This window comes from Panthera leo, chromosome B3, assembly GCF_018350215.1.
Source record: "Panthera leo isolate Ple1 chromosome B3, P.leo_Ple1_pat1.1, whole genome shotgun sequence".
NCBI classification, from domain to species: domain Eukaryota; kingdom Metazoa; phylum Chordata; class Mammalia; order Carnivora; family Felidae; genus Panthera; species Panthera leo.
The window spans coordinates 33,511,366-33,581,707 of NC_056684.1; the positions used below are offsets into that span (position 1 = coordinate 33,511,366).

General features: G+C 46.0%; 2 protein-coding genes across 13 annotated transcripts; both read left to right on the forward strand.

The window, feature by feature from the left end:
• The first annotated feature begins 933 nt into the window (after nt 1–933).
• CELF6 (CUGBP Elav-like family member 6) lies at nt 934–31,938 on the forward strand. Of its 9 annotated transcripts, none has more exons than XM_042941490.1 (13): nt 937–1,265; nt 5,052–5,134; nt 13,748–13,796; nt 26,724–26,852; nt 26,951–27,030; nt 27,198–27,341; nt 27,465–27,597; nt 27,680–27,829; nt 28,007–28,069; nt 28,331–28,411; nt 28,499–28,642; nt 29,276–29,431; nt 30,290–31,938. In XM_042941490.1, the coding sequence occupies exons 1-12, from the start codon at nt 1,004–1,006 to the stop codon at nt 29,401–29,403; spliced, it is 1,446 nt and encodes a 481-aa protein (XP_042797424.1). In that variant the 5' UTR covers nt 937–1,003; the 3' UTR covers nt 29,404–29,431; nt 30,290–31,938. The 9 variants fall into 9 exon arrangements, with proteins under 9 accessions (XP_042797423.1, XP_042797422.1, XP_042797424.1 ...); XM_042941491.1 differs by having other exon boundaries at nt 27,683–27,829; XM_042941489.1 differs by having other exon boundaries at nt 934–1,265; nt 27,683–27,829; nt 28,331–28,642.
• A 10,344-nt stretch (nt 31,939–42,282) lies between these two features.
• On the forward strand, nt 42,283–69,650 carry PARP6 (poly(ADP-ribose) polymerase family member 6). Of its 4 annotated transcripts, XM_042941499.1 has the most exons (23): nt 43,526–44,142; nt 46,009–46,206; nt 46,823–46,900; nt 47,662–47,756; nt 48,184–48,244; nt 48,485–48,575; nt 49,027–49,093; nt 51,659–51,808; nt 52,973–53,123; nt 53,703–53,756; nt 55,388–55,483; nt 56,368–56,460; nt 57,099–57,224; nt 58,496–58,561; nt 59,472–59,539; nt 61,039–61,087; nt 61,338–61,450; nt 62,209–62,281; nt 62,989–63,058; nt 68,156–68,235; nt 68,630–68,693; nt 68,857–68,941; nt 69,274–69,650. In XM_042941499.1, exons 2-23 carry the CDS (start codon nt 46,204–46,206, stop codon nt 69,374–69,376), a joined length of 1,836 nt encoding a protein of 611 aa, XP_042797433.1. In that variant the 5' UTR covers nt 43,526–44,142; nt 46,009–46,203; the 3' UTR covers nt 69,377–69,650. The 4 variants fall into 4 exon arrangements, 3 of the variants coding, with proteins under 3 accessions (XP_042797431.1, XP_042797432.1, XP_042797433.1); XR_006203453.1 differs by lacking the exons at nt 62,989–63,058; nt 69,274–69,650 and having other exon boundaries at nt 52,973–53,183; nt 68,857–68,884; XM_042941497.1 differs by lacking the exons at nt 68,156–68,235; nt 68,630–68,693; nt 68,857–68,941; nt 69,274–69,650 and adding an exon at nt 42,283–42,390 and having other exon boundaries at nt 43,876–44,142; nt 52,973–53,183; nt 62,989–63,852.
• Nucleotides 69,651–70,342: the final 692 nt, after the last annotated feature.

The window sequence follows — 70,342 nt, forward strand, 5'->3', positions numbered from 1 at the left end:
CCGGAAAAGGACAACACTTCAGAATTGAGATGAACAAGGCAACTGAGCAAATATGGCTAATATAAGTTCCATCACTTTCCTGAAGAGGAATCTGTATTCAGGGAGTGTTTAGGAGTTTTGTTTTGTTTTATTCTTTCTCTCTCTTTAAAAATTTATTTTTGCTTTTATGGGGGGAGGGGGTCGGGGAGGGATGCAGGGTAGACGAACATGTTTGAGGCTCGTGGGTAAGGAAGTGGATGAAGACACCGAGGAGAGATGTGTGATGGGGCGGGGTGGGATCGCCCCGGAGAAACTGGCTTTGGTAGTGGGAATGAAGAAGAGGAATCCCCATCCACCCCCGCAGGAAACGCTCCAGTGATTGGAGGTGTGTGTGGCTGCGTGTGTGCCTGTGTCTGTGTGTGAGGAGGGGGTAGCTCCGACTCCCGCAGACATCACCACGCATGACGAAGCTACTTCCCCTCACGCGGTCCAAGGCGCACACGCGCCATCCACAGCCACGCCCGCACACACTAGACACACACACGGCGTCCGAGGGTCCGGTTGCCATGGCGAACAGGAGCGCGTGAGCCCAGGCGCCCCTCCCGCCCCCGGCCAAGCCCGGTCAACTGCAGCTCTGATTGGTCGCTGCTTCCTCATTATGCAAATCTTTTGCGTAGACTCCGCGGCCAGCTGCCTGACGTCACCAAGCACGGGGGCTGGGGCTCGGGGCTCGGCTCCGGGAGAGCTCGGGCGGGAGCCCGGATAGCGCCGCGCGGGGACCTCAACCCAGACCCCAGCGTCCCGCCGCCGCGGCCCGGTCCTGCCCCGCCCCCGGCCCCGCCCCTTTCCAGCCTGCCCCACCCCCTCTACGCCCCTCCACCCGGGCCCCGCCCCCTGTGCAGCCCCCCGCCCTCGCCGCCTGGACCCCGCCCCCTCCCCCCTGGCCCTCGCCACTGGTCCAGGGAGGGGACGGCGGGACAGACGGGACTGGTGGGACCGGCGGGAGGGCGGACCGGGCTGGGATATGGCCGCGGCGCCCGGAGGGTCTGCGCCGCCCGCCGGCCCCGGCCCGCGCCTGGGTTTCAGCACCGCGGACAGCGGCGTCGGCATGAGCGGGCTAAACCCCGGTCCTGCCGTGCCCATGAAGGACCACGACGCCATCAAGCTCTTCGTGGGGCAGATCCCGCGGGGCTTGGACGAGCAGGATCTCAAGCCGCTGTTCGAGGAATTCGGCCGCATCTACGAGCTGACGGTGCTGAAGGACCGGCTCACCGGCCTCCACAAAGGTGCGCGGGGTCAGCCCAGCCCAGCCCAGCCCAGCCCTGCCCCAATCCGATTAGAGTGGGCCCAGCCCAAACCCCAGCCTCAACCGCAGCCCCAACCTTAGCCCTACCTAGAGTCAGTCCAACATCAGTCCAATACCAGCCCCACTTCAGCCCAGTCTCCTCCCCAGATCACAGAACCCCCAGGCCAGAATTTTCTCTCCGACATCCTCCTTCTGATCACCACTCTGATCCTCTGGCGTGTTCTCCACTCTAACCTCTAACTCCCTACCCTTCACCTCTCACATCCCAACAGTCCCAACCTTTCAGTCGGACCTCCCTCCATCCCTCTCATCAGACATTCCAAATCCTGAAATTTGAAAACTTATTTGACCTTTGGGTCTCAATTTCCCAAACCCTGGACCAATCATTTCTGACCCTCTCCCCCAATCTGGTGCCACCCCACTCAGGCCTAACCATCCACACACACACGTCTTGGACTTGTACCCCTCATTCTGGCCTCCAAGCCCAGCCAACACCCAGAGCCTTCTTTTGATGCAGACTGCTAACTTAAAACCCCCCAAACCCCAATTCCTCCCTTCTTCAGAACCCAGGCCTGGCTAACTCACAAAATCCAATTCCCCTCGAGGAGGCTCTCAGCTTCAAATTCCACCCTCATGTTTGACAATAACCCCATCTCTCCTCCCCCTGCCAGAATCCCAACACTCTCTGCCTCTTCTGACTTGAGTCCAGAACCCTGACCTCAACTGGGAAAATCTACCACCTGTGTGCCCCCTCATTTCAGGTTTCCTCTCAGCTGAACCCATACTTCTTTCATCCTCTAATCTCCCCACTCTTGTGCCTCATCTATACCCTTCCCCAATCCTCTTTATGGACTCCTGCTTTCCCTCCTTCGCAGGCAGGTCCTGGAGTAGAGCCTGTGGATCAGAACCTCAGGGTGGGTCAGTTTGAAGAGGCAGAAGGGATTTTCTCCCTGCCCTTGTTAGAGAGACAGGCACCACAGTTCTGTCCAGCCACACCCCTTTCTTCCTGTAGAGAGAGGGAGGAGGCTTGTTTACATGCAGAAAAGTCTGTCCAGGCTGGGCTGGAGTAAGAGAGCCAGAGTCACATGTCATACATGGGCAGGGGATAGAAATTATTTGAAGAGAAACACCTCTATCTCTCCCCCACCTTCATCATGCTTCAGTTTCAGGATTTGAGGGGTAAGGGTCTCTATCTTACCCCACCTTCACCATGCTTCAGTTTTAGGATTTGAAGGGTAAGGGTCACCAACTATTCTCCATGATTTTTCTAAAACAAAAGTGGCCGGTCCTGGGTAACAGCTAAAGGTACTTTCCTAAGGGCTGAGAGCTGGAATCAGGCTGCCACCTCTTTTCGTCTGGGAGGCACACTTATACAGGGGCCTCATGAAAATGCCCACAGAAGGTCTGGGACCAGCTAGGTAGCAGTGTCTCTTCCACACTTGGAGGTGGGGTTACTTTAAAAGGGGCATGAAAGAATAAAACTATATCATCCTGATTCCTTCTAATGCAGTCCAGCTGCCTGGCTGTCCATCCATCCATAGCAACTTACTTTCTTATTTTCTAGACATTTATTTCAGTATGTAAGCACAAGCTAATCTTTCTGGGCCATCTGGGAAGCATATAAGATACCTTTAATTCTCACTCTTCTCATTCAAACACCATCAGAGTCTCTGAAATGTTCTCTTATCCGTTCTCTCTCTCCATTTAGCTCTAATTCTTCCTGTTTTTAAATTTTCATTTGTCTCTCCCTCTAGCCATGCTTCTCTGTCTTTCCATCCCTCCTTTTCCCACCCCCTATCCCAGGTAGTACAAATGGGGCTCCTTTGGGCAGCAGTTGGGCCCCTGAGCCTTTCAGACTGGGCCCCAGCCCTGCCCAGTTCTGACGTCAGCTGATATGGCTTAGTGGCAGAAGATGAAGCAGAGATGTAAGCGAAATCAGGTGTTTGGTGATTTGTCCCCAAACCAACCTGCAGCTCTCCAAGGCAGGGTTGCCTTGCAAGATGATTGGAAGGGTCTCTGTGTCAATATATTCCCCCACTTTCTCCCCAGCAATAGTGACACCCAAAAGCCAGAGTGACTCATTTTCCTTTTGATGGCTGGGTACTGAGGGAGGCAGCCACAGTGCTTTGAAAAAACCTCAGTCTAGGAGTTAGGAGATTCTAAACCCTATTCTGCCCCTGGCACACTGTCTGGGTTCAGTTTCCCTGTTAATACAGTAAGAGTTTGTCCCAGGTTTCTCTAAGGTCCCTTTAACTCAATGAATAGCAGATAGCCACCCACCTGAAGGGGGCAGCCACTTGGAAGACATCACAGAAAATGATCCCCTTTGCCTTTGCAGTCGGCTGAGGTCTAAGTGGAAAACTTCACCAAGCTCCTAATGGCTTCTCACATCCACTTTCTCTTCCTTTGGTCTTTCTCCTTCCCACATGCAGAAGGCTCTTTTTGAAGACACAGATCTTATCGTGCCAGAGTCCTGCTTAAAACCCTTTAGTGGTTCTTCACTGCTCCTAAGGAAAAGTTCAAAATCCAGACTGAGGCATACAAGGTTATAGATAACCTGATCCCTGCACACCTCACTGTCCTCTCTGCCTCCTTTCACCAATCTCCAACCATACTACTCTTCTATCCATTTACCCAACACACCAAATTCTTGCTTCAGTCTTCATGCATGCTGTATGAAGCTGTTCATACGTGCTGTTCCTTCATCTTCCTTCACCACCCTTCTTGTCACCTGGTTAAGCCCTATTTGTTATTGAGGACTCAATGTGTTCTTTGAAACATTCTTCAACCCTTTTGGACTCAAATTATGTACCCCTCATGATCCTTTACATAATCCCCATGAGAGCAGGGAATGTGTCTGTCTTGTTACCACTTCATCCCAAGCCCATTATAATGCCCACCATAATAAGTAAATAAGTATTCAACAAATATTTTCTGAGTGAGTGCTCAATGACTGTTGGAAAGGAAGGATCCCTGACTCAGTGCTTCCTAGCAGGCTACACTTTCTGAGTCTGAACAAAGAGGAGTAGGACTGACCCTGTGGCTCAACCCAGACTCATTCTCTGTCCCATAACTACTGGGTCCTTTAGAGAAGTAAGATTTAGGGCACAATAACCCTTTAGCAGGCTCTATGTTGAAGCACTGGGAGGGCTGACAGGTCAAGCTCCTTGGATAGGATTGGAGGTCCATGAAAGCTCTTCTCTACAGAAAGTCCTTAAGCCAGCCCCATCTTGCAAGCCTCAAATTAACCTATTCCTCAGCTTCAAACTTGGAGGAGGGAGGTGTTAAGAAGTTGTGGGGTGCTGGGCTTGGCTGTCAACAATTTTCCTCCTTTTGGCCTCCTCTCATCTGAAACTGAGTTGGGAAGGAATTGAGGCTGATTCTGGGAGACTCTGTGAGTATGAATCTGAAAAGGAAGGGGGAGGCTGGGGTTAAAGCTGAAGGCAAAGCCGCTTAGGGAGGTTTAACCCCAACCGGACTTATAGCTGGAGTGGGGAGGGGAGATGTGGGACTGTATGAGCATGTGGCTGGATGTGGGTACACATGTTTCCTAGGCAAGAAGCCAGGAGCAAATGAGAGGGAGCCAGAGTCTGGGACTCAAACACATGAAGCCCCTCCCTTCAGAGAAGGTGGAGGACAGAGGCTTCTCAGAGCAGTGCCCTTGTTTAAAGAAGAGTGGCCTTGAGTTTGTCAACTAATGGGATCTTACCAGGAAGAGTATTTGGGGGTTTCAGGAAATCCCCTGAGCCAGCCTCTTCCTCCCCAGGCTGTGCCTTCCTCACCTACTGCGCCCGGGACTCTGCTCTCAAGGCCCAGAGTGCACTGCACGAGCAGAAGACCCTGCCAGGGGTAAGTCCACCAGGTTTGGGGGGTGGGGGTCACCTCAGGCTGGGGACATGCCTTATGTGCATGCCAAAGCAGCATGTAGGGGCTGGGTTGGGGCCAGGAACTAGAAGCAGAGTCACTTTTCAGGGCTTACGTATGCCCTGAACAGCTATCAATTCTTGTTATATTTACTCTTCTGGCTCAAAGAAATGGGCTTAACATTTGGACCAAGTATTCCACCCCATCTTTTCAGAGAGGCATCAGTTTTGTGTGTTATGCTAGAATTTGTCCGCACTGGCTAAAATCATGGCTTAAAGTGTCATTTGTCACTGGTGTGAGAATATATGCAGATACATGAGGTAGAGACCCTGCTGGGCTGGTATCCTACTTTTTCCAGTTATAGAGTCCTTAATAGCACTTCCCTCTGTCCTCTTCCTGTAATTTTTTTTTGGGGGGGGTGCCTTGAGTCACCAAGATTACTTTCCCTCCTCTTCCCCAAACACTTGGCTGGATGTGGGTACACATGTTCCCTAGGCAAGAAACCAGGAGCAAATGAGAGGGAGCCAGAGTCTGGGACTCAAACACATGAAGCCCCTCCCTTCAGAGAAGGTAGGAGACAGAGGCTTCTCAGAGCAGTGCCCTTGTTTAAATAAGAGTGGCCTTGAGTTTGTCAACTAATGGGATCTTACCAGGAAGAGTATTTGGGGGTTTCAGGAAACCCCAAAGCTAAGAGAACCTGATTATATGAGCAGTTAGACCATTATATATACCTGATATGGCCTTAGCTAATGGCTAATCACTGGACCAAAGGCAAAGTAAGACCTACGGACCATGTGGCAGGAAGAAAGTGGTGATTGTTAGGAACTAGTGTGGGTTCACCAAGAGCAAACCATACAACAGAGCTTCATTTTCTCTTGTCAAAGGAATGATATGTCTACAAAAAGCATATTCAAATGCCATGCCTGGGACTATATCCATTTTTAAGCCTCAGATTTAAGAGGGTCATTAGCCTATCAGAAAGAGACAAGGATGGGATGGGGAAATAAAATATATCATGGATGATGATTTGAAGAAATTGGAGATATTTGGCTGGAGAAGATAGGGTGTGGGGGCTTCTACAGGGAGGCATCATAACATAATGATTAAAAATATGACTTTTTGAGTCTCAACAGACCTAGATTTGAATTTCTGTTCTGTCATTTACTGGTTCTGTGTCTCATGATACATTACTTAGACTCTGGAGCTTCAACTTCCTCATCTATAAGGAGTGAGTTATACTAACACTTAGCTCACTGGGCTATTGTGAGGATTAACTGAGGTTAGCAAGTGCCTGGCACAGGGGAAGATCTCAGTAAATATTACTGGTAGGGTGAGGGTAACCGCCTTCAAATTCTGAAGAGGGATTTGGTTTTCTATGGGTGGCTCTAGAGGGCTGGACCAGGATCAGCGGGTATAGAGAACAGACACACTAATTTCAGCTCAGTATAAAGAAATCATTTCTCTGAATTGGAACTGTCCAGCAGTGGCACAAGCTTCACCTAGAGTTGATCAAGCTGTGAGTGGGTCAGGTCCTAGGATGAATCCCAGTAATTGAAGCAACTGAAGCCTCACTCTTGAAGACTCAGCATCCAGGAACACCAGTGTATTACTGCTACCAAGCTTCTGTGTGCAGGCTCTGGAGTCAAACAGACATGGGTGTAGATCCAAGCCCTACCACTCACTAACTCTGTGACCTTGGGCAAGTCTTTACTTCTAAGCCTAAGCATCTTCATATGTAAAACTGAATTCATAGAATTGTTATAATAATTAAGTGAACTAACTCATGTAAAGTGCTTAACATAGTTCTTGGTAGACAGTAAGCACTCAGTACAGGTTACCTGGTGGCAGCGGCAGTAGTGACAGTAACAGCAGTGTTAGTAGGAGTAGGAGTAGAAGTTATTCATCCAACCATGGGAATAAGTGACTTCTGCTGCTAAAATTGAAAGTCGCTGACACAAACTGTAACATTCCATGTGGGAAACAGCATGGGAAAGGTGCATAGACAGAAGGAACAAGATGGGTGTGAAATGGGATTGCGAGTTTGGAGGAAGGCCTGGGTGAGCATGGGCCAGGCCAGAGAGAAGACCCACCAGAGAGCAGTGGCTGAAGAGGAAACTTTGGATGCCAGAGTGAGGGATTTGGACTTTATCCTGAAAGCAAATGGGAACACTGAAAAAATTAAGATGAACTTTGTGAGGGGGAAAAAAAAACCCTTCTTCAACCAGCCACAGGGCTCCACAGAGGGAGGACTTTATGAGGCTGAGGGCACCTGAGATAAGGGCTGTGGAGCTCTAGATTAGTGGGTTAATTTCTGAAGGAGAAACGAGAAATAATAATAACTAGCATTTGTTGATACTAGACAGTGTTCCTAGAATTTTGCATTCTCAAAGTCACTTAATCCTCTGTGAAGAAGCTATTGTTATTGGCATTCCCACCTTACAGATGCGGAAACTGAGTCAAAGGAAACAAGTGGCTTGTGCAAGGTTAGGTAGCTACTGGTAGGAAGATCTGGGAAGATCCAGGTAGTCTGACTCCAGAACTCATTCACTTAACCACTACACTATTATCTACACCAAGCTGGTGGCAGACAGGGGTCCATGTTTCTGAAGGGGGTGGTGACTGGATGCATCTGCCCTCTCCCACCCTTTCATCTGCAGGCTTCCAGCATGGCCTGGCTTCGTCCCGTACTGCCAGGTTTGGCTTTATTCACCGTCCTCAGCTTAACAAAGTGCAAATTAATATTTAATTATTCTCCTAAATGAAAGTCGATGGCTCTGTTGGCCAGCCCAAGCTATGTCCGTGCCATCAATCTTTCCTCTGGGCCTGCCAGGGGCAGTGGCAGCTTTAGTCACCTGGCCTCAGTCCCACCAGCATGAAGGGAGGAGGGTGTCCAGCTCTCTGTAGGCACTGGGTCCTGGGCACAGCTGCCATCTACTGGAAAAGCAAGGAAAGACTTCAATTTGGGCTCCTACTAGAGACCAGAAGGATAGTCACTGTGGGAGCAGGAATGGTTGTCTCCCCAGAGAAAAATCCTGAACCCCTAGGAAAAATGTCATAGTATCTACTGGACTGGGACCTCACCATAACTCCCCTCCATGTGCCTCTGCTAATTTCTGTCACCTATCAAAACTGGGCTCCCTACTCAGGGGGACTTTCTTTAAACCTCAGTGGTCTGTCCCACCTTCTGTAGCTTCTTCTCTATAAAGCTGAAGCTACTTCTTGCAGCCTCATTTTAGGCTCCAGAATCCACCTAAAGAAGGTAAGGCCAACCTTATCCCAGAAGGTGCCCTCCTACTTGTCTCTATCCTTGCCCATGACCACTTTTCCCTTGGACATCCATCCCTTCAAACACTGTGAAGGAGACAGACATAACAGTGCACTTGCTTTTTTTGCAAGTTGTGCCCAGCATAAAACAGCTTGAGTGGAAAGGGCAAGTGGGGGCTAAAATCTAGCCATGCTCTATTGACCAAGCCATGCACATTATCACAGGGCTGTGTCAGCCCAGAGGGGGAGGCACATTTCTTTTCCTAATTCATCCCATCATTGGGGGAGTGCCTTTTTGTAACTCACACAAAGGCACTATATGTGCTAGCAGCCGCCCAGTGAGTGAATTGGAGCCTTTGGCCTCAAGGAGCTTTTCCAGCCCAGAAATAACTCATTGCATCTCAGTGGGATTTACATCTAGGCACATAAAAGGGCATCAGAGTGGAGACAGAGGAGATGCTTCACAGTGGAGATGCTATCTGAGCCCAATCATGACCATATTTCATCACATTTGAGGGTCTAGAAAACTAGAAGACAAGGCAACTTCTGGAATTCTAGGTACAGTGTGAAAACTGGCAGTGAAGATGTCCAATGGAGAAGGCCAAGGCTCCCTGTGAATGGAGTGTTGTGTATTTTGGGCAGCAAGGGAGGCAGGACCCACAAGTTTGGACTGCCAGTCTTAGGATGTCTGGCTTTATTGAGAGGCTTGAAATGGAGAACTGTGGATGGATTTTAGTAAGGAAAGAGTGAGGGGTCGGTTTCAAAAGCTCACTCCAGCTACAGTGTGATGGTTGAGTTGAAAGATGAAGCAATATTGGAGGCAGCTTATCCTTTAGGACACTGTTGCTTGAGTGCAGCTGAATGATGGTGCTGACCTGGAGCTGGAGACAGGGCAGGAATGGGGAGGATAGGATAAACTTGAGAGTTGTTTAGGATATCCATATAGACTCGAGAACCAGTGGGACTTGGCAGTGGATTGAATCAGAAGAAGAGGTGAAGTAGAGCAAAGAGCTGAAAATGGTGTAGTTTGCTTTTTCTCTTCTTCACTTTTCCCTGCATCCATGACACCTCTCTTAGACCCACCAGTAATCCTGGTAAATATTCTTCCCATGGTGGAAGTGGCTGAGGGCACAGGTGCTCAGTGTTAGGAATAGTTGGCATCAAGGCAGAAATGTCTGAAGAGGGCAATGCTGAGCCCAAAGTAGACCTTTTATGCAAGTCAAGCAGGGAGAAGGGGTAGGGCCTTGCCTTCCCTCCTGCTCATGGTGGTCAAAGTACCAGGGCCTCATATGCCTCTCTGCTACCTCCAACCTTCCCCACTCCACTACACTGCCTGCAATAGGTTGTTCTCTCCTCTTTCTGACATTCTCTCCCTTGATTTTCCCTCCAGGGCTGGCCCTGAAGCAGATATGGGCCTGGACTCTACCTGGGAAACTCTCAAGGGAATAGGTGCTCAGCCAAGGGCAAGAGCTCACCTGAGGTCCCATGACAAATTCTTGGCCAAGGAGGCAATACCCTCTTTTCCTAAAAGGGGAACTGGGATTACCTTACCCCGCTTCCACATCTCTCCCCTGGCTGTGACAGGAACCAGGCAGAGTAGGGTTGCTTAGGCAGTTCATGTGGATAGCTCTCTTTCTCCTTCAGCCACACAGAGCATACCTAAATCCTAGGTGTCCTCCCTAACCATTTCCCAGTGGGGACCAAAGGAGAACCACCTCTCTCCAACTCTGTCCTCATCCTCTTGGGCTCCTCCTCCCCTGAGACTTCCCCTGCATCTCCAAATTCCCAAATTGCCAACATCCTCAACATTTAAGCCATAAACCTAAAAGTCAGCCAGTATTTCCTTCTCTCCCTCAGTTCCCACATCCAATAGAACTCTAGTCCAGCTAATCATCCTAAACATCTCTTGAATCTATCTATTTCCTTACGCCCTGGTTAAGGTCACCCTCACCCCTTACCTGTATTAGTGATCTTCCTATTTCTAATTTTTCCCTTTCCAATCTTTTCTCTGCACAGTGATAGCTCATGGGATCTTTCCCTACTTAATATCCTTCCCTGGATCCCTACTGCCTTTGAAGTACAACAAAGTTAAAATTCCTTGTTGTGATTTTCACAACCTGCCCCAACCCGGCCATTGGCTACCCTTCAGTTTTACACCCTTCCATTAAAAACAAACACAACACTGCAAGGTGGGATCATGATTTCCCCTTTTACTAATACTGAGACTCAAAGACCTTAAAGAAGTTGCCAGTAATGGAGTCGCAATTTAAACCCACATCTATATGACTCAGAATCAATCTGCTGTGCCCTGGCTACCTCCATGCCAGATGCCTACCAGAATCCTTGCTCCTTTAGACTTGCAGCTCCCTTTCCAACCCCCTGCCATCCGGAGTGCTCAGGCTCCAGCTCTACCTCTCCCATTATCTCCATGTGGCCCAATGACCCCAGTCCTGCAAGGCCCGGGTCAAACTTTGCCTCCTCTGTGAAGCTTTCCCTGTGTCAACCTCTCCAGCTGGAGTTAGCCTCTCCCAGAGCACTGTACTTTGCACTCCTCCTAAGGCCCTGGTCACTCTGTGCCTCATTACTTGTGTTCATGTCTTAAGAATGGAGTTGAGCAGCACAACACAAAAACATGGGCTTCAGCATCAGATAGGCCTGGGGGCAAATCCCAGCTCAACCACTTACCCATCGCATGATCTTGAACAAGTGATTTAACCTCCCTAAGCCTCAACTTCCCCGTCTGTACTATGGGGATAATGATATTACCTTGCAGAGAAGTTGGAAGGAATTTAGAGACAATATATGTAAAGCGTCCCAGAAAGGGCTTGGTGTATAGTGGGCTTTTAGGAAATGGTGGCGATTATCTTCCTCCCTAAAAACCATTGAGGACAGATTCCCCAAGGTTGTTGCTGTCTCCTGTGAAGGGCCTAGCCTGGGGCTCTTCACAGATTTCAGGAAATGCCCGCATGGTGGAAAGCCCAGGTGCCCAGACTCTGAGGCTTGGACCCTGCCAGGTCTATGGGACATGTATATACCACCTAATGCCCACCCTCCATTAAAGAGTGGTGGAGTGGGGGAGGGGAAAGGGGTGTCCCCCAGAGCACTGATGAGCTCCATCTCTCCAGAAACCCAGCCGGGGAGGCAGCTGCCATGGAAACCACTGCTGTCACATGTGCTTGTCACTCTAGGTTCCAGAGAGAAATTCTCAGGATCTATTTAAGAACTAATAAAATAATGATGGTCTTGCTCACCCTCACTGCCCCCCCACCCCAGGCTTCTTCCCCTCTTTCATTCTCCCCTGCCACACTCCTCCCTGCCTTTCCTGCATCCCCTTCCTGACCCCTTATCCCTTCGTTTCCTTCCCATATCCACCTATATTTCTCTTTCCTTGCCCCTTTCTAGGTCTGTCTCTTTCTCTCATCGTTTCTGTCTTCCTGTGTCTCTTCATCTCTCCTTGTTTCTCTGCTCTCCATGGCTCTGTCTCTTGGTCTCTCCTCCACAATCACAGGTGGCCATGCCCAGGGACGGTTCCCGTTCCTCCTGGTCCCTGGTCCCGGCCAATCCAGACCTGCCCAGCTCGCCCTGATCTGCTTGGATTGATCTGTCATCCCCTCTAGACTGCAGCCTGAGTCCTGTCGGTGTCTCGGCCCCCACCCTCAACCTGGTACACTGCAGGGGCTCCACCACCAGCGGGTGGGTGTGTCAGAGCGCATAAGAACCTGAGCCCTGGGTGGGAGGGGGATCGCACTGGTTCAGGCTTGGCCTGTTTTCCTTTCCTTTCCTTTCCTTTCCTTTTTTTTTTTTTTTTTTAATAATCCCTCCCCACTCCCCCACCCCCAAATTTGATCCAAAGGAAATTGCTCAACTGTGACTGCCAGGGCGTTACCATGGTTACTGGGTAGCACTTGTGGCTATGGTAACAGGAAGCTGCCTGTTGTCTCGGCAACGAGCACATTGGTAGAGGATGGAATGGCCCTGATTGGTGCAGAAGCAGTGCATTTCCTGAAGGGAGGGGGTCAGATCATCACCTTCTCAGGCCAGATGGGCATCAGTACCCCTTCCTCCATGAACGGGAAGGCCGCTGTTCTTTCCTCCCGGCACTCAGCTGTCTGCCCCCAACATTAATTCCTCACTTCCTACGCACCCAGCTCTTGGCAGTTTACAAAGACCTTTTGCGTCCCCATTATCTCATGTGATCCCCACAACACCCATGAGAGGAAGGTGAGATGGGGATTCAATCATGAATTCTCTCAGGGTGGTTGGGGGATGGGACTGTGTGGGGGTGTATGTCGAAATCACCTAGGAGCTTTTACAAATTATACAGTCCCCTAACTTGAGAGTCTGCTATGGTTCCCAGGTGATTCTTATCTACCCTTGATCAGGGAACCCCTGAATTAGAAGGTGAAATTGGTTGGGGGGGGAGGGGGTAAAGGGAAGAGTCAAGCTGCTTTCCAGGTTTCTAGCTTGGATGACTGGAAGGATCAGGTCCGGGCAAAAAGATAAGCTCTGGTATGGGTGCGTTGAGTGGAAGATGCCAGTGGGACTTTTTAGTCAGGCTGTCCAGCAAACAGCTGGGTACATGGGTCTTAGGCTCAGGAGGGAGGTGTGGGCTGGGGATGCAGAGCTCTGAGTCAGCCCTGTGAGCATGGTAACTGAGGCTGTGGGTGTGAGTGAGACTCTCCAGGAAGAACGGGAACAGTGGGATGAGGAGGGCTGAAGATGGTGCCCTGGAGAATGCCAACATCCTCAAGGGAAGGGGGACCCAGGGAGGGAACTGAGAGGGTGGCTGTAGGAACTTTGGTAATACAGAAGCTTGGGAAGCCTTCCCCCCATCTAACAAGCTGAATCTGAGAGAGGGTGGCTTTACTGAAGTCATACAACCATTAAATGGCGGAATCCAATTCCCAGCTTGTTTAATCTAAATAACATATAGAATTATATTCTCAGTTTTAGAACAAAACACAAATCTTCAGTATTAATTCCACCTTCCCACCCAACTCCTCTCACTCAAAACCTTTAAGGAGGTCCAGGAGCCAGAGGGACAGGCGCACATAGTCCAGGCCCAGAGCCCAAAGCAGAATCTCTTTAACCACCACGGTCCATCCTGGCTTGCCACCGAGCTTCCTATCACCAACCCTTCAGATTTCAGCACTTTTTAAATTCCCCAGTTTAAGGAAGGAATCTTGGAGAAAATCTATAGCCCACCATGAGAGTGGTGGAGTGCAGAGTTCAAAGGAGCCAGGGCTTAGATCCTGAGGCATCCAGGGGAGGAGAAGCCAGGTGCCAGGATCAGGCAGTCATACTGACTAGGTGTGTTGGTCCAATGTCTTTCAGATGAATCGTCCGATCCAAGTGAAGCCGGCTGCCAGTGAGGGTCGAGGAGGTAACTTCCCTATCTGACAAACCTCAGGGTATCACCCATGTAGGGGATGGTGGGTCTACTCCTCACGTCAGTCCTATCTATGGTTTGTTACTAGAGCTTCCTTGGGTTGGGGGAAAAGTGGGGCCCAGTGTTGCTCAACACCAGAAACAGCTTAGCCTTCCCATATAAGGCTGAGGAGAGAGGGGGTCCTAGAGTCCCCAGACCCAAAAGAAGCAGGAAGAGCCTAAGAAGATGCTGGAGATAGAGGAAGGGAGCTCTTGACACCTTGCCCTGGAAAGAGTTCATTCCTGTTTTTTTTCAGATGGAATTTCCAGATTTGTTTGAAGAACCAGGCTGGACTTATTCTCCTTTTGCATATTCTTCTGATCAGAGAGGACCCAGTCCACTCTGGATTGAGGCCACTCATTTCCTCACTGCAATTATCTGGTTACTTATGGCAAAAGATGAGTCTAGTAACACAGACTTTGCAAGCCATAGTAAGGAACTTGACTCTCTGCTGAGGACCACTGAAAGGCTTCAAAGGTTTTTTAGAAGCACTTTGGAAAGACCAGTGCTCCTTAAGAACAGGAGGGGTAAAGAGTCTGTGCTTTTCTGACAACCAGCTACATTCCAGCCAGCTTCCATACTGGAAAAGTGATGCTAGCTTCTGGTGTCAGTTCTTTGGTGTTTTTCTCACCCTTTGGTCTTATATCATTCCAGGATATCTGCCAATAGCCCTGATGTCTGCTGACTCTCTCCCTTAGATAAGACTCTCTCCCTGTCTTATCCAAGATCAGTCATGGTGTTGTTAGGTGGAAGAAGCTCCCCATGATCAGGGAGAGAATGGAACCTAATTGACAGGCATTTATTGACTCCAACTAATTCTCACACCGTCTCAGACTTCCTATTCACCGTCTACACCTAAAGGGGGCTCTGGTAGCTTCTTCCATTGTAGAGTTCTTTCCTTCATGAAATAATTCCTTCATCTATATAGATTATCTGACCTCTGGTCTGTGCTTCTCAATTTCAGATCAAGATGTTATCACCTCTACTTTGCCTTGAAGAGATATTTCCAAGTTTCCTCCTCCCCTTCACGTGTGTATCCTCCTTTTCCACCTCATTCTTTCCAGACAGGTTTTTGAGAAGTTCCAGCCTCCATACAGAATCTGGTTCACTTGTCCCAAGAATTTCTCCCTTTTGGGAAGCTCTGTTAGGCATCGAGACCATTGTTGGCCATTGTTGGCTATCTTCTAAGTCTTGTCCACAAACACTAGCTAGTCCCATAGCTCAGAGGCCAGTTGAGAGTAGCTGAATCAGCTAAGAAGCAGACATGTTGAGTTTATTCAACCATCCAGCCAACATCTTCTGAGTAACTTGCTCCATATTAGGAATAGAAATGTGAGCAAGACAGCCCTGGCCTCTAGCTTCATTGAGTCTGAGGCTATGTGGGGATAGTGAACAAGGGGGTTACAATTCAGTGTGATCAGTGTCTTTCAAGTTCTGGAGGGATTGTGGGCACAATAGCAAGAGGCACCTTTCTTAGTCTGGGAGGTCAAGATGGGCTCCTAGAGGTATTAATATTCAAGCTGAGATCTCAAGGATAGACAAGAAGTAGTCAAATACAGAAAGGAGGTGAGAGGGGGCAGGTGTTTACGTAGAGGGAATAGCGTGCACAGAGTTCAGAACATGATGAAACTTGGAGTCTGGTTCAGGAACTAAGCTCACAATGCTGGGGGCACTCTTGCTGTTTGAAGTCCAATACAACTTGTTGGGATGAGGGCAACTGTACAAAGGAGCTTCTGATGATGCTTCCGCTTGTCGTAGTCCATCTTTCCTCATCATCTGGGCCCCATCCAGTGGCATCAGCCTGAGTTTTATCATTTGCCTCCCCCTTTTGTACAGGTTTTTCAGGTGTCACATCACTGACAAATTCTGTGACCTGTGGCAGCCCACCTATACACCTGTTCAGATTCAGAGCAGCTCGAGAGAGCAGGATAAGCAAATCTAGTTGAAAAGAGGTCTGCCTGGCAGTGGAATTCATAATTTTAGTAGTTATGTGTTACACAGGTATTTCCTGACAAGTGATGTCTCTTAGCACACATATACTCCATATGCGTTCATGAATAATCCTTGAAGGTTTAGATGACCCAATCTCTCAATTCCTTCCTGCTCCCACTCAGAGTCACCAAATGCTCCCTGCTACATTTTCAGGAGAGAGGAAGCATATGTACTGTCTTGCAGAACAGTTGGACCCTTACAATTTATTAGTATTTAACCCTCAAACTGATCTGTGTTAGATAATCTTGTTACTAATTGAAGTGTGTTCCTTTCCTTCAATGTTATATACTGCTTCTAAAGTGAGTTCAGCTCTCTGCTGAATTTTAACACAAACTAATGCTTTAGAGACTCAACTCTTGAAATGGTATCAGAGTTTGGTTTTTTGAAATGTAACATTTGACACCAATGTGGGACAGCTTGCCCTATTCCAGTCTGATCTCTGTGATCCTAAACATTCTATAAAAGTTCATTGCTTGGGTGGGAGGGAGAGTTAAATCGGTGATGGGCATTAAGGAGGGCACATTTTGGGATGACCACATATGTAAGAGATGAATCACTGGGATCTACTTCTGAAGCCAAGACTACACTGTATGTTAACTAACTTGAATTTAAATTTAAAAAAATTATGGGGCGCCTGGGTGGCTCAGTCGGTTAAGCGGCCAACTTCGGCTCAGGTCATGATCTCACGGTCTGTGAGTTCGAGCCTCGCGTCGGGCTCTATGCTCACAGCTCAGAGCCTGGAGCCTGTTTCAGATTCTGTGTCTCCCTGACTCTCTGATCCTCCCCCATTCATGCTCTGTCTCTGTCTCAAAAATAAATAAATGTTAAAAATTTAAAAATAATAAATTAAAAAATTATCTAAGAAAAACTTCAGAGTTAATGGTCACACCTGTCCTGATATATTTAAGCCTATAAGTTTGATTTTTTATTATTCCCAAAATTAAATCCCTTAGTTTAGTTGATTAATAGTGATTTCTATATCTTTTAAGAATACTGATACCAATGCAGACATAATCTAGAGGGTATCAAAGCAAATAGTATAATCTTCCAAAATTCTACCATTTTCTTCTGGAAGGAAGTATTAGATTTTCCCCTCATAAAACAGGGATCACCAACTCAAATGCTACAGGAACCAGGTAGGTAACTTTAAATGGATGAGACTCATGACTGAATTACAATTTACATTTTAATTGTATTAAATATTGGCAACTAATTCAATTTTTAAAGTTTATTTATTTATTTTGAAAGAGAGTGAACGAACATTAGCAGGGAGGGGCAGAGAAAGAGAGAGACAGAGAGAGAGACAAAGAGGGAGAGAGAGAATCCCAAGCAGGCTCCCTGTTGTCAGCGCGGAGCCTGGACCAGGGGCTTGATCTCACAAATCCTGAGATCATAACCTGAGCCAAAATCAAGAGTCAAACGCTTAACCAACTGAGCCACCCAGGCGTCCCAACTAATTCAATTTTTTTCTTAAATTTTTTTTACGTTTATTTATTTTTGATAGACAGAGAGAGACAGAGCACAGATGGGGGAGGGGAGAGGAAACCCAGAATCCAAAGCAGGCTCCAGGACAGAACCCAATGCGGGGCTTGAACTCACAAACCGTGAGATCATGCTTAGCCAACTGAGCTGCCCAGGTGCCCCACCAACTAATTCAATTTTTAAAAATTGGCCAGCACTGTGAGAACCCAGCCAAACCTGTTAGTTTTACTTCTTTTGCCCAAAGACTTCCATTTCTTCCCATCTGCATATAGGAGTAATCTATTGTGCACACGTGAGCTTTTTGATGAAAATAGTTACTTTACATTCTCCCTTGAATTTTGATGCCAGTGCAACTGCGTAGTATTTCTATTTTTAATGAATAGACATGAGGTTTGTGGTTGAAGTAACCTATGTTTTAAACACACTGTATGTCGTAGTACTTTTAGAAGTTATTGGTAACATTTGTATGTTCAATGCTTACAATGCAGTAATAGCAACACAGCAGGATCTGCCTGATAGAAGGTGCTGGAGGCCCTCTTCTTCCATGATCATCCTCTGCAGCCTTGATGGTACTCAGAGTGTCAAATGGGCATCCAGGTCGTCATGGACTATGTTATAGGAGCCTTTGAATGTATCTCAGGCTTTTCCCATAACTTGTGCAGCTAAGTTCCGCGCAGTTTATGTACTCCGTACCCCATGCCTATATTTTACATCCTGTGGCGTCGAGTGGTACTCTTAAAGGAAAATGCACCTAATTTTCCAAAACAAAATAATATCCTAATTATACTTAAGGCACCCACTTGTATATAAAACAAACATAGTGCCAGAAAATTTTCTCCTTGGCATTTGGATTTGTTTGAATGTGAACATTAAAATGTGTGCCGGGGCAAAAATTCAAGGTTCGTGTGTTTCAAAATGTTAACTTCAAATTATATGAGGTCAGAGCTAGAGATCCCCAAACCCTTCATACAATGGTAACTAAATAAGTCTATTTTGTTTCCTATTTTTTGAGCTTTATTGAGACATTATTGACATACAACATATATAAGTTGAAGATATGCAATGTGATTATTTGATACAGGTATATATTGCAAAATGGTTACCACAATAAGGTTAGTTAACAGTTCCTAAGTCTATTTTATTTGCTGTTCAGCGTAGAGACTGTAGTTTATTTTTTCTAACTTACATTATCTCTGCTATGGAGGCACAAAAAATAAGTTAAGTTGTAAGTACCAATCTTACAGGAAAAGTATTTTTTAGTCCTAAGGCAAAATCTTCAAAATCATTGAACTCTTGTATGTTTTTTCATCTCTTTCAAATTTTATAACAAAATCAATAAATTCATAAATCATAATAGTGATTACTTTGCTTGTCCCATTCTCCAACTTAGGCTTTTGTTTTTTGTTTTTTTGTTTTTTTGTTTTAACCTAGCAAATATTCATGTATCCAGGATGCCCGAGGTACAGATATAGGTTAAGTAATCAATCCATGCACTCTTTCCACGTTAGTTTTTTGAAACCTTGAAATCTTAAATGTTCTCTGAAGTAAGGCATCTCTTTTTTTAATCTTGAAGTTTGGTGAACTGAAAAGGCCAATGATCTGTTATCATATCAACCCTCCTATCACCATCCTATAATTAATTAATTTCTGCCTGTATTTTCACAGATTTGTTTAAATATCAGCCTGGATTTGAAATACAAAATACTATATATATAATTATCTAACTAGGTGGGCCACATTTTTCTAATTTTATCCAGGATTCTCTTTTATTCAGTGTTTTACAACTGAACTTTGAGTTAAAGTTAAGTTTTGAGCTAGAATTTTCAGAATTGCATAATACTGGGACATATCCTCTGACTTAAGTCACATATACACCTTAGCAACAACTGTTCAGTTGGTCACCTGACACTCATATTTGTCTTTGATCCTTATACTTACTTAATTCGAAAAGGTATTCTTCCAGTGAAGACCTGACTGGATAAGATTCACAGTAGTGCTTAAGACTACTCAAGTCAATGTTTCACTTCCTAACATTAATTCTACCTCTGAAGGTAAAGGGAGGTGCTCTCCTTAAGCTTGACTCAGAACAGATCACCCAAAGCTGATTAACACTTTTAGGTCATGGCAATGGCTGAACGGCGCTGACGAGCCCTTCAGGTATAGGTATACAGCCTGCAAAGGAAAATACAGTCTGGATCCTGAGATTCTTCTCTCTCAGAGGAACCTGGACTCTCAAGCTTGGTCTACCTTTCTACCTCACTTTGTGGTTCTTCTGGATCAGGATTAAGGGACAACAGAGTCTCTGTTCTTTCTTGGTCTATGTGCCTATTTTTCAGCCCTCCTTAGAGCCCTTCTTCATCTTTTTTCTTCCAAGTTTTTATTTAAATTCAAGTTAGTTACCATATAGTGTATGTTGGTTTCAGGAGTCGAATTTAGTGATTCATCACTTACATGGAATACCCAGTGCTCATCACAAGTGCCCTCGTTAATGTCCATCGTCCAACACCCATCTAGGCCATCCCCCCCCCCCCACTCCCTCCATCAACCCTCAGGGTTTTTTTTAAATTTTTTTAATGTTTATTTATTTTTGACAGAGAGAGAGAGACAGAGCATGAGTGGGGGAGGGGCAGAGAGAGAGGGAGGCACAGAATCCGAAGCAGGCTCCAGGCTCTGAGCTGTGAGCACAGAGCCCGACGCAGGGCTCGAACTCACAGACCCCGAGATCACGACTTGAGCCGAAGTCGGTGGCTCAACCGACTGAGCCACCCAAGTGCCCCTCCCTCAGTTTGTTCTCTGTAGCTAGGAGTCCCTTATGGTTTGCGTCCCTCTCTGTTTTTTTTTTTTTTTTATCTTATTTTCCCAGCCCCTTCTTCATTTTTAAAAATTATAGTAAAATAGACATAACATAAACTTTATCACCTTTACCACTTTTCTATTCACCTTTACCATTTTTAAGTGTACAGTTCACTTGTATTAAGTATATTCACATTGTTGTGCAACCCATCTCCAGAATTTCTTCATCTTATAAAACCCCAAATCTGTACCCATTAAATAACTCCCTCCAACCCCTGTAACCATCCTCTACTTTCTGTTTCTATGAATTTGACTTCTCTAGATATCTCATTTAACTGAAATCATATAGTATTTGTCTTTTTGTGGCTGGCCTATTTCACTTAGCATCATGTCTTCAAGGTTCATCCATGTTGTAGCATATGTCAGATTTCCCTTCCTTTCAAAGGCTGAATAATATTCCATTGTGTGTGTGTGTGTATACATATATATATGTATATACACCACACTTTCTTTATCCATTCATTGGCTGATATTTGGGTTTCTTCCATGTTTAGCTCTTGTGGTAATGCTACTATGAACATAAGTGTACAAATATCTCTCTGAGACTTGGTTCTCAATTCTTTTTGATATAACACTCAAAACTGGTATTGCTGGATCATATGGTAATCCTATTTTAAATTTTGGGTAGAGCTGCCATACTGTTTTCCATAGTGGCTATACCATTTTACATTCCTACTAACAGTGCACAAAGTCCCCAGTTTCAATTTCTCCACATTCTTTCCAACACTTGCTATTTTTTTCCTTCTTCTCTTCCCACTCCTCCCCCCCCCCCCCCCCCCCCCCCCCCCCCCCCCCCCCCCGCTTCTTCTTATCCTTTTCTCCTTCCTCTCCTCCTCCACCTTCTCCTTCTTCTTCTCCTAGGAACACCTGGGTGGCTCACTCGCTTAAGCAGTTAAGTGGCTGACTCTTGATATGGGCTCAGGTTGTGATCTCTGGGTTGTGGGATTGAGCCCTGCATAGGGCCCCCCGCTGAGCAGAGTCTGCTTGGGATTCTCTCTCTCTGCCCCTCCTCCACTTGTGCGTGCTCTCTCAAAATAAATTAATTAATTAAAAAAAAATCAAACAGGGGCGCCTGGGTGGCTCAGTCGGTTAAGCGTCCGACTTCAGCTCGGGTCACGATCTCGCGGTCCGCGAGTTCGAGCCCCGCGTCGGGCTCTGTGCTGACGGCTCACAGCCTGGAGCTTGCTTCCGATTCTGTGTCTCCCTCTTTCTCTGCCCCTCCCCCGTTCATGCTGTGTCTCTCTCTGTCTCAAAAATAAATAAACGTTAAAAAAAAATTAAAAAAAAAATAAATAAAATAAAAAAATCAAACAACCCTCTCCCCAAAACTAGTCATCCTAATAGGTGTAAGGTGATATGGTTTATGGCTTTAATTTTTACTTCTTTAAGGATTTACAGTTGTGTTGAGCATTTTTGTATATGCTCACTGGCCATTTGTATATCTTCTTTGGAGAAAAGCTTATTTAAGCCCTTTGCTCACTTTTTTTAAAAAGTTTATTTATTTTTGAGAGAGCAAGAGAGAGAGAGAGAGAGAAACAGAGCGTGAGTGGGGGAGGGGCAGAGAGACAGGGAGACACAATCTGAAGCAGGCTCCAGGCTCCAAGCTGCCAGCACAGAGCCTGACACAGGCCCGAACCCACAAACTGCAAGATCATGACCTGAGCCAAATTCAGACGCTGAGCTGTCAGCACAGAGCCCACATGGGGCTCAAACTCATGACCCGAACCGAAGTCGGACGCCCAACCAACTGAGCCCCTCTGCTCACTTTTTAATAGGATCATTTGTTTTTTGTTGTTGTTGAGTTGTAGGAGCTCTTATTCTGGATATTAACCCCTTATCAGATATATGACTTGCAAATATTTTCTCCTACTCTGTAGCTCTGAGTGTGTACTTTGATGCACAGAAGTTTTTAATTCTGATGTGGTTCAGTTTATCTATTCTTTTGTTGCCTACGTGTGTGGTGTCATATCTAAGAAATCATTGCCAAATGCAAGGTCATGAAGCTTTTCCCCTGATTTCTTCTAACAGTGTCATACTTTTAGCACTCATGCTTAGGTCTTTGATTCATTTTCAGTTAATTTTTGTATACGATGAAAGTAAGGGTCCAATGTCATTCTTTTGCATGTATATATCCACTTTTCTCAGCACTATTTGTTGAAAAGACTGGCACTCTTGTCAAAAATCATTTGACCATATATGTGAGGGCTTATTTCTGGCCTCTATTCTATTCCATTGGTCTGTGTGTCTTTATGCCAGTGTCACACTGCTTGATTACTGTAGGTTTGTAATAAGTTTGAAATCAGAAAGTGTGAGATCTCAAACTTTCTTCTTTTTTGAGATTGTCTTGACTGTTCAAGGTTTCTTGAGATTTCATATGAATTTTAGGATGGATTTCTCTATTTCTGCAAAAAATACCATTGGTACTTTAATAGAAATTACATTAAATCTGTAGATCTCTTTGGGTAGTGGTGACATCTAGCAATATTAAGTCTTTCAATCCATGAACACAAGATGTCTTCCATTTGTTTGTGTCTTCTTAAATTTCTTTCAGCGATATTTTGTAGTTTTCAGGATACAAGTCTTTTTCCTCCTTGTTTAAGTTTATTCCTAAGTATTTTATTCTTTTTGATGCTACTATAAATGGAACTGTTTTCTTAATTTTCTTTTTGGATTGTTCATTGCTAGTGTATAAAAACACAACTGATTCTGTGTTGATTTTGTATTCTGCAACTTGCTGAATTTGTTTATTAGTTCTAACATTTGTTTTGTGGAATTAAAGCTCTTCTTGATGCTTATAAGGTTGGGCCAGAAGACTCTGGTTTACCCTGGGTGTTTCCTTCACTGACTATCCCAGGCTTTCTTGGCTCCTTATGCTGGAGTCATCACTAAGAACATCAGGGGAGAGAGGCTATGCTCCAAATGCTGCCACCAGCAAGACCCCTGGGGTTGGAATTTGGACTGAAAGATGGACCAGTATTTTAAGATATATTTGGTGGTTTAATATATATTTTAAGATATGTTTGGTGGTTTAATATATATTTTAAGATATATTTGGTGGTTTAATGCTGTAACCTTGTTCCTACACAGTCCCTACAATCATGACATCCCACCAACAGGAAGGTGAGTGGGTGTGAGAGGCCTAGAAGCCAGAAGCTTGGGCCCTTGAGGAATTCCTCTGGGCCAACTTGAGGCAGAGCCTCCTTTCTTGAACAGCATCTTGGTGCCTTTCTTGAGGAAGAGGGAGTGGACTGACTCTGACTCTGGGTTCTCAAAGCCCATCACTTGCTGCATTAGAATCCCTGACCTGTATAGCCAGCTACACAAGGCAGCTTTAAGGAGAAGGGCCTCTGGGCCCAAACAACTTGATCTGGGTTCAAAAAAGCATTTGATAGAAGACCAAGGAGTACACCTTAGTTGACAACAAGAGAATGTGGTAATGCTATTCAACTGTGTGTCTATCTAATTCTGTCTCAACTCCACACTAATGCTATCTTCCAACTCTTTCCACTCTGGAAAGGTTGAGCCTCCTTCCTTGATATTCCCATCTTGCTGGGGCCCCACCCACTGCCCATGGGATGATTTTATCCAGACATTTCTGACCCACGTCTTATAGAACCCTCGCTTTCCCAAACTGATAGAGTTTGAACTAGAGGAAATTGAATTACCTGGGCTAACTCCCACCACCATCTCTCTCTGGGGGCACTAATCAGCCCTCAGAACATTCAGGGCTGTGTATTTTGGGGCTACTCTTAGGTCTAGCCTGTACTTCTCTTTGGCAGGTCCCTGAGAAACTTATCCCACCATTTCAGGATCACCTGAAACTCATGGCCATTGTGACCTAGATCATCCTCCTGTCAAACATCATCAGACTCCCCGTAAAGTGGTAAAGGGAATACCAGGATTCAAAGTGACACCTGTGAAACAGCCCAGCCTGTACCCCAGCTTCATTTCAATTTCAAATTCTGTAGAGCCCAGTAGGAAAGAACCATAAGGTCAATGCCCTCTCGTGGAAATTGAAATTCTTGACTTGGCACTGGAAAAGAAGGATCAGAGAATTTCATGGTCTGTGTCATGAGCTTGAACTGACCACCATCAGCAGAAAAGAGCAACGAGAGGAAGAGCAGATAAAGGATCAGGCCACCGTCTACACAATCCTGTTTATTGTCTTGGGGGCTCCATCTCAGCCTTGACTTTTCTCTTCCTACCTAGGGCTACCTGGATGCTGGTCCATGTGGTATAACATCTTACTTAGGTGCCATCACCATCTTGCAGGCCCTACCCAATGATGCAGCTGCACTACAAATTAGGGCATGATGAAGCCCTCTTTAAGCCTTGGGACTCGAGGCCGTAGGATCTTCTCTAAGCGCCCCCTGGACTTCTGACAGACATATGGGCATACTTTAGTATCATAGCTCAGAACAATGACACAATTTTCTGGGGTGTGATTCCCTGAGCAAACAGGGACTGTCTTCCGATGTCAAGGCAAAGCCACCAGCAGACTGATCAAGCAATTCGTGAAAGACCTTTTCTTGTCTTCTGGGTTTCCTGGAAAGGATGATCTCAGATCCCTCTTCATACACCGTATGGAACTCTGTTTGTTATCTTTTAGGTCAGTGGTTTTTAAAGGACTTTCCTTGGAGTCCCATTTAGGGGGTTCTAGAAGATGAAGCAAGAGGAACTTCAGCACCCCCCATCCCCACCCCCACTTTTCTGGTTTCAGTCAGAGCAGTTGTCTCTTACATTTTGAGCTTCATCCTAATGTTTTTGTTAGAACAGCATATTCCACAGCTTTTTCTAAAAGAAAAAAAAGAAAGAAACCAGTGATCTGTTCCAAAAGCACTCTTCTGTGGCTAACACTCCCAGAAGTGAAGCACACTCATCAGATTGTACTCTCACCACAGAAGGCCAGCGCTTCCTCTAGGATTCCAGCCACAGTACACTGTATATCCCTTCCCCCTTGGGATCAATGGGCAGCAACCCTCTGGAGAGGGGGCAGGATTCTGCTGAAACACACTCTGCCTGTCCCATATAAACCACAGCCCCCACCCTCCACACAGACACAAAACTGATAGACCCCTTAGAGTCCCAGGACAGCCTAGGCTGAACCCCACACCATCCAGGTAAAATGTGGACACACAGATAACCCTGCTGGAGATTCACTCCACTGCTAACTTCAGTGAGTCTATTCTTCCTTTTCATTGCCACCCAGGCTTCAGTCTATGGCTCTCACCAGCATTGTCTCCCTTGCACTCAGGACCCAGGGATCCCCAGTGGCCTAGCCAAACTTGTCAAGGAGTAAAGGAGTGTGGGATGGGTTTTCTTGGGCTCTAGGATCTGAAGGTGAAGCCTGAAGCCAGAATCTCACCCATTCCTTCTCTGTCAATTTATGTTGCCTACATGAAGTTGCATCCTATTGCAGAGATTTTTGTTGGTGCAGAAAGGAGCAGGGCTTTGACAGTAGGCCCTGTGGGCTGGGCCCCTCTACCTTGGGCTCCTGGACGGTGCTGCTGAGACCTGACTTGCTAGATGTGCAGATGAGCCCTGGTTTCCAGCCCCAGCTCCAAGGAACACACGCAAAGCTTGCAGTCCCTTTCCTGGCATCTCTACTCCCAGAGGAAGAGTGAAGACAGGGAGGGATATGACTTGTTCTCAGGTGGTCATCCAAGTTCTACAGGCAGAAAGAACTGTTCTTCTTAGCATGGACACCTGAGGAAGGATCAGGGCAAGAGAATCAGGGAAGGCAGAAAGGAGGCAGTGGGGCTCAGTGAGGGCCTTGGAAGCTCAACGAGGGAATAAGTTGGTTGAGCTGGGAGTTAAGGAAAGGGGTCAAGGGCTTGGCAAGTGTAGGGGGAGAAATGCTAATGTTGGAGGCTCAGGAACCCAAGCTTCCTGCTCTCTTTCAACCTTTGGGCACCCAAGTTGAGTTTGGTGCTAGACTTGGAGATTCATCATTCCAGTGTTCAATATCTGGGGATGAGGCAGTACAATGAGACAAAGGTTTTCTGTGCTGTTTTTGTTTTGTCTTGTTTTTTGTTTTTGGCCCAGAACCCTCCCTGGTTTGCACAGGAAGGGGCATTGATTAGCACTGCCATCAGGCTGACTAGCAAAGGTGAACTTCTCTTCTCCGAATCCAGTCTGAATACAAAGGCCTTCTTTGAGGACCCCCTCCCTGAATAAGGCTGAAATGGTCCAAAATAGCCTTTTTTGGACCCTAACAACAGAAAGGCCAAACATATAAAAGATGTATATAGGGCTCTACCAAACCAAAGAGATCAACCAAATCACTTTCCACAAGAGCAGCAAGCAGTCTTTCTTGTTTTTTCCCACGACCTGAGTTTTCATGGTGTATTTGGGTTAAGTTCTTTTCCTCTAGATCTGTCTATAGATCATCCTTCCCCTCTAAGAAACCCAACCTTGTAGCCCCAGGGCATTCTCACTCCCTATACCTCTTCCCAGGGCTGGGCTGTGGTGAACTACCTTCTTAAGCTCCTCTGGCTACTCTGGGGAGTCCAAGAGGACTTAGGGTCTCCAGGTCACTCCTGGATTTGTCCCCAGAGGACCGAAAGCTGTTTGTGGGAATGCTGGGGAAGCAGCAGGGTGAGGAGGACGTCAGGCGCCTGTTCCAGCCCTTTGGCCATATCGAGGAGTGCACCGTCTTGCGGAGCCCTGATGGTACCAGTAAAGGTGACTTGAGCTGACCCTGGGATTTCCTGCCTCATTCTGGGCCGCATGACCCTTTGGCCCCTGTGGTCTGAGCCACCAATCCTTCTATTCTGCCCCAGGCTGTGCCTTTGTGAAGTTCGGGAGTCAGGGGGAAGCTCAGGCAGCTATCCAGAGTCTGCATGGCAGCCGGACCATGGCGGTGAGGGCGGGCACCCGGGGCCCTGGGTGAGGCCAGTGGGGGTGGGGACGGGCTTCTCCCCACATGCGATCGGTGCCCCCAACAAAAGGCCTAATGGGCAAAGCGCTTGGCCTAGGGCCGGGGCTGGGGTCTGGACTGGTCACGGCGGCCTCCCCTGCCCTACCCAGGGAGCCTCGTCCAGCCTCGTGGTCAAGCTGGCGGACACCGACAGGGAGCGCGCGCTGCGGCGGATGCAGCAGATGGCGGGCCAGCTGGGTGCCTTCCACCCGGCACCGCTGCCTCTGGGGGCGTGTGGAGCCTACACCACCGCGGTATGTGCCTGGCCCCGGAGGTCACGGAAGGGCGGGTGGGCGGCTGGACCAGGCTGGAGGTCGGGAGCCAGGGCAGCTGCCCGCCGCTGGGTCCTCCACACCCGCCCTTCTTCCCTCCCAAAGATCCTGCAGCACCAGGCGGCCCTGCTGGCGGCGGCACAGGGCCCGGGCCTAGGCCCCGTGGCCGCAGTGGCGGCCCAGATGCAGCACGTGGCGGCCTTCAGCCTGGTAGCCGCGCCGCTGTTGCCCGCGGCAGGTACTGCGCGCAGGGGCGGGGCGGCGGCTGGGACCCGGCCCCGCAGGGCTGTGGCCTGACTCTCCGACCTCCTCGCCTCCAGCAGCCAGTTCCCCGCCGGGCGGCGGCCCTGGCTCGCTTCCCGGTCTGCCAGCACCCATCGGGGTTAATGGATTCGGCCCCCTGACTCCCCAGACCAACGGGCAGCCGGGCTCTGACACTCTCTACAATAACGGGCTCTCCCCTTACCCAGGTGGGCCCTCCGCTCCGCCCAAATCTCCCGGAAAAGGAGTGGGGAGCGGGGAGCCGGGGGTAGGGGGGAGCAACCGCCCTGGGAAGGGACTCCTCCTTCCCTGCTGCCTATCACAACATCCCTCCACCTCCCCACCCGCCCACCTTCACCGTGGGCCTCGCGCCCCTCTCTCCCCAGCCCAGAGCCCCGGCGTGGCTGACCCTCTGCAGCAGGCCTACGCTGGGATGCACCACTACGCAGGTTTCACTTGGCGCTACGCGGCCTGGGGGGGTTTGAAGGGCCCCAGAAAGGGATAGGGAAACTTGGGGGGGGGGGGGCGGGGGTGAGGCTCTCTCCTGAGGAGTCGACCCTCCCATCCCCCCATCCCTGGGCCCAGAACAACCCCTCTAGGGGTAGGGTTACCTGTACTGGGCTGAATTGGTCAACAATGGCCAGGCAGATGGGGCCATGCTTGGGGGATGGCTTCTGGGGGTCACTGCCCACTCCCACTTCTGTCTCCAGCAGCCTATCCATCGGCTTATGCCCCAGTGAGCACAGCTTTTCCCCAGCAGTCTTCAGCCCTGCCCCAGCAGCAAAGAGAAGGTGAGAGACAGGGGGCTGGAGATCAGGGCGGTGGTGGGGCTGGACTCAGGGTCCCTCCCCTGAACCAGCGTGCTGCTGTTCCTGCAGGCCCCGAAGGCTGTAACCTCTTCATCTATCACCTGCCTCAGGAGTTTGGTGATGCAGAACTCATACAAACATTCCTGCCCTTTGGAGCTGTTGTCTCTGCCAAAGTCTTTGTGGACCGAGCCACCAACCAGAGCAAATGTTTCGGTGAGCTGAGCCCCATCCATGGGCCTCTCCCACTCATAACTTCGAGATTCAGTGCAGACCCTAGGCTTATCCCTCCATAAGTCAATGACTCCCAGAGAATCATATGGCACAAAAGCAGGCTCACATACCAGTAAGCCTCACAGTAGTAAGCTCAGACCGGAACAAGGCCATTTCAGGTTCACCTGAGAAAGTCAGGTGTCTGGAAGATGTTCGACCAGGTCAGGCTTTAGAGTCTAGCAGGGCAGGAAGAATATAGTCTGGGGCCAGAGATCCCCTCCAGCCCCAGCTACAGTTTAGAGGACTAGAATGGGAGCGGTAGAGGCAGAGAATTAACCCATGTCAGGGAAAGACAAGGAAATCCCCCAAGCCGCACACTCCCCATTGCCAACACACTCAGAATTTCTTCCTGTCCTTCCAAGAATTATACCTTTAGGAAACTTAGGCCACTTGCCTATGTAAGTATGAGTGTGTATCCATGTGTGCATAAGCACATGCAAACAATGGAGGGTGGGGGGTATATGTTTTGATGGGACTGGCCGGAGGGGACAGGGACAGACGGGGCTTGTCAGAGAGAAGGGACCCTGCCAGGCAGAGTTCCCAGCTGACCTCTCTGCCCACGCCCCCGCTCCCCAGGGTTTGTTAGCTTTGACAATCCAACCAGTGCCCAGACAGCTATTCAGGCCATGAATGGCTTTCAAATTGGCATGAAGAGGCTCAAAGTCCAGCTAAAGAGGCCCAAGGATGCCAATCGGCCTTACTGATCTTCTCTCACTGACCAGCCACAGAAAGGTGAGTCCTTGGTGGACCCCAGGCAGATGGGGCCTGAGTGATGGAGGCCCTGTCCGCTTTGATGTTCCTTTTGAGATGTCAGGAGCACCCACCTCTGAAAGAGTCTGGGAGAGAAGAGCCAGAAGCGAAGGAGGAATCCTCAGCTGGAGACTTTGATGTTTCTCCAAGGATGGAGATGAATTAGACAACTTCCTGTCTCCATAGTCTGGGAGAGACAGTTATGGCAAGATCTAACCATTAGATTAGTAGAACTACCATTGGTAGTTCTACTGCAGGGAGAGCCACAGGGGGCCATGGGAGTAGAGAAGTTGTATGTGGGGAGGGCAGGGCAGGTGGAGGATGAGACTAGAAAAGTTGTGAAGGGTCACAAGTTTGGACACTGGGGAGTTAAGCAAAGAAGGGATAAGATGCAGGAGACTGGGATAATGGCAGAGAACATGGAGATGAGGAGAGAAGCAGATAAGCTAAAGAAGCAGGATCCACAGGGCCTGGTGGGGGATGGGGAGAGAGATGACAAGCCCCTTAGGTTTCTGGCAGGGCCAGCTGCCTGCGCCTTCCAGAGACATGCTGTCTCAGAAGGTCCATGTGGCCCTGCCTCACTTGCACTATCCCAGGGAGCTCTTTGGAGAGGGTATGGGGCTGGAGTCATCTTCCCAGGAGGACCCAAGGGCACTTCAGTGGACCAGGTTGCTGCCTTGAGCCTGCGGCAGCTCTACCCCTGGGAAAAGAGGTCCACTCACTCACCTGAGACGTCACTGCTGGGGCAGGTGGCTCCCTCCTGTCTTGCCCTCCAGAGTGATTTTTGCCTCTTTATATTTTCTTTTTCCTCTCTCCTTATCAACCAATACCCAACAACAGAAACTGAAGAGTGAGAAGAAAGGAAAGGAAAAGCACAGAAATGCTTGAGCAGCCCTTCCCGAAGGAGCAGCCATGGATGGAGGTGGATCGGACCCAAGGCTGGCGCCTGGGGCTCAGGCCACGTTAAGGATTGTTTTCATCAAGTGGGTTGTCCTGTGCCTGTGGCATAGAGCGCAGGCTGGCAAGGCAGCTGGGGCTGGCTGAGGATTGACTGTCTAGGGGAACCAGCAGAGGGCCTTGGGGGTGCCAAGGGCTTCTCCGCAAGGGAAGCCCAGATTTACTTCTTTCAAAATCATATCATTCCTTAGAGTTTAGGGACCAAAGGACTATTGCTTTTTTTTAAAGAATATATATATCTATATAAATTAAAACAAAGAAACAAAAAAAAACAAAAACAAAAACAAAAACAAAACAAAAGAAAAAAACACAAGAGAAACAAAAAGACAGTATAGAGTCTCATACAAGCTGCCTTTAAATATCCCTAGGAGACAGGGTGAAGGAGACCCTTGAAAGCCTCAGCCCAGGCAGAGGGAGGCTGTGGAAAGATTGTTCTGTGTCTCATTCCCTCTTAAATTGTCCCCCCCCACCTTGCCTTTTTAAAATAATGAAGGACTTAAGGTCTAGCTCCCATGCAGGTAACAAGGAGAGTTATGGAAGCAGGGAATCCATAATCCTCAAACTCAGAGAGCATCTCTGAAGAGCTCCAGGAGGAGCTCTGGCCTGTCCTGACCTTTGCCACCCTGAGAGGCCCTCTAGCCAGCAGGAGTGTCCTTCTTGACGGCCTTTCCTGTGGAACCACTGCTTCCCCAGACAGGAAGAGAGGGAGTTTTAACCACCCCAGCCTTTCCCTTCCCCATCCAGATAGACAGAGGCCCTGCCTTTGGCTGAGCCGAGACACCTCCTGTTTCCCCTCACCTTAAGTCAGCCCCAGTGTCCCCTTGTTCCAGGCCACCTTCTGTCTCCAAGTCTATGTTTGCCCACCTGTAAAGTAGATTCAGGATATATGTAGAGGGCTGTGACAACAGACTTGGAAGGTTTGCTACTGTATATACTGCCATTGAGAAGGGGATAATTTTCAATATGTAGAAGCTTCAGAATTTAGAGGTCCCTCTTTACCCAGGACCTGGGAGGGAAGTAGATGTTTTGCCAAAATACTTCTTCATTCCTTTAAAAAGTACATCTTTCCTATGCAAGAGTGTCTCACATGTGCTTATCCAAGGTGCTTCTAGATGGTGAGCAGTGTTCAGCTTAGAAGTGGTGTGTGCTCTGTCTGTCTGTCTTTGTCTATCTGTTGTATTCAGTGGGTGCCATATAAAGCTGATCAACGGTGGTGCTTTCTGCCTGCTTCTGTGAGATGGGCAAAAGATTCAGCCTAGAACACCATGACTCACCTTGCCTTGGTCAGCCTGTCCTGGGCCTGCAGGGCCTTGCACATATTTTTCCCAGGAGGATCATTTCCCCTCCACCTCATAGACATGGGACAAACTGGTCTGGGGCCCCAGCTGTGTGGTGGGCCCTCTGATCCCCAGATGTGGCTGAGGCTGGAGGCCTCTGATCTGATATTACATCAGACAGGAAAGGGTATGGGGGGGTGGGGTTGGAGGGTTCCTCCTTCATAACAGAATCTAAGAAAACTTGTTCCCACCTGGTCCTCTGTCTTTGACTCATTTTTGGAGTGAATGGGATGAATAACAGATATGGTAATAACATTACCAGGTAAGGTGCAGTGTATATCAACAAATAATTTCCCATTGGGAGAGGAACCAGTGTTGAGGGCATCGCTACACGAGCACAACGCTGACACATAGACTGATCACCCTGGACAGAGGTGGACATATAGAGCACCTGCACCTTCAAACAGATATTCAAATGGCGGCATGGAGGCCCTTCCGTGCTAGGGGCTAAGCACTGTGCTAGGAGCTAGGGCTCAGGCATGTTATAAGTGCTCAGAGCTAGTGGGAAAGACAGGCCACACAGGGTGTGTAATCACAAGCAGTAGAGTATGTGATTCAGGGAGGGGGAGGTCAGTAGAGTATTGACGGGGAAGGGAGGTCAGAGAAAGGTTTCCTAAAGGACATGAGGGAGAGAAGGGTCTTCAAGGATGCATGGACATTTGAACAAAGCTGTTAGGACAGCTGCTTCTTTTTGATAAATTATTTTTATTACCAAGAAACAATAATGATTACCACGTATTCGGTGCCCATTATGTGGCAGACAGTGGGCACCGAGACAAGAGACTTTTCTCACTCCTATCTCTGTCCTGAACCTTAACTCACTACCGAGTCATATCAAGACACTTGGACCAAATGGCACTTAAACTATCTTGCTTCATGGTTAAGAACTAGCAGACCGTGTGCCAACGCTGCAGAGGTCCGGCAGGGGTTGGCAAACTGTGGCCTGTGAGTAAATCTGGCCTGCAACCTGCTTTTGTATGTCCACAAACTAGTAAGAGTTTTACATTTTTTAAAGGGTTGTAAAAATAAAACAAAAAATGAATATGAGACAGAGACCATATGTGCCCCATAAAGCCTAAAATATTTATCTGGTCCTTTAGACAACAAGTTTGCTGACCCCTATTAGATCACGGAAGACTTGTACAATATCCAATGAGTTTGAACAACATGGTGTTTGTGTCTCTGTTGTGTGTGCATGTATTAGTCTGGACTCTTCCAGTTGCAAGTGTCAAAACCCCCACTCAAACCTCAAACAATTGATAAACCAAAGGATGCATTTGCCTTCATGCATGACTAGATCTAAGGGGTTCAGTTGATGAAGTCTCCATCTCTTGGCTCTGCTTCCCTTTATATGTTGGCCTCACTAGTTCTAACTCAAATGTCCTAGGGAGGACTTTGGCCAGAATGGACATGTGCCTGCCTCTAGGGTGGAAGAATAGGCCACCATAAGTGACAGCCTCACCAGGCTTATGTGGCAGGGAGAAATGGGTGCCCAAAGGAAGGAATGATGGGCAGATAAACAATATGCATCCACTATATTCCACCCCTTTTGTGCTCAGCATCCACCTATATTTTTCTTGACAAACATAATTTAAAAAATGTGCCTGCCCCACAATGAAACAATCCCGGGCCCAACAAAAATAGGAGACAAAACAGAATCATGTCCAATTGCTTTACCGAACCCTCAGTCCAGTGTCCCTTTGTGATGTGCAATTCTTGATCAGGTCTGGATGTCACTTATGATTTTTCAAACTATGGCTAAAAGACCAATTTAGCTTCTAGTGCATAACCAATATGAAATGGGAGAGGGAGGGGCACCTGGGTGGCTCAGTTGGTTAAGCATAATGACTCGAGTCATGACTTCAGCTCAGGTCATGATCTCTTGGTTCGTGAGTTCAAGCCCTGCATTGGGCTCTCTGCTGTCAGTGCAGAGCCCACTTCGAAAACTCTGTCCCCCTCTCTCGGCCCCTTCCCCCATGCTCTCTCTCAAAAATAAATAAACATTTATTTAAAAAAGAAATGGGAGAGGGAAAGAGGATAACTTTTTTTTTTTTTTTTTTTTTTTTTTTTTTTTTTTTTTTTTTTTTTTTTTAAGAAAGAAAGGAAAACCTCCATCTGGAATAGGGGAGAAGAAAAAACAATGGTCACTAACCTATAGCATATATTACATCTTTCTGGACAGTGGAATGAGTTTCGTGGTTAACAAAACTGATTGCTCTTAGTCGTTTCCACTGTGAAATATCTCCTAGTATCCATTGTCCTTTATGGAAATCCCTCGGAGGATGCTCCTTCTGGAACTGAAGTGTTCCTCTTCCTTTCAGACATGGTTTTGGGTGTAAAGATTGTCTTAGAGATTATGCACTCCCAGAGCCCTGTATGCCAGATGCAAGGATTCTCTGGCAATACAGTCCTTTCAAAGCCACTGATTTGATTCCTGGGCGCTCTGTGAGCTAGTAACCATCATCAAGAATCTTGCTGAGTCCTCGCCCTTGAACCTGGATCAGGCCATTGAGGTTTCTGTTTCTTACCAATAGATCACACTTTGCCTGTTCCCCTCCCCCTCAGCTTCATGACTTCCACAATGGTCTGTCTACGGTGGTAAGTCAATCTTAATCTGCTCAGTGCCCCCAGAGAAACATTATCTGTTCAACACTTGGCTGGCTCATGATCCAGGTAGCCTTGACCAGATAGTCAAAATCCCTGAGTGGCACTGGCTCCTATGCCTCAGCCCCAAGGAGATGCTTAGGATAGGAGTGAGGCAACCATAGAAGCACTCATTCTGGCCACCCTGCAGCTTGCTCTATTGCTTGCCCTCTGGCCATGTCCATTATTACACTGAGGTCATATCACCAAAGCAGTCCTAAGAGGAGTCTCTCAGTGGAAACTCAATTTGTGGGCCCTCTGAGAACTTATATCACTTGGGGACTGTGGGAAGGGTCTTCAGCCTTTGGCAGGGCCCCTGGGATTTCTTTCTCCCTGGATGCAACCTGGGTGTCTTCGATTTAGGAAGAAAAGACCTTTAGTCTGAGATGGGGTGAATGACCTCTGAGAGTGAAGCAGATCTGGATCTGCTGTGTGCTCTCACCAGACCTGGAGTTTCACCTCTGCTTCAGTGGAACATAACATGCATGGAATACCCTCCCAAAGAAGATGCCGAGGACATGGAGATCACAGGATCTCTCTTGATTATTTCCAGCTTCAGTTGTAATCTTTGGGCATCCACTGTTCGGATGGCCCCTGCCTGCATCATGACAGAGCCAAATCCATCAGGGACTCAGAGGCTGTTTTTGACCTCTCAGCCTCCCTTTATGGCCAGTACCTGTATACAAGTATGTCACACAGCCTTATGTTTTGGGGATAACCAATGAAGGAAGAAACCTCATAGTCCCAGGGAGTTCAGAACCAAGGTAGTCTAAGTAGGTGCCCTTCCAGGCTGAGCCATGTGGGGTCCACAAAGAGGTGACCAAATCTGTGCCAAGTGCAAACTCAGAAAGGGCAGAGGGCCACTCTTTTTCTCCCCAGCCCTGGCTTTATACACCAATGTCACAGTGTTCTTCACCCTCCAGCAGCCTGGGCTGATCAGAACCTTTGACTGGCGGGCCATCTGTAGAGGAGATTTTGAACTTCCAGGCTCTGGCCTTCTAGTTGCCTAAGAGCGGAGACCCAGAAGTCAGAACAGGCTGCAAGCCTGGGTCTGACTTTTCCCAAGAGAAGTATTGAGTCTCCAGGAGAAAATGCAGGGAGGCAAAAAGACAGCCTGTGAAATGAACCTCAGCTACTCCTATGGAGTAGACTAGAAATGGCCTGAACCCCCACCACAACCTTAGCCTTGGGCCCCTGACAGAAAGCCAGCAGTCCGGGCTAGATTCTCTGCATTTGAGCAGGAAATCTGCTGTATCCACAGGACCTTCTTGCTATCTCACTGTTGGGACCTAATGTTGGGACGGGGGTTTTGATTGTGGCTCCATGTCTTAATCCAAGTACTCTAGAAAACAGACTCTGAGGTAAGCGTTGTTGTGCTGACACTGTTTGGGGAGATGAAAGCCTAGGATGATGAGGGGGAGAAAAGACATGGATTGGGAAAGATGTGAAGCAATGCAAGACAACACATTACTGTGTTGGTCACATCTTCGCATGAGCCATGAGGAGAGAACAGGTCACTTGGCAGTGTTGTTTGCTAAGCACATGGAGTTTGCAAAGAGAAACTGCACCTTGGAGCAGCTCACCAAGAGGAGAATTGAGAGAGAGTTTATCCATCTGTGCCCCTTTCATTTCCTGTTGGCCAATGTGCATCCCACAGAGAGCTACCTCCACCATACTTCTGAGTTGCATCAGTTGCCCCCTAAGTGGGTGCTTGGGAAGTCGGATCCCATGGCCTGCCATGTGGCATCTTTATCACAGATGTGGAAGAGGAGGGGCTGTTTGGCACAGGTGGGGATTTAAGTTAAAGAAGGCACATGAGGTTTGTGACCAATATATCCTACATTTTCCCACAGGATTCACAGTGGGAATCCCCAGGCACCAGAATCCCCAGTACTGTCTGAATTCTAAGTAAAATGTATATATATGTGTGTATGTGTATATATATATATATATATATGTGTGTGTGTGTGTATGTATATGTATATATACACATATATATGTATATATACATATACATACATACAGCCTTATGAGAACTTATACATATATATGTGTGTACATATGTGTATATACACATATATGTGTATATGTATATATACACATATATGTGTGTGTATATGTGTATATACACATATATGTGTATATATGTGTATATACACATATATGTGTATATATGTGTATATATGTGTATGTATATATATGTATATATATATACACACACACACATATTAATGTTGTTTTATTTATTTTTGAGAGAGAGAGAGAGAGAGAGAGACATAGTACGAGTGGGGGAGAGAAAAAGAGAGAGGGAGACACAGAATCCAAAGCAGGCTCCAGGCTCCGAGCTGTCAGCACAGACCTCAACATGGGGCTCAGACTCATGAACTGCAAGATCGTGACCCGAGTTGAAGTCGGATGCTCAACCGACTGAGTTACCCAGGTGCCCCTGTATATGTGTATTTTTTTAATGTGGGAGAATAGGGGTGCCTGGGTGGCTCAGTCAGTTGGGCGTTGGACTCTTGATTTCAGCTCAGGTCATGATTTCACGGTCTTTGGGATCGAGCCCTGTGTCCGGCTCTGCATTGGCATCATGGAGTCTGCTCAGGATTCTCTCTCTCTCTCTCTCTCTCTCTCTCTCTCTTCCCCTCTCTCCTTCTCCCCCCTACCCTCTCTCTCTCAAAAAAATCTTTTTGGGAGAATAAAAGCCGCATTCAGGTGTGGTGTGGAGGGTCACACTTTTTCTCCAGAGCTTCTCAGTCATTAAGCTCCGGTATCTCCTGTTGGATGTCCTACATCTATGCCTTTGTTTTCACTCACTCTAGCTTGCGGAAGAGGGTCTGGCTTTTACAATCTATAAGACGCATGATTGTTTGCCCCTTGGCCATCTAACTTGCTGCCCATAGGCAGAAAAAGCAACTCTAAACAAAGCTGGGCATGGTTCTAGTCATGCTAGCACGGAGACAAGCAGAAATTCAGGACCTTGATGAAACTCTTAAGAGGCCAGCACACTTCAACATCCAGATATTTTTCCAGTGTGTCCCTGAGATCTCCATTTAGGATAGATATGTGACCCAAATCTCAGGGATTTCCAACCTTCCTTCCAGGGAGTATCAGACGCCCACTGCCTCCATTTCATGTCAATTTCACCAACCCCCTCTCCCACCCCCCAACCTAGAATCTGCACACTGCATTCCATTTTTGTATTTGAACTGGTTGAACGACAGGTGATAGAAACCAACTCAAACCAGCTTAAGCAAGAAGGAACTGAGAGGTGCAGTGGTTTTACTAACTTGAGGCAGGGCTGAGTTCAAGGGATCAAATAAATGTCATCAGCTAACTCTCACTCCATCTCTCGGGGCTCCGCTTCTCTTTGTGTCTTAGTCCCGTTACCTTCCCTGCCACAGACACACTTTCTCCATGTGGCAGGCAGAGCTGAGTGCCAGAAGCTTCAACGTCATACACTCCTAGTGCCATGGCCTCAAAAGCCAGAGAGCTTTGAAGGGAAAATTGATTGGCTCCACTTAGGTCTCAAACCCATAACTGAACTAATCACATTGGTCAGAGTGATGGAGTCCCCTACCTGGCCCAATGGGTCATGTATCCATTTTTGTGGGGTGGGGGTGGGGGTGGGGGAGGGGGCAGAGGTGGCATTGTGACTGTCAGCCCCATCAAGCACTTACGGAGGGTAAAAAAATTGTCCTGCAGGGTTGGTAAGAATGTGTGATTTGACCTGGCTGGAGTACAGAATGCAGGTGAAGGAGTAGCGAGAGTCAAGTGGAAGCCAGATCCATAGAATGGGCATCAGTTTTATCACGGGAGCAGGAGGGAGCCATTGATGGGCTTTAATAGAGGAGTGACATGATCAGATTTGGGTTTTAAAAAGATCCCGAGGGACAGCTTAAGTGGAGAATAGATCAGAGGAGTAGATACAGGGATAGAGGGTCTAGTTAGGAGGATAGTGCAGTGGTTCTGGTGAGGAAGACTAGGAATACAAAGGAGGGATTGATTTAAGTTGTATTAAGAGCCAAAACGTAAGATGTTTACGAGGTGTCTACCCTTTTCTCTCAGGGTTCAGGCTGAACAAGTCACAGATACTATTCACAAAGCTGGGAACACAGAAGAGATGCAGACTGACAAAAAGACGACTTTGCCTGTGAGACATACAAGTAGACTTGTCTACAAGGCAAGTTATCCAAAAGACAAGTGAAAGGGTGGAGATGCAAATTTGGGAGTCCTAGTCACCTGCAGTCAGCATGCCACACAGGATGATTTAAACAGAAAAGCCAGGGGTACCTGGGTGGCTCAGTCGGTTGAGCGTCCGACTTCAGCTCAGGTCATGATCTCGCGGTCTATGAGTTCGAGCCCCGCGTTGGGCTCTGTGCTGACAGCTCAGAGCTTGGAGCCTGCTTCAGATTCTGTGTCTCCCTCTCTCTCTGCCCCTCTCCCACTCATGCTCTGTCTTTCTCTCTCCTCTGTCAAGAGTAAATAAACATTAGAAAAAAAGATTTAAAAAAAAAAAACAGAAAAGCCATTTGTTGAAAGGGCACTGGGCGGGAGGGGGAGTTAAAGTATTGCCAAGCAGGACATGCAAGCTTGGGAAGTGAGTGGGAACAATGGGAGGCCAGTCCACCAGAACAAAAGCCAAAGTGAGGTGTCTAAACCAGGCAGTGAGAATACTGCTACTTTCACCATCAGTGAAAACCTGCTGTTTCTATTGCTAGGACGAATTCTCCACGGTTCTATTTCTCTGAATCATTTACTTCAGAATCTGCATTTCTGAGGACTACTTGGCCAGGCCTATGTCACATGCCTCTGTCTTAGCTGGTGTGGGGAAAAAAAAAACAAAACGGCCCAACCTTTTCAATGTCTGTCATGGCTCGGCTTATCTACTTGTAAGAAGGAAGGGGAATCAGATTCTAAGAAACCCCAAATTACCAAGGTCTGCTTCAGGTGGGTGCTATTGAGGTTGCTGGTAAGAGTGAGGAGATGAGAAATTGGTGTGGACTAAACTGTTTTCTTATTTATTTACTTTTGTTTTAAAGTAATCTCTACACCCAATGTGGGGCTCAAGCTCATAACCCCGAGATCAAGAGTTACGCGCTCTACACTTCAGCCAGCCAGGTGCCCTGTTTTCTTATTTCAATGGTGAGTGCAAAAAAAGGAGTGCACTAAGGATGCCGGGAAGGGCCCATGTGGGTGTAGGAAAAAATGGGAAAAGCATAGCTCATAGGAGCCAACAGAGGAAAAGGGTGCAGGTCAGGGTGATCAACAAAGCCAAATGACATCAAGCAGTCAAATAAATTAAGCCTAAATATTTCCAAAGGGTTTTTCAGTTCAAAAGTCATTTGCAACTTCAGCAAAAGTATTTTCAGTAGAGATTTTAGGAAGAGGTCACTAGGTCTAAGGCACTAGATTTCAGGAATACATGGAAGGTGAGGAAGTGGAGATGAAGAGTCACACGACTCCCTAGGAGCTTGTGGAAGGCAAGAAACGAATGTGTGACAGTCAGTAGTGTGTGGGATTAAAATGGGACTTTTTTATAAAGGTCGGGCCAGTTCATCAACTTTATGTGCTGAGATCAAAGAGTAGGGGAGAGGAAAAAGTTGAATATCTATGAAGGCGAGGCTTAAGTGAAGGAGCAAAGTTCCTGAAGAGACAAAAGGGAATGAAATACACATCACAATGGAAGGATTTGGAGAGAGACCTCTCTTCTCTGTGAAAGAAAGAGTAGGAGAGATTCAGATGCTTGGAGGGGACTGAAAACTAAGACAGTTTCCTCCTCCGTGCCTTTCTTTTCCCCCTGAAGCAGAATGGGGGACGATGGCAGAAGCTGGCCTGTAGAGAGATTGCTGGGTACGTTGTGGGCCAACTGAGGAGACTGGATTTGTAGTAGACTCCGCATTGGGTACAGGTTATGTTAGCTTAAATGATTTAATCTAGATAAATGTGACTCAGAGACACAAGGTCAGAGGGGCCTGGGAAGCTTTTAGGAACCAGAAACCAATCTCACTGTTTCTGGTCACTGCCTCTAGATGGTTCATTCTCTTTCTGCAGATAGTCTTTCTTCATTTTTCATTTCTCATTTCTCATGGTAGGTGCCGGGAGGTAGGTGCACTATAGCTCCTGAATTTTTATCTCTTCTGTTCAAGAAACCAGTCCAGTTAGAATCATAATCTCTCGTCCCTAATCCAAGGTTCCCAGGAGAGAACATTTGCTTAGTACAGCTTGGATTAGGAATCCACTCACAGTTCAATAAATTGCAGCCATGGTGCCAGGGGTCACATAAAACAAACACAGCCCTGGGGCCCACAGATCTGGAGCGCGAGTGTGGAAAATATAATGCCCAAAGAACAGGGTTCACAGGCTGGACTAACTCAAAACAGTGCCCGCTCACAAGCTCAGCTTTGCAGGATTGGGCGATTTCCTTTATCTTAGTCTAGGAGGGGTGGGTAGAGGAGGTAAACAGCTGGAATTCATAGAGGGGAGATGGGAGGGGGGTGAAGAGGGGAAATCCTGGCAAGTTATGAAATATTGGATTTTGACATTTTACTCATGGGGACAGACCCCCTCTGCTTACCCAATGTACTTATGTTCAAACACTCCCATGCATGCACGGCTTTTAAAAGCTATTATGGGGCCCTTGCTGGGGAGTTGTTTTAGGGAGCAGAGCCAACTCCTTCCCCAAGCACTCTGAGACTAAGGCTAGAAGTCCTGTTATTTTATAGCCCTCACTTTTTTTCAGTTATTATAGATGTAACAAACTAATACTAAGACGATGTTGTGGCCCAGGCTGAGAGCAAGATGAGAAGACTGGGGAGTGGGCATCAAAAAGGAGAGGGAATCAGAAAACAGATGCTGAAGATATCCAAATGTAAAAAACATCACCAGGGATCTTCGAACCGAGGCCGGCTCAAGAGGGATAGATATGACATGTGCTTATATTACTCAGGGCGAAGCTTTCCTTGTGTGTGCTGTATCCAGCTAAAAACAGGGAGTGAGGAAGGAGAGTACAGCTAACATAAGCCTTTCCTCATTAGTGCTGATGGAAAAGAGGGGCATATGGGAACCCTAAGACACCAATTCTGATAAAGATGAAGGGAGATCTGGCCATGTCTTAGGTCCATAACCACAACAACCACAAACACAGCTTCCATTTATAGACTACTTCCTAGTGTCAGGTTCTTATATGTATTACATTGAAACGTATGAAATTGCAGGTATAAGGTTCAAGCTGTTATTTCATGCTCACCACAACAACCCCATTAAAAGGTATTATTGTCCCCAGTTCACAGATGAGAAAACTAAGGCTCAGAGAGTGAAAGTCGTGCTTTGAGGCTTCCAACAGTACTGAAACCAAGCTTTAAACCCAGATTGTTTGAATAGAAGGCCAAAGTGCTTTCCGGCACACCGCAGCTACCAGGGGTGCAGATGAGTTAACCTTAACAAAAGACCCTGAGCTCCGCCTTTGCAAACCTGAGATTCTTAAAGCCCCTCTGGTCTCAGGAAGCCCTTCTCAATCTCTACGTGCCTCCGGCCACTAACGAGGAGAGGCACAGGGGACGGCCTTCCCTGCTCATTCCTCCCAACCACACGGGGCGCCAAGAGCCAACATTCTCTTTCAGAAAGCTCTCCCGTACCCCCACAGCCCCTCTTGTTTTTCCACGCACCCGCCCCAACCCAAGGCGCAGGCGCCACCCCTCAGCTTCTCACCCCTCCCAACCAGCGAGCACGGCGCAAACGACGGAAGCTTGGCGTCCGAAGCTGTGGCGCGCCCAGAGGCAGGCCGCACGGCGATTGGTCAGGCGCGGGTCACGTGATTCCGGTGTCCCCGCACGAGCGTGCGCAGAGTGGGTCTGCGCGCCCGTGACGGAACGACGAGGCGTGGGGGTGCGCGACCTCGCCCGCCCGGCCCGGCCCCCTCCCCTTGGCCTGCCGCTCCGCCCCCGCGGGGCGTCCCGGGCCGCTCGTCCCCTCAGCGGCGGCCGCACGCGGCCCGGGGTCGCCGTGAGTACTCGCGAGGCCGGCCTGTGGGGCGGCCGCCACGGGGACGGGGCGGGGCGGCCGGGCCGCGGGAAGGGTGCGGGGCCCGCCCCGCCTCGGCCGGGGTGGATGAAGTGAGGGTCTTGGACCGGGTGGCTCTGAGGGGCCCTCCTAGGCTTGACAGGCTGCGCTCAAGGCCGGGCGGCTGTCGACACAAATCGGGCGCAGAGCTTCTTCCCCGGGAGGCAGGTGTTGGGTGTCTTTGGCGTCTCCGTAGGAAACCAGAGAAGAGCTGTGACTGCTCCCTTTAGGGAGGCCTCTGGGCCTGCCCTGGAAACGAGGATGGCTGCCAGTGTTTGGGGGCTAACCTCGTCCTTGCTCTCCACGGGGTATACCGGAGATAGCGCTTGCCTTCGAGAATCGCCCCTCCGTGGGTTCTCCCCCGCACTCTTTGTTCAGTGGCCTAGGCTTTCTGAGAAAGGAGCACTTGGTATAGAGAGGAGTAACCCACTTTCCCAGGACTACAAAGCTGGGAGTTACGCCCAGAGTTTAAACGTTGGGTTCGGAGGCTTTTTTGACTAGGTGAATAGTTGTCACACCGAGAACCGCCTGTGGACCTAGGGAAAGACCTTTGTGATCCAGACTTGAGGCTTATTTACGCTTGGCCTGTTTCCATGCAAACTGTAAAGCGCTTTGTGTTAGCTGCCCTCATCCAGAGTAAACACTGAGCTGAACAATACCCTTCCTTGGGCACTCTTCACACAGTCTATACTTGGCCCAGCTTCTCTTGAAATGTTCCCTCCTTCACCTCATTTAGATAAATCAGATAGATGTTCTTTGCTTAATGCATTAAACAACTACCTTAATCAGTCATAACCACATTATAGGAAAATTGGATGTAATTAGGACCTGTCAAATGTGCTTAAGTCCAGGTTCCACTATACTGATGCTAAGCAGCTTCCTTGGTCTTCCTACACTTGAGTATTCTTTTTTTTTTTTTAATTTTTTTTAACGTTTATTTACTTTTGAGACAGAGAGAGACAGAGCATGAACAGGGGAGGGGCAGAGAGAGAGGGAGACATAGAATCTGAAACAGGCTCCAGGCTCTGAGCCATCAGCCCAGAGCCTGACGCGGGGCTCGAACTCACGGACCGTGAGATCGTGACCTGAGCCGAAGTCGGACGCTTAACCGACCGAGCCACCCAGACGCCCCTACACTTCAGTATTCTATGTATAACATGAAAGCTGTGAAATAGATCATCTTTTAGGCTTCCTCCTCTTTCAGATGTCTGTGATTCTGTGAATGTCATGCATGACCTCCCCCCCTTCCCCACTCTTTTACTTTTCAAACCCATTCTTTACCTCCAGAGGAATGGGCATTGAGAGTAGAAGATGGGAGTCTCTTTCCCTAAAACACCCTGGTTGGGAAACGATGGTAGTTCCTGACTTGTTTCTTCCCTGGACAAGAAAAATTCCCTCTGAACTACCTTTTTCTCCTTGTGATAACAGCAGAAACCAAGCAGCAACAGCCCTTGGAGAGAGACTAAGTTTTTCTTGACTTCTACGGTGACAGAGACCTTGAGAAAGTTGGTACTTCTGGCCTACGCTGCCAACATCCTACCACCCAGCCCAAGACAGCCCACGCTGGACATTAGTGCCTCCCTCTTTATTCCTCTGTGATCATCCAGATCAGCACCTGACTGTTTATTTTCAAATCTCACAAACGCAGTTCAGTCCTCAGATCTTCGTAATTTTGGTTCTCAGCTGCTCTTGAAGGTGAATAGAATCTTGTTTTTTAAAGTCATTTTTGTCTATGTGTAGACATGTTTAGGTTCTTGTATGTATCTCCCCTTTGGTTTGGGTATCCAGCAGACAGTTCATTCATTTATTCATCAGTAAGTATGAGTTGAGGGACTGACAACATAGTAAAGAGCCAAAGCCTCTGCCACCACAGAGCTTATACTTTGGTGGGAGATAAATACAACAAACAAACATTTTGTATGTCAGGGCATTGTGCTGTGGAAAAAGAGAAAGCAGGTAAGGGGGATGGATAGAGAGTGCTAGTGTGTGTGTGTTGAGGTTTTGCTGTTTTATATAGGATGGTCAAGATGACCTTTGAGCAGAGAGCTGAAGGAGTGAAGCAGCAAGCCATATGGATATCTGAAAACCATTCCAAGAAGAGGCAACAGCAGGGACAAAGGCCCTGTGGTGGGAATATACTTGTTATGTTTGAAGAACAGCAAGGAGGCAGTTGTGGAGTTTCAGGGATCATTTTCCTGTTCACATTTAGAGTTGATTTTTTAATGAGAGCCCCTGAAAAAGTACAAGAGTAGCCTGTGATTTTTTTTTTTTTAACTTGTTATGAAGATTTCCAACTATATGCAAAGGTAGAGCATAAGAAACCCTCATGTACCCATCACTCAGATTCATTAGTAATTAATGTTTTGCCATATTTATTTCATCCCCCCCCATCTATACCCCCCTTTTGGGGCTGGAGTAGTATTTTAAAGTAAATCTCAGGTATCAGGCCATTTTATCTCTAAGAACTTTAATTGTAATTTTCTTTTGCATATTTTTAATGAGTGAGGCAGTGCTGTCAGTGAGAGGACAGCTATGGTGTGTGTACTGGCATTGTCCCATATGTCCCCATCCTGGATCAGTTACCAGGCTTAAGTTGGTATTTGAGGAACAGACCGCAGGCCCCTAGAGTACACAAGGATTTAGAACAGTGGTTCTCAAATTTTATCATGTATCAGCATAACAAAGGGCTTGTTAAAACACAGATTACTGGACCCCATCTCTGGAGTTTCTAATTCAGTAGGTCTTAGAGTCTGAGAATTTACATTTTAAACAGGTTCCCAGGTGATACTGATGTTACAGATCCCTAAGCCCACTGTGATCTTCAAACCTAAGGTTCAGTAGAACCGTATTAGAGACCAAGAACACCTCTGTGTAAAGTTGGAGTAGGTGAGACAGATCCGTGCAGTGCCAGGAAGGCCTAGACAGTGGTTCTTAATTTTGCGAAAGGCTAGGGGTTAGTGTGTTTCTGACTGTTTATTCAGATCATTATTGCATTTTTATTTGGGGAATAGGTTCCAAGATGAGACCACTCAGACCATGTCTACCAGGGGATAATCAGTGTTGTTGAGGACTTTTAAAGTTAGCTTTGATTGTCATGTAAAGGTGTCTAGGGATGTTGATATTTAATAAGAGATGATGATTCAGTTTGAATAAATAGGGGTAAAGATTTCTAAAAGAATCTTGATTCTAATGGGGATTGGTACTATGAAGAATGTTCCAAAATGAACTAACTAGACAAAGTAGGTAACGTCTTTTCCTGTCACCATCACTTTTGGCTTCAGGGGTTGATATGCATTATGATCTAGAGCAGGGACTTGCTCCAATCCCCAACTCTCAAGCTTAAATGGAACAGTAGTGTCTCATGTTTGTATAGTGCTTTCATGGTTCATTATCTTTAAAAAACTTTGTGTATAAGTATGTGTACATGCATGCAAGTATGTTTCTATGTGCAAGTGTCTGTATATTTGTCTAATAAAAGTGTATCCATAAACATGTGTGCCTGTGTAAATACCATCTAGCTATTAAGTGGTGATGAAACCAACTGTTGTCTACTTTCCACAGGACAGTGACTTGTTATCACCACAACAGCAGAGCCTGCCATCCCCAGCAGATCTACAGTCAGCCCCTGACATCACCCCCTCCCTTGTCTCCCTCTGTGGCCTCCTAAATGCCCATCCCATTGGCCTGGGTTCAGCTGGTGGTATGGAGGGGTGCTGCCTAGCACTGACCTGGGATTGTGTGTGACCCACTGACCCAATGGTGAGAACTGACTTCCCACCTCTCTGACTGGTCATCCAGGGGATAGATGGGACACCTTTTCCTGTTACTCTCCCTCCCACCCTTTTGAAAGGTAGAGTGGTTATCTGAAGTTGAAAGAAGGAGAAGGAGCATGGAGACAGTATTACTTGGTGTGTGTACAGGTGGATTTTCTTCTTGGGAAGGAAGGAGAGTTAAATAAGAGGAAGGGAGTAATAAAAGAGCTTAGGTAAGCATGGGAGCTGCTTTGGGGTAATGATCTAGAAGAGGCCAGCTTGTGCTAGGACCTAGATATGCCCAGGAACCAACATTGATGTTGAAGTCTGCATCCCTACCCCCCTGGCTACCAGAGCCTCAATCAAGAGGGCCAAAATTCCAGTGCCCTGTTTTCCTCCATCCCTCCCAAGGTCAGAGGTAGGCCATGGATATGACCAGATTCAGGAAGAGACTGAAATGCTCCAGAAGAGTGAGGTGAAGGGAGTATAGGGAATAGGGTCTCAGTTCTATCCCAAAGGACCTCCCATTATTTGTGGGAATCTATTTTGTATCCTATCGCCCTCCTGCTCCATGGGATAATAGGGATCCAACAAAGGGTTGTATCCTTGTTTTTCATCGCTAGGACATCAAAGGCCAGTTCTGGAATGATGATGATTCGGAGGGAGATAATGAATCAGAGGAATTTCTCTATGGAGTTCAGGTGAGATTACAGCCCCTAAGACCCATGTTGGATAGTCTAAATGTGTGCTTCTCTGAATTTACCAAGTAGTGAAAGATTATTCTGGAGCAGACATAAGATGAGGATATGATGTTGGTGCAGTCTGAGCATTGTCTTGCCAGAGCTGATTTCTTATTCTTGCTCTTACCTGGAGCTCATTCCTTTCCCAGAGTAAACTACATTCTCTGTACGTGGGGGCTACCCCATGTGTTCTTGGTTAGAAATAGTGATTTTTTTTTTGACTCTTCACCAGCCAGTGGCTGTCATTTCATTCATCAAGGTCAAATTTTTAAAAGATATCCTGCCAGTGATTGCTTCATGCCATCACTCCCCAGGGCACAGTCCTGAGCAGGAATGTTGGATTCTTTGCACAGAACCATCTGAGTTAAATTCTGTACTCTTCAGCCTGTTCTGAGTTCTCCTAGAAGGGATACCTAAGTATCCATGGTCAGGGTCTGAGAGGAAAAGCTGGAAACTTAAGGCTGTGTACTCGTTGAGCAAAGCCTGCAATTGGTTCATAGAAGCTTACTAGAGTGGAGATGGAGGGATACTTGTGGCCAAAGATTGGTGGCTAGGGCCACCATCAAGAGCTCCTTCGTAAGAGCAGCCTTTTGCTTCTATGTACTGCTGCCATTTGATTTTCCTGTTCCTGGTGTTCATGTTCTTTTTATTTTTCATCTCTCTCTTTCCCCCTCTATTTTCCCTCCTCCCAAACCTCCCCACCATTTTTGCTGCTGACTCAGGGGAGCTGTGCGGCTGACCTATATCGACACCCACAGCTTGATGCAGACATTGAAGCCGTGAAGGAGATCTACAGTGAGAACTCTGTATCCATCAGGTGGGACCCCACTTCAGGAGCAAGCCACTTCTTTCTGAGCTGTTAAGAGGCTAAAGGTTTTTTCTTTTTAGGGTATAATAGGGGGTCTGTGGACATGGATAAATTATGAGCTTAGTGATAGGTAGTGGGAATTTCTCAGAATACTTAAGCTTAGCTGACAGTGGTGAGTGGGGAAGTATAGCCACTTTTTTCAGCAGTTTCCTCTATCCTAGATCCCTTTAGGCTGATAGTTTCATCTTTGAGGTAAGAAAGGCTTCTGGCCTGGAGAAAGCCCTGATCATGTAAGTGGCTTGAGGCTGCATCTAAGTCTAGATACAGAGCTACTTCCCACTCTTCCCTCTCCCCTGGCCCCAGGCTCAGTTCTCCCTCCACCTCAGTCTCTGTTCCCTTCTTTCTCCCTTAATGAGTCTCACCTGTATCTCTGTAGAGAATATGGAACTATCGATGACGTGGACATTGACCTCCACATCAACATCAGCTTCCTCGATGTAAGTGGTGCTAATACCTGCCAACAACATGTCTAGCTGGACTTGTGGATTTTGTCATGTAGGCCAGGAGTCTTGTTCCTGAGTGCTGCATTTGGAGCACATATTCTTCATCCCTGTCTTTCCTAGACCATCAGCAGACAGTGGTGTGTACTGTCATGTGCATGTGTGTGTCATATAGGGAAAACTTCCAAGTCCATTCCTCTCTGTTGCTAAACTGGAAACTCTCCCTTACTCTTTTAGGAGGAAGTCTCTACAGCCTGGAAAGTCCTCCGAACAGAACCTATTGTGTTGAGGCTGCGATTTTCTCTTTCCCAGTACCTTGATGGACCAGGTAAAGGCAGTGACTTTGGGCAAGTAGGTGCTCTAAGTGTGGTCTAATCCAAAGTCCTAAGTTAACTGAGCCAGAGAAAAGCTAGAATAAGGCTCTCGGGTATATACTGCAGGCCATTGGTGGGGGCTTTTCAGTTTGCTGTCATTCGTGCATTCCCTGTCACCCGATAGCCATCCCCTAAAGGCCTTCTTGGTTAATGAAATTGTTTTCTCTGGTCCCAGGTATTATTTATTCCTTCCCTTCCCCTCAACGTCCTCATAGAAGTTGAAGTGGTTTGAAATGGGTCAGACAGCTCCCAGAATCTACCCTCTGCTTCAGATGTTTTCCTTCTCCATCACTATTGTTTAGAGTACCCTTAGAATCTGAGGAAGCTCATCCACTGAATTGGGGCTTTGGACTCCCAGGAAAATAGAGATATGTACATACTAGGAGCTTTTTCTTCTCTTTGCAGAACCATCAATTGAGGTTTTCCAGCCATCAAATAAGGAAGGGTTTGGGCTGGGTCTTCAGCTGAAGAAGTAAGAACTTTGATCTTTCTGGTTATGGACATATGAGGGAAAGAGACGGACATACGGATGGACAGGCAGACCCTTGGACGCAGTGTTTCCTCCCCAAAATGTCTTTCTGAGATGGGCCTAAGAAAGACTAAAATAAATTTGGAAAGCCAAATTTATGGTTAGGTGGAAGAGCCTCTGGTTCTGGGGTGTCTGGCCTTGAGGCTTCTGGAGGTGAGAGGGGGCTCATCAGTACTTACCATTTAAGGAAAAGTACAACTCTGGAGTTAAGGTCTTGATCTTCATATTTTCTCTTGTGGTTTTCTCAGTGTGGGGCTCTAAAAGCTCAGATAGTTTATGAAATATGTTGAGTGCCTTGGTATACAAAGAGAAATAAATGAATTATAGATTCTACCCTCAGTGAAGTTCCAAGTAGAGTCCATTGGATACATGTTCTAATACAAGTGAATATATAAGGTTTAGAAAGAATGTAGAGGAAGGAATGACTCAGTCTGGTGGCGGGTGGAGGGCTATGAGTGAATAAATGAAAGGAAGATGATTCATGTTTTCAAGGATGGGTAAGAGTTGCCCATGCAGACAGATTCTGAGCATGAATAACATTTGCAAGGGCACAGTCAGGTGAAGCAGCCTGTGTGTAGGAAGCTTCAAGTAGTTAAATATTGCTAGGAAAATACAAGGGGAGAGTGTAGGAATTGAAGTCAGAGAAGTAGGAAGGGGTCCAAATCAGAGAGGATCTTGGGCTTTTATTTTCTAGGCAGTGGGAGCATTGAAGGGTTTTAGGCAAAGAGAGGCCATGGTCAGACTGAGTTTTAGAGAAATGATTCCAGTCGCACTGTGTAAAATAGGTAGGAGGGGGTGAGACAAGAGACCAAAAGTCTAGGAGGTTTTTGTAGACGTCCAGACATGAGATGATGAGGGCCTGAGCCAAAGTGTGATTATAGGTGCGAATAGAGATAAAAGGTGGACTATAGAGATTTGTGGGGTATAAAATCAGTAAGACTTGAAGATTGATTCAGATATGTCATGTGTAGTCATAAGAGCCAAGGAATAGTAGAAAATTACTCTTAGGTTTCCAGCCTAGATGTCTGGGTAAATTGTAACACCACTGATTTAAATAGGGGAGGAACAGGTTTATGTGATAAGGATAGATAATTAATTTCATTTTAAGCATGTTTAAAGGTAACCTTGGGATATTCAAGTGGAGGTACTCAGTACATAGATATGTAACAGGAGAGGTTAGGGTTGAAAATATATTTAGTGTATGGATGGAAATTACAACCAGTTTAGAGTACGAAATTGCTGAGGGAGAACATGGAAAAGAAAATAAGATCAAAGGCAAAACACCCTTTAGCATCCAGACAAAATACCCAAGAAACCAGCAGGGTGGTCAGAGAAAGAAGAAACATTGAAGGTAGGTCAGAAAAGTTGGAGAAGAATAGGAAGAGAATGGTGTCTCAGAAGGCAAGGAAGAGAATTCCTACAAGGAGGGCCAGATGCCGGAGAGGATAAGTAAGAGAACTTAGAGTTTTTGTCAGATTTAGCATGGAGGCAAGAGCAATCATCGTGAAGAAGTGAAGGTAGAAACAAAATACAGTGACTTGAGAAGTGAGTGGTTGGCAATGAAGTAGATACAGTAAGTGTGGACTGAGATATTTAAGTGAGGATTGGAGGGGAAGGAAATGCAGCTAGATCAAGGTATAGGAAGTTGAAACTTCTGTAGACTTTAGGAAAGGAACTGATAGGAGAGGGATATGATTAATGGATCAAGATCCCTAAAGAGGCAAGAAGGGACTGAGATCTAGAACCCAAATAGAGATATTAATAGAAGGGTCATCTTGTTTTCAGAGAATGGAGGGATTGAGGTAAGAGTAGAAATAGAAATAGATTTTGTAGTAGGGTTGGAAAATTAAGGGAGCTGGTAACTGATGGCTTCAGTTTTTTCTGTTAAAAAGGAAGAGATTCTCAGCCACAGGTGAAGTTAGGAGGTTGGTGAAGGCAGTAAGGATTTGGAATAATAGCTTAGAGTAATGCCAGAAAAAACTCATCAAAGACACATGAAAGGATTGGCAAGACTAGTGGAGGGCCCAGCTCAAATTGGAAGCCATAAGTTTGGGAATGTAATTTTTTTGCTAACAATGTCAGTACCCCTCATGTCCCTACTCCTTTTCTTCACTATTCACAAGGTAGAGGGTGGTATCCAATTGCATCCCACTACCCCTTTCCACTCTCAGTATAGTCATTCTTGGCAATAAATTCCCGGATTCATGGCCGTTGAAGGCTCAGCTTTCAAGCCTTCCACTAAAGGCTAATCATCTCAGAATTGTTCTGGTCTATTAGATTAAGTAATGGAAGTAGGTATTTACCCCCTAAGGTAAAGAGGTTCTTTAGGACAGTACATTTCCATGGGCTAAGGTCATTATCGCGAGGTCTTCAGACACACATTCCCCCACCACAGCTAGTTTTACCATCCCTGGGTCTGAATTTTAGATTAGTTGCTTTTCATAGTTCTATTTCTTGACCTACTCCCCGGCCTGAGTTTTGTAAAGCCTGTTGTCTTTGATTCCTTAGGATCCTGGGTATGTTCACATCCCAACAATGGAAACATCTCAGCAACGATTTCTTGAAGACCCAGCAAGAAAAGAGGCACAGTTGGTTCAAGGCAAGTGGTACCATCAAGAAGTTCCGAGCCGGCCTCAGCATCTTCTCACCCATCCCCAAGTAAGTGCTCCCTGAGGAGCAGATAATCTCTAATGACCTTAGTCTTGTCTGAGCTCCCACCCCACCTTCTTGATTACTTACAATAATCTATTTGCCCTCTCCCAAGGTCCTCTGAATTCTGCACCTTTAACTATTAACACCGACCTACATAGTCTTGTCCCCTAGGTGTCTTTATCTTTGTACTTCTGATACCAGTATTCATACCTTGTCCTTCATGTAAAACACAGTACCTAGCTCATGGTATGTTTTTGCAGAAATGTATGCTAATTTTTTGTCTTTTCTTTCTTTGAACCTCATCATTATGCCCTCTACTAAGAAGGCAGAGTCTGAGAATAGGTACCAACTCCTTTCTGTCATGAAAGGGCACACTGATTGATTATCTAACTTTTGGAAATAAATACTGTCCATTCTCTGTCTCCAGGCCTACATTGTCCACCCTGGTGCCTTCTGATCTTCCCAAAGGCAAATACAAACCCGGATTTATAGTTTTCCAGACACTATTGTTGACAGACAGACATCAGGCTTTTTTGGGTTGCAACTACTTATTGCTTAGTACAGTATTCAGCACTTTTCATGTGTATATAAACACGCACACGCCACGCACATACACACACTGAGTAAATTAAACAGGCATCCTGTCCAGGGGATCATTCCCTACCTGGCCTAGCTGCTGTAGAGATTGACCGAGACTTTGCCTCTGCCTGTCCTCCCATGTTCCAATCTGAAGAACACACAAATAATGACATAAAAATCAATTCAGGTTTGTGATTTACTTGTTTTAAAAGTGTTTAAGATCTGGGGCACCTGGGTGGCTCAGTCAGTTAAGCGTCTGACTTTGGCACAGGTCATGACCTCACAGTTCGTGGGTTTGAGCCCTGCATTGGGCTCTGCTCAGAGCCTGGAGCCTGCTTCAGGTTTTGTGTCTCCCTTTTTCTCTTTGCCCCTCCCCTGCTCACACTCTGTCTCTCTTAAAATCTTAAAAATAAATAAACATTTAAAAAAGAAAGTGTTTAAGATCCGGTGTAACTTCCCTCAGATAAGAGTTCTTCTTTGGCTTAGGTAGGTCCCTTCACCCATTCTGGCTTAGGATGCACTTATCTCCAGTGTTCTTCTAGGGCTCATACTGAATCCCAGTTTTATCACTTCCCTTTGCTCTCTGTCCAGGTCTCCCAGTTTCCCGATCATACAGGACTCCATGCTGAAAGGCAAACTGGGTGTACCCGAGCTTCGAGTTGGGCGCCTCATGAACCGTTCTATCTCCTGCACCATGAAGAACCCCAAAGTGGAGGTGTTTGGCTACCCTCCCAGCCCCCAGGCAGGTCTCCTGTGCCCCCAGCACGTGGGCCTCCCTCCCCCAGCACGGACCTCTCCTTTGGTACATGGGCTGGGGAGGGTTTGACTTGGGTGTTAGGAGGGTGGGAATGGAAACGTGGGAGTATAGCTTCTCAAGGTGAGGTGAGACTATGGTTTTTCAGGCATCCTAAATCAAACTTGGTCACTCTACCATGAATGGGTGGAATGGAGAACATTTTTTAAAAGCTGAAAACATCTAAACTGTCTGTCAAGCTTCTTTGATTGTAAGCCATGAAGCAGGGAGTCTGGGCTTGGGCATCTTAAGATGTCATGTATGATTTTATTAGGTTGTGGTTAGGACTTGGTCATCAGCTGCTGTATTAGCCTGTCCACCTACTTTGAAAAAGGCTAAGGACAGGTGAGCCCTTTTCAAGAACCTTTGGCAAAAATTTTTAAAGGTCTTCTCTTCAATTTTGGGATTATTGAGGCTAATCAGAGCTAGGGTGTAGCTACTTCAGGAGAATCTCAGGTGATGAGTGTGAAGTCTGTCTAGGTACCTGCTTCATAGGAGGCTCATAAATTCTGTCTTTTCACTCATCAGGTCAGTGGTCACTGCAAGAATATCCCTACTCTGGAATATGGATTTCTTGTCCAGGTAATTGAGTTCAAAGCTTCATTCCTAAGCCATTCCCTTGTTGTCTGACCCATCTGATCCCCTAACATCTCCCAGCTCCTCAGTCAGCTAACAAATATTTCCTGAGTTGCTCTGCTCCCAGAACTGTACTACGTATTGTGTAGATAGGAGAAAAGAAGGCACAGTTCCCATCCTCAAGAAGCTTACAGCATTATTGGGAAGACAACACTGACAGACCATGTCGATCAAATGATTTTAAGTGCATAGATGTCAAGATAGGCGAGGGATTGACACTGATTTCCTTATGATCCCTAACATCCTTGCTCAAGTGGTCTTCAGTTTTCCCTAGACCTCTTCCACTGCTCAGCTACTATTAGGTGATTTCCTTTTAAAACCTCTGTATTCCCTGGACCTGCTTTCTTTCATTTTTGCATCTTAATTGTCTTTTTCATAGCATTCCCCCACGGGCCTTCCTCCCCATATCTGCCTGGTGCAGTGAAGGCTCATTGGTACCTTAGCCATAAGATTCTTCTCCAACCATATTAGCTGGAAGTGATATTTCCTCTCACTGAACTCTTAAGATGCTTTTTGTTTTATATGACATCTATGTGCAGTATACCATATGCTGCCTTGAATTGTAATTAATTTGTATACACGCCACATCTCCCTTGTTGACGTTTAGGGTCTGAGAAGACAATCTTTTTATGTTACCTCATAATCAAGGAGACCATTCACCAAACTGGGAACATAGTAGGCATTCAGTACACTTGAGTGAATAAAAGCCCTTACATGTTCCTTTACTAGCCCAAAAGTATGTGCAATGGGAAGAACTTGATTTATACAAAAGTGTACCTGGCTGAAAAGTCATGTTAAGGCAGAGCGTGGTTTTGGTGTTATTGTTTTTAGTTTTCTTTTCTTTTTTTTTTTTTTTTTTTTAAACTAGGCTCTGTACCCAACGTGGGGCTTGAACTTATGATCCCAAGATCAAGAGTCGTGTGTTCCACTGAGTCAGCCAGGTGCCCCTAGGCAGAGTGTTTTAAAAAATTATTTAGCATATTGCCATATGAGCTCTAGATTTTTGCTTTCTTCCCAGCACAAGAGTTGTATCTGTGGCTTTGACCAGTGGATAAGCTGATTGTTCTGGGTAGTTGAAATGGCTTCTTAGGCCCCCTGCCATGTGATCATGGTCTGAATATTCACCTGTCTCAGAGGGACAATCTTAATTACTACAACTAAGGTTAATAGTTTGGTTAGTACATGTTAATATTTATAAAACACTTTCATGAAAATTTTCTCAGTAATCTCAGTTCCTCTATGAGGTGAATAATATCACTTTATAAATGAAGAAACCAAGGCTCAGGTTAACCAATTTGCCCAAAGTTATATGTGCTATTAAGTAGTGTGGCGGGGGTGGGGGGGGACAGGATCTTAACTCAGGTCTTCTACCATGGTTGGTCTTATTTTAACTATAATATATAGCTGTAGCTCTAGAGTTGGGCCCTCAGTTAAACTAAGTGCAGGGCCCAAGAGTAGGTCTGCCTTACGCACAGGGCTGGGAGAGGAGAGAGTGGTTGGAAAAGAAGCTCAAATTGCTTCCCATATCTGTGTCTGCACTTCCAAAAAGACTTAGTAACAATGTCTTCTCTTCCCAGATCATGAAGTATGCAGAGCAGAGGATTCCAACGTTGAATGAGTACTGCGTGGTGTGTGATGAGCAGCATGTCTTCCAGAACGGGTCCATGCTCAAGGTATGTGCCCTAATCTGTGACCCTCTTCCTTAGACCCTTAGTCAAGGCTCTCAATCCTCATCTTTCTTTTATTCCTTTCTTCCTGGGTCTATGGTAAAGGTAGAATTTTGTCCATAATTCTTGAGACTCTAGAAGTAATTATTTTGCCTCAGAAAACAAATCTCTGCAGTCCTGTTTTGAAATATGAGGCTATATAAATTTTTTTTAATATTTATTATCACTTCCCCAGTGGTCCTTTTTAAAAAATATTTATTTATTTATTTATTTTGAGAGAAAAAGAGAGCAGGGGAGGTGCAAAGAGAGAGAGGGAGGGAGAATCCCAAGAAGGCTCTGTGCTATCAGTGCAAGGCCGATGTGGGGTTCAATCCCGTGAACCACAAGATCGTGACCTGAGCTGAAATCAATGATGAGTAAGACGCTCAACCAACTGAGCCACTCAGGAACCCCAAGGATGTATGAATATTATTGCAGATATAATCCCCACCCAACATTTAAAAATAGGCATCAGATATTGAGATATTGGTCAAGATGATTGCATATGAAGCTGTCCTCAAGGACTCCCAAGTCTAGGTGGGTGGACAGACACTGACTGCACTGTCAGTGTGTAGAAGAGATATGAGCAGTGTTGTGGAAACTCACAAGAGAGAGCATCTAACTACCTAGGGAAGTCATGGAAGGCTTCAGAGAGGAGACAGCATTAACTGTGAATCTTACAAGTAAGGCTTTTTAATTAAGACTAATTTATAGTTTTTTCATGACATAGAGGGCCCCAAATTCCTACCTGGTTCTAGAGTTGTCTAAGGTCAGATTTGTCCTTGTCTCCCTATGACACCTTCTTATTGCACCGCCTGTGTCACTGTTCTCTGTTTAATATGTCTGTTCAGCCAGCCGTCTGTACTCGTGAGCTGTGTGTTTTCTCCTTCTACACATTGGGAGTCATGTCCGGAGCTGCAGAGGAGGTTGCTACTGGAGCAGAGGTATGGGAGAGGGAAAAGCTGCTGGGGAGCTAGCATCAAGAAAGGCGAGGGGACCTAGCAATGTCACTCTTTGGCAGTTTAACCTCCAGAAATGCTTTCATATGTAAGGGTGTGCACAGTACTGTTGTTTGTAATAGTGAAGAAAGAATCGATATGATTCCATCTATGGGGATTCAGTTAAAGAAATCATGGTATGTCCTTACAGTGGAAATACCGTACAGCTATTATTTATGGGTAGAAAATTATAACATATGTAAAAAAGAGAAGAACAGTATGTGCAGTATAGTTCTTTTTTTTAATTGCCTATTTAATAAGGTAACTATTTCCATAGGAAAAATTATCTGCAAGGGTAGACCTCAGACTTAGCAGTAGTACCTGTGAGGAATGAGATTTGTTTGGGGGCAATGGGATGATTTTTATCTTTTTCTTAGTCATTTTTTAAATCATCATTACTTGAATTTTTATGAACAGCCTGTATTTTCAAATGAAAAAAACATAAACGTGTTTGCTATTAAAAAGAACAGCAGAGAGAATGCTGAGAGCCTCCAACAGGTGGACAGACCTATGCTGGATACTGTGTGACTCCCAGCACTGGGAAACCCTTTAGCTTCTGCCTCCTTTCTCTCCTTTCGCCTAAGGTGGTGGATCTGCTGGTGGCCATGTGTAGGGCAGCTTTGGAGTCCCCTAGAAAGAGCATCATCTTTGAGCCTTATCCCTCTGTGGTGGACCCCACTGATCCCAAGACTCTGGCCTTTAACCCCAAGGTATTGTTGCTTGGGAAGAAAGCAATAGAATAGAAATAGAAAAGGAATAGAAACAATAAAAGAGTGGGAGACTATGGGCTGTCATTGTCATGTATATAACAGCTTGGAAGGAGGGACAGAAGGGATGGAACACTTGGTTCTTGGGAACTCTTAAACCCTAAGCTGTGGCTGTTTTAGTGAACAAGTAACTGAGTTTGTTAGGAGGGGAGAAGAATTATTATGTTATACTAGGGAAGAATATAGATTTTGGAGCCTGACAGACCTGGATTCCATTTGAGGTTCTACTGTTCCCTAGCTGAATGGTGTAAGAAAAGTCACTTAACCTTTTGGTACCACAATTCCCCTATCTGTAAAAAGGGGATAATATCTACCTTGCAGATTGTTATAAAAATGAGAAATAACATATGTAGACTATTGTACTAGGGTTCTCCGGAGAAACAGAACCAGTAGGAGATATCTATGGAAAGAGATATATTATACAGAAGTGGTTCATGTAGTTATGAAGGGTGAGAAGCCCAAGGATCTGCATTTAGCAAACTGGAGGCCCAGGAGAGCCAGTGGTATAAATTCCAATCCAAAAGCTGACAGTCTTGAGATCCCCCAAAAGCAGGTTTCTCAGTTCCAGTCCAGTGTTCGGAAAAGACCAGTGCCCTAGCTCCAGCAGTCAGGCAGGGGGAGTTCCCTCTTACTTGGCCTTTTCGTTCTCTTCAGACCTTCAGTTGATTGAGTGAGGCCCACCCAAATGAAGGGAGCACAATCTGCTTTACTCATTCTGATAAAAAAGTCAATCTCATGTAGAAACACCCTGACAGACACACCAAGAATAATATTTGACAAAATGTTCAGGCACTCCATGGCCCATCAGATCAACTCAATTAACTGTTGACAAAATTAACCATCACAAGTACCTAGCAGAGTGCCTCACTATGACTCTTATTGCTATGTATCAGGCACTATATTAGTTCTTTACGTATGTTATTTAGTCCTCAGAACGATCTCTGAGTGTAGTGGGAATTTTAATCTTCATTTACACACAGGGTACTGAGGTTCTAAGAGGTTAAGTAACTTACCTTATTACTTCTAGCTGTAAAAGAGAACTAGCATGTGATTCCAGAACTGTCTGACATTAAATCTGTGTTCTTTCCATGACATGCCATACTGTTTCCCTGGGGCCTAGACCTCTTTTGTACATCTGGCCCTCCTTTTCATCACATCTTACTCTCCTCCACTTTTCTTCATCTGGGTCTTCTCTTCCCATTGATTCCCCACAGAAGAAGAATTATGAGCGACTTCAAAAAGCTCTGGATAGTGTGATGTCCATCCGGGAGATGACCCAGGTATTCTGCCCTCTGCCTGTCCTGCTTAAGTGCCCTGTTGTGTTTGGAATCCATGGGAGTGGAATGGAGATTTAGAAATGCTATTCAGATTCCTCACTGAGTTTTCTTTAGTCTTCCCTCTTCAGCCTTCCCAATCCTTGTTCTCTGTTACTCTCTTTTTCACTCCGGATGTCTCTCTCAACTTTTACCTTTGCTGCCAATTCCTTCACAAGTTGTTCATATTTAATGTTTTTCCCATAATTCTTAGGGAATTAGAGAAGTGAGGGAAAGACTTCTGCCCAGGGTTGGGAGGGCGAGGAGGGGGCTTGGATGTAAGGAACTAGCCCCAGGGGCCTACATCTTCTGTCCTTCTAGGGGTGGGGCAGCAACATGGAGCAGTGACCATCCTTTGACTCAAGGCTGCCCCTCACCAGACTTCCCCACCCCTCGTCTGCAATCTCTGCATGAATAGACATTCATTTGTACTCACATTTACAGGTGGGCCTCTTCTCAGCAAATCCTATATATCACAGTTCAGATTAACACATAAGATATACCTAGGAGGGATGATTTACTGTCAGAAGGACTCTTTGCTTTATGTAAAGTTTTACCACAGGATTCCTTAGCCTAATCTTTCTGGGACATTGATTTTATTTATTTTTTATTTAAAGTCAACTTTTTAGAGTTGTAGGAATTGCGTAAAATGAGGGAGACCCACCTGCATGTTGTTTTGTAAGCATTTTCAGTCATTTTCATATTTATTTAGGAGTCTTCCCAATCTGACTGGGCTCCTTAAGGGTGGGAACCCTATCTCCTCTTGCCTTTGTGTGGCCTTCAGTGCCTGCCTTGCCCTGGGCCCTGATTAGTCTGTCAAAAGTGGGAGGGCTCTCACCTCTCCTGGGAGGTAACTTTATGACCTTTGTCTTAACAGGGCTCATATCTAGAAATCAAGAAGCAGATGGACAAGCTGGATCCCTTGGCCCATCCTCTCTTGCAGTGGTAAGTGATGTGAATAGAATGGTTTGTCCTTCAGGGATTGGGGGTGGGGGTGCCGGGGGATATGGAATTAGTCATGGAACCTACAACTTCTTTTAGAGCCGGTTCCAGCATCCTTCCTGAGGTTATAGAGATTCCGGCTGCTTTTTCTTGGGGTTTTATTGATATACTTTGCCTTGATAAGAACTCAGAGCTTAGCGGGAGCTCACAAATTCAGACACAATGTCTCAGATTCTCTCTAGGTGTTTCTTGTTTCCCAATAGGTCTTTAAGTACCCTTTGCATGTAGGAGTTAATACTGTTTCAACTAAGTTTTCTGTGCATACAGAGAGGTTTGTCTCCCCCTTCTACTCCCTATCCCTGTCTCAAGGCCTACCCTCTTGATGTACACTGTCCAGAGCCTTGAGGCACTATTATTATTCCCTTCGAACAAAGATTCTGAACATTCTCTACTGCCCTCCACCCTCTGCCCTCCTTCCCCGATCTTGATTGCTGTTGTTTTCCTGACATAGCTTTCCCTTCTTTTCCTAGTCAGCCATTGACATCAGTACTTTTTCAATACAACATGCTCCCTCTAGCATCAGGAATGACCAGGCATAGAGTATCCAGGATGGCATCACAAGTAAATGGGTGAAGCACAAAAAAAAACAACAACAGCAACAACAAAACAAAACTGTATCCACTATATGAGATAATGCTTCCATGTTGAGCTCTCAATGCTTTATGCCTTTGTTCTCTCCTATCCTCTGAGTTCAGCCAAAACACAGCCCAGTCTATCCTTGAATCCTAGGGAAGGTTGTTGTAGTTTCATCTGTTTCTTTCTCCAGCCCAAACAGTAACTTTCTCTCCATCCCTCCCCATCCTTGAGAGCCCTGAAAGATTCCTCTGAGTCCCAGTTGTGTGTTTCTAAATCCCAAGTATAAGTTGTCACCATGCTAATAAAGATCCCTGCTTTCTTATTTACTTACTTATTTATTTATTGTAGCTGATCTTACGTGCTTTTCCTTTTTTTTTCTTAATGTTTATTTATTTTTGAGAGTGAGAGCATGAACAGGGGAGGGGCAGAGAGAGGAGGGGGGACAGAAGATCCAAAGTGGGCTCTGCACTGATAGTAGCGGGCCTGATGTGGGACTCAAATCCACAGACCACGAGATCATGGCCTGAGCTGAAGTCAGACGCTCAACTGACTGAGCCACCTAGGCACCCACTTTTGTTTTATCCTTTTCTGTTCCCAGACATAGCAGTCTCCCTTTCACCCGTCTCTTTTCTTTTATTCATTGTTTACCCAGAAACTCTGGTCAGTAGTTTCCCTTTTACATTTTTATACACAAGCATTACCACCAACAGGAATATCTAGATAGTGATCTTGACATTTTACATAATTCCAACAGCCCTGGAATCCTTGCTTGTTCTCTCAGGGGTACAGTAAGACTGCTTCTTTGTTCTGGATGGTCTAATGACACACTCATTCTGTCCATTCCTTTCTTCTCTGTTTTATGCTAGGATCATCTCTAGCAACAGGTCACACATTGTCAAACTACCTCTCAGCAGGGTAAGTGACCATTCTTCTTCTAAATTCTTTAAATTTCTGGTGAGGGACAGGGAGGGGCTCCAGACCAGCTAACCACATTGATCCTAGACTTGCCTCATTGGCTCTATCCATCAACAGTTGTCTTTGGACCTAAGCATATTCTCCTTATTTGGGGTCAGTGCAAGCCCCCATTTGCTCCCCATCCCCACCCCTTCCCTCCCTGATCTCCATTTCTTCTCTGTTTTCCTGACCCGACCCCCAACCTGGGCAGCAGCTGAAGTTCATGCACACCTCACACCAGTTCCTCCTGCTGAGCAGCCCTCCTGCCAAGGAGGCTCGGTTCCGGACCGCCAAGAAGCTCTACGGCAGCACCTTTGCCTTCCAGTGAGGAGGGGGGGTTGGGGGTGGGTGGGGAGTGGGGGAATGACAACAAATAATGTAGGGGGGTGGGAGGGCAACTTCACTTGAGGTATATGAGTGTGTGTTACATATGTCCAACCAATCAGTCAGATATTTCTTAATGCTGTTGTGGTAGGCGCTGTGGAGTGTAAAAAGGTACATAGGATATGGTCTTTACTCTCAAGCTACTTATGTTGCAGTTGAGGAGAAATGACATTTACACATAAAAAGATGTGGTTGAGGGAACAGATTGGAGGAGATAGATTTGAAAGCTATTTTGAAGGAAATCAGCAATTTATGCTTAATTGTGGAAGAAGAGAGAGAGAAAGTGAGAGAGATATTAAGAAGAGAGTGGTGGTACCTTTTTCTTAAAATAGATGTGAAGTTAGAACTGGCAACCATATTGGGATCAGTGCTCTGTTGGTTGAGTTTGAAATGAATCTGCTTAACTTGAAATATCAGGAGAATAGGCAAATGAAAATACTGAACCAGCAGTTGAGGATTTAGGATGGGACCAGCTGAAGCACAGGAAAAAGAATGGGACTGGAAGTTACAATGGAGAGTTAGCCATACACACGTATATTGCATGCCTGTGACTGTATCCATGTGTGTGTCTGTTGCTAGCTGTATCCCTGTCCATCATCATGTCCTGTGTGGGTGAGAATGGGTGGGCGTGGCGGTCTTGAAAGTGCTTCTGGGAATCTCATACAATGAAGAGACATGTTTTCTACCCTGCCTTACAGTGGGTCCCACATTGAAAACTGGCATTCGATCCTGCGCAATGGGCTGGTCAATGCATCCTACACCAAACTGCAGGTGAGGCTGTGTGCCTTTCCCTTTCTCTCCACTCCCCTCCCTGCCCCACTCAGTTTTGGGGAAGCCTGCTCTAGAGTACTGAACTGATTTTTGCCTCAGCATCCTCAAATCTAGCCTGCCGTGTGGCTTTCCAAGGAAAGAGGTTGGAATTGTTTGTATAGAATGAATATGGCTGATATATATTTGACCCCAGGCTGTGTTTTTCGGTAGTTTTGGGAATAGGATTATATCAATAGGCAGGAATATGAAATACTGACTACAGCCACTGTGATGCATTAACCTGTTAGACAAAGCTTTTTAATTTATGTGACTGTTCATTCAGAAAAGTGATATAAAAGACTTATTTCTTCTCCCTATGGGAATCCAAGGAGTGATTATTGTTTCTCCTCTTGGGTACCTGTTCTATAGTTCATTTTTGGAATCTGCATATGTACCAAAGCCTGGGGAATGGAGTATGGATTCTGAGGGACTGACTAGTGGCTTTGCCACTCCTTACGTTCCAAGACATCAGTATCTAGTAGGGCAAAGAGGTTAACCTGCATCCACTTTTCAGCCAATCAGATTTTCAAGAGTAAATTCCTAGAGTAATCTGAACCAGTGAGAAGGTAATTGGAGGGACAGAGGGCTGGATAAGCCTTGTGGCTGCCTAACATACAGCCATGGGAGGGCCCAGGCTCATATTGCTCATCCTGGTGTTTCCCTGCAAGCTGCATGGAGCAGCCTATGGCAAAGGCATCTACCTGAGCCCCATCTCCAGTATTTCCTTTGGATACTCAGGTAAGAAATACTGTCTGGCCACCTCGGCTCTATTTACATCGCATCCATTTTGTGAATACGTAATCTATGCTGTCTCCTCCTGCTCCATCATGGGTACTTGGTCTGTGTCAGCTCTCTCCCAGTCATAGATACATGGTTTCTTTACCTCCTCTCGTTAGTAATGTAGATTCTTTACACCATGAGCCCAATTATCTCCCTTTCTGTTAGGAAGTCCTCTTCTCCATAGGGATGGTTTTATTCATTGTAGAGGCTTGGCTCTGAGAATAAGTTAGGAAGTAACTGGGAGATTGAAATGAGGCCTTTCATAGACCACATTTTTGGTGTGGGCAATAGCCTGTTGTTTATAGATGGTATATGTACACGTGTGCATGTGAGTTTATATGTGAATACACTTGAATGCTTGAGTATCTTCCATCGGCTTACATTTCTGGAGACATTGTTCTCCCTGTCAACTACCTTTTAAAATTTAAACTGTCTATAATTACATACTATTATAAGAATGGAAGAGAAAGCATTTTATTCCAAAGATAAGGCATGGGTAAGGTCCATTTTCTAGTCAGGAGATGAGTCCAGGTTTGTTCTATTCAGAAAATGAATCTGCCTTGGAGCTCTCTCAGTGTTACAGGTTCATGTCTTAGTTCCTTTTTAGTTTTCGTTTGTTCTTGTTCTACACAGTCTCTATATAAAAGATAACCACCATATGTTGCATGTCTACCATATGAAGGAGACAGTGCTATATTCTTTAAAATTTTTTTTAACGTTTATTCATTTTTGAGGGACAGAGACAGAGTGCAAATGGGGAAGGGGCAGAGAGAGAGGGAGACACAGAATCTGAAGCAGGTTCCAGGCTCTGAGCTGTCAGCACAGAGCCCAACGCGGGGCTTGAACTCACAAGCGATGAGATCATGACCTGAGCCGAAGTCAGACGCTCAGTCGACTGAGCCACCCAGACGCCCCTACAGTGCTATATTCTTTATAGATTATTATTTAGTATTATCTGGTAATTATAATTATTATAAAGATAAGAAAACTTAGATCCAGGATCATAGAACTAGAAAAGTCTTTAAATTTTAAACTACTCTAACAGCAGCAACTAAATCAAAAAACTCACCAAACCCAGATAGTTTTATAAGTGAATCTTAAACCAGGCTTTAACCAAGCCAAACAAATTATTAGTTTTATATAAAACTTTCCATAGAATGAAAAAATGTAGAATTATAAATCATAAAAGGTAAGTAAATTTAACTTTATTAAAACTAAAAACTTCTGTTTACCAGAAGACACCTTAAGAAAGTGAAAAGCTACAAACCAGAAGACATTTGTAACATATTTAACCACAAAAGATTAGTAATAAAGATATTTTTTTAAGTTTATTTATTTATTTTGAGAGAGAAAGCAAACAGGAGAGGGGGCAGAGAGAGAGAAGGAGAGAGAGAATCTCAGGCAGGCTCCACACTGCCAGCACAGAGCCCAACATGGGGCTCGACCTCACCCAACAGTGAGATCATGACCTGAGCAGAAACCAGGAGTTGAATGCTTAACTGAGCCACCCAGGTAACCCAAAAATGTATTTTAAAATGCTTAAAAATCAGTAAGAAAAAGACAACCCAGTAGAAAAATAGGCAAATGACATGAACAGACATTTCACTGAAGAAATGACCAAAAAATATGAAAAGTTGCTGAACTGCTATTAATCAAGGAAGTAAAATGAAGACCAAAATGACTACTGTTTGCCACCTGTGTGGACTGGCAAAAATTAAGAAATCTGGTAATACCTCTGATGGTCCTAAAAGTTGATTAGCAGGATCTCTTTTATTGTTTATTGGAATATAAATTGGTACAACCACTTTGGAGAACAATTTGGTGTTTAATTTCATAAAGCTGAGAAAATTTATCCCAGTGACCCAACATTTTTATTCCTGCATGCCCAGAGGTGTACTTGAATGTTCAAAGCAGCAGTGTTTGCAGTAGCAAATCTTGGAACCAACCCAAATGCTCACTACCAGGAGGATGGATAAATACATTTTCATATATTCTCAGAGTGGATTATTATTTAACAATGAAAATGGATAAACAGTAGTACTTAACTACATGGAAAAACCTTGGTAATGAGCTGAGCTAAAGAAAAAAGGCAAGCCCAGAAGACTAGTGTATAATGTCTTTTTTATATTGTTTAAAAGCAAACAAATATAAACCTTTTGGTGCATGGGTGTTATGTATGATAAAACTAAAGAAATTTCAGGATAGTGGTTACCTCCCAAGGATAAGCAGATAGATAGTTGGGATAGGGTAGGAGCACATTGATATAAATCACTAGTAATGTTTTGGTTCTTGGATTTAGTCTGTAGGTTGGGTCTATAGGTATAGTAGATAATAAATAAATAAATAATAGTGTGTCATGAACCAAACCTAATGATTAATCCATCCAGGGTAAGTGCCCAATAAATACCGATTGAATGTGTGAATGAATCTTATTCTGTGTGCCTGGGGTGCAAAGTGGGGTTGGGGTTAGGGTAGTCCTTTTGGCTTTTTTGTCTGGGTTCCTCAGTTTTTATCTTTGTTCCCGCCTGAGCTTCCCTCATTAAGCTCTTGTTATTTTCCAAGTAGTGAGATTCTCCTGGTGCCTTGGTGTTCTTGGTGCCCACAGAATTCTTGCTTCCTGTCTGTTCTCATCCTGTTCTCTCCCTCTCTTCTCTGTCACTGGCTTTTGTTTACTACTGAGTGCCTGAATACCTATGGAGCCAGGAATCTCTATTGACTCTCTATATTTCTTCATCACTTCAGTCACAGAAAAACATCATGGGACACCATCCTTTTCCTCTTGCAAAGGTCCACTGATTATAAAATGGCATAGGATTTTACTTTTAGAGTTATAGATCATCTCATCCAATCCTTTCTTAATTTATAGTTAGGAAAGCTCATATACAGAGAAGTTACACACAGCTGTGAGTAGCAGACCTAGGATTGGAATCTAGGCCTCCTAACTTCTGGGCCAGTGTTCTTATTACTATATTGGACTGACAGGGTAGGCTTTGCTTAAATGACTGAGTCTCTGAGGGCCCACAGATATGTGAGAGTCTCTATAATGTGAGATGTGTACAGATGTCCAGTTTATTGTAATTACTCTAGTATTTAACCAATTCCATCTTATATGTTTCCACATACCCTATTCTGCTCTAGTTTTCTCTGTTCTCCTTCAGGGTATCCTTAGTTTTGTGGCACTGCATGCTATCTGGGAGCTAGTATAAATAGAGAGCATCCATTTGGCTAATGGAGCCTCCACTCCAATGACTTGGCCATCGTGTGCAGGTTAAAACAAGGGCCAGGGAGAAAGGAGTTAGTAAACTCCATCTGTGTGTTTAGTTCTGTTTAGAGACTTCTGATAGGTGTATACTCTGGATGCAAAGCATCCAGGGATTACTGTAGCCACTACTTTCTCAGTTTCTGGTCTTGGTAAACTGTAGAAGATCATTGGGTCAATATGAACAGGACAGTGTGCAACAGGATTGAGATGGGACAAGATTTGGATTGCATCATAAGGGCCATTTGAAAGACCAGCCATAGAAATCAGATTGTTCTTTCTCATCCTTTGGGATAGAACTTGTTCTTTCTTATCCTTTGGGATCACTCAGAATCTTGCACTGAAATACCCAGGATGAGAACGTCATGTTTGGATTCAGAGCTAAACTCACTTAAGGCTAATGGGGAAAGTAGAAATCGAGGGGTGGTAAGTGTCACACCTGTAGGAGGAAGAAATTAAGAGTTTAAGCCTTGCCTTGAGTTTTGTTCAGGCCATATATCTGTCGTGGGACTTTAGTGTGAGTGCATGATGAATTGACAGCCTGAGCAGTGAGGAATGTCAGTCCAGACATCCCCACTCCTGCACCATGGCTATCACAAAACGAAGAACTGAAGGAGAGTGGGATTTGTAATAGAATGTTCCAAGGTAGAGTGGTGAGATAGGGGCCCTGCTTATGGCCTGTAAGGATAGCATCATTTCCCATCTTCATCCATGTCCTCTCAGACAGACAGGGATGGACACATAGACACACACACATGACTGTGATAAGGGTAGGCCTGTAAGAAAGCTGAGTCAAGACTAAAGTCCTAGTCACAGGCCAAAAACAGTTGGGAGTAGGGGCACATAAGCACTGTTCCATGTCTAAATAAGAAAAATCCAGAATGGGTCTATAAATGTTATAAATAGGGCTATTCACTGGGGGATAAGGATGGCAGAGGATTTATGGATTTAGACAGGGGGACACTGGAGGGAATTGGCACCGCTTCCTCAAGTCTGGGAAGACTTTCTAAAGGAAGCAGGATTCTTCAAGGTTGTTGCCATTGTGGTTACTTGTGGAAAATTATTCATCACTTACCTTCTGTGCTTTCTGTCTTTTCTTTTGAGTGACTCTGCTCATAGTTTTCTATGTAACTTTGAGACTGGAGCAGATCTGACTTGCTCTGCTTGCTTCCTCTTCACTCATTTTGCTCAATCTGGCATTTGATCCAAGGTGTTGATATCACCACTCTTGTGAGCCCCTCATTCCTGTCTCATTTCATGTGTTCCTCCCCTGTCTTAGAACCTTCTAGTGATTCTTTGATATTCTCAGGATAAACTTCAGTTGTCTTAACATGGCCTATAAGGCCTGCTTGATCTGATCCTGACTCACTGCTTCCACATCATCTGTTGCCGCTCTCCTTCCATTGACTATGCTCCATACAAACAAAGGCACATTGCTTTCTTTCCTCCAGACCTTCTATGTCCTTTTACCTCTGCCAGAACACTTTCCCCCTCTTCATTTAAGTAATTTTTCCTGGCTGTCACTGGGAAGCCTTCTTCAAAACCCTAGGGCAGGCTAGTTCCCCTCCTCTAGCTCACGCATTGTTCTAGATTCTCCCCATCACACTTCTTGCCATACTGTGTTGTAATTACTTGTTCTTTGCCTGTAGTATCCACCAGACTAAATTGTGTCAGGGCAGATACCTTGTTTATTTATTTACTACATGTCTAGCTCAGTGCCTGGCACATAGTAGACATTTTAGTAACTATGTGATTGAGGAGTGGGTGACTGAACTGGATTTGTTGTTCTATAACAGGAATGGGAAAAGGACAGCACAGGATGCCCTCCAAGGATGAGCTGGTCCAGAGATATAACAGGATGAATACCATCCCCCAGGTATTATTAGTTGGCACTCCAGTGAGGCAGGCAGAATCCTTCCCCTAGGATAAGTTTAGGCTACAGAGATGGATGGGGAACAAATGGTGGGGGAGGTGAGTAGTTTGAAGATCATTTGAAGGAATCAGATATGTTTGAAGATGAACATGCTTCCAGAGTCCTATGTGGCCTCAGTCAAGTGTGAAAGCAGAGACTGAGTTTAAATGCAGTGACATGAAAATGTAAAGATCGAAGCTATGGACTCAGCCAGACTAATTATGCAAAAGCAAAATTTGGGGGTGGTGGTGGCTGGGAGACCCAGATATCCTAATCCATACCCCTAGCCACCAGCAGCTAACTTCCTGCCTAGGGAAGCTATAACAGTCCACCTGCCTCTGCTATCCTTCTCTTCCAGACCCGATCCATTCAGTCAAGGTTCCTGCAGAGTCGGAATCTAAACTGTATAGCACTTTGTGAAGGTAGGTGGCTCACCCAGTCCCTGTATTTCTGTGTCCCCAACCTTTATTTCTGGTACAACTCTGGCACGTGATCCAGCTGAGGGTGTTGTTGACACATTGTCTTCCCTCCCCTGCCTGGACTGTATGACTTAAGCATTATAATTTCTGGCCCCCTTCTTCCCAGTGATTACATCTAAGGACCTCCAGAAGCATGGGAACATCTGGGTGTGCCCTGTGTCTGACCATGTCTGCACACGGTTCTTCTTTGTGTAAGTCTAGGAGGGACCTTGGGGATTACTCTGAGGAATAAGGGTGGGGGTGTAATGGTATGATTACTGGGAAAGTCTGTTCCTGGCATCTGAGACTTATCCCTGGCTACCTGAGTGGAGCTGGCACTGGAACTTTCCCTGTGGAGGATGGGGATGGGTATAGATCTGTTTAGAGGAAATCAGATAAGCTGAATCTCTTCCACCTTAAAGAGTTGCAAGAAAGGGTTTTGACTTTTGGGTTGGAATGGCCACACCTCACATATAGTTCACTGGTTGACGTTATTCTGGTATTCTTCTCCCTCTTATGCTCACGCTTGCCCTATCTTTGGCAGATATGAGGATGGTCAGGTGGGCGATGCCAACATTAATACTCAGGACCCCAAGATACAGAAGGAAATCATGCGTGTGATCGGAACTCAGGTTTACACAAACTGAGGGGGCCCCAGCCCTCGTACCACCCCTGTTCCCCCAGGATCCATCTGCCCTCATACAAGGGCTCAGGAGCAGCATGTGAGGCTGCCCTGAGGAATCAAGGGGCCATTACCAAGGGGCAGGAAAAGCATAGAAGAGGCGGCCTTCATGGTGGAGACTGACCCAGGAACCACTCCACATTTGGATGGCCCAGACTGACTCCCTACTCCTGATTTTCCCAGTTGACTTCACCCTGTTTGTAAATAAAACAATAAAATGGAAGGTGCTGTGGACTGGATATGATCACTGTGGTCTGACTAGCCTTGGCCCAGCACCTGCCCCAAGCCCTCAAGTGGGGTGTCAGGTGGGGAGAGTGGAATATCCTGAGGGTTGGAACTAATTATGTTGGGTGGAGTAAAAGCTGAGTCATCTAGTGTAGTGTATGTACCACGGATCTGGCAACATTTTTGTCAGTGAACTGGATAAAGAAGTTAGGCAGTTATCAGTTACACAGATGATGCAAACTCAGAAGGATATAGAATACCACTGATGCCTGTTCTTCAAGATTTAAAAGTACCGCTGAGGCCAAAGCAGCTCAGATTTCCTACCCTTAGGACCTCTGCTTTTTTTTTTTTAATGTTTATTTATTTTTGAGAGAGAGAGAGAGAGTGAGCATGAGCGGGGGAGGGGCAGAGAGAGAGGGACACAGAATCTGAAGCAGGCTCCAGGCTCTGAGCTATCAGCACAGAGCTGGACGTGGGGCTCGAGCTCACAAACTGCGAGATCGTGACCTGAGCCGAAGTCAGACACTTAAACAACTGAGCCACCCAGGAGCCCCAGGACCTCTGCTTTTTGTACACAACTTAGCCACTGCCCCTTGCTCTCTGTCTCAGGGGTTGGGCCCCTATTCTCTTCCTCCTCCCAGCTATTTCTCTAGGGTAAGGGTGGTGGGGGGAAATAGCTGACAGATGCAGGAAGTTGGCTTGGTCT

What these genes read in the sequence shown, in the direction of transcription:
- CELF6 (XM_042941488.1), top strand. Translation starts at nt 1,004, where the DNA reads ATGGCCGCGGCGCCCGGAGGGTCTGCGCCGCCCGCCGGCCCCGGCCCG. An exon ending in TGGGATGCACCACTACGCAG is followed by an intron (nt 28,070 to 28,330) that starts GTTTCACTTGGC and finishes TTCTGTCTCCAG; the next exon opens with CAGCCTATCCATCGGCTTAT. An exon ending in CAACCAGAGCAAATGTTTCG is followed by an intron (nt 28,643 to 29,275) that starts GTGAGCTGAGCC and finishes CCCGCTCCCCAG; the next exon opens with GGTTTGTTAGCTTTGACAAT.
- PARP6 (XM_042941499.1), top strand. An exon ending in CTGGGTCTTCAGCTGAAGAA is followed by an intron (nt 49,094 to 51,658) that starts GTAAGAACTTTG and finishes TTGATTCCTTAG; the next exon opens with GATCCTGGGTATGTTCACAT. An exon ending in AGGTTGCTACTGGAGCAGAG is followed by an intron (nt 56,461 to 57,098) that starts GTATGGGAGAGG and finishes CTTTCGCCTAAG; the next exon opens with GTGGTGGATCTGCTGGTGGC.